General features: G+C 34.4%; 3 protein-coding genes and 1 pseudogene across 3 annotated transcripts; all 4 read left to right on the forward strand.

Moving 5' to 3' along the window:
* The first annotated feature begins 13860 nt into the window (after window positions 1-13860).
* Window positions 13861-15042, forward strand: LOC146914962 (replication protein A 70 kDa DNA-binding subunit A-like). The gene is made up of 6 exons (XM_085721184.1): window positions 13861-14010; window positions 14087-14327; window positions 14483-14536; window positions 14643-14782; window positions 14859-14941; window positions 15036-15042. The coding sequence occupies exons 1-6, from the start codon at window positions 13861-13863 to the stop codon at window positions 15040-15042; spliced, it is 675 nt and encodes a 224-aa protein (XP_085577310.1).
* Window positions 15043-24499: 9457 nt separating this feature from the next.
* LOC146914963 (uncharacterized) lies at window positions 24500-25681 on the forward strand. The gene is made up of 6 exons (XM_085721185.1): window positions 24500-24649; window positions 24726-24966; window positions 25122-25175; window positions 25282-25419; window positions 25496-25580; window positions 25675-25681. Exons 1-6 carry the CDS (start codon window positions 24500-24502, stop codon window positions 25679-25681), a joined length of 675 nt encoding a protein of 224 aa, XP_085577311.1.
* A 2150-nt stretch (window positions 25682-27831) lies between these two features.
* On the forward strand, window positions 27832-36113 carry LOC146914964 (uncharacterized; annotated as a pseudogene).
* Window positions 36114-62740: 26627 nt separating this feature from the next.
* LOC146914965 (uncharacterized) lies at window positions 62741-64702 on the forward strand. The gene is made up of 2 exons (XM_085716236.1): window positions 62741-62875; window positions 64295-64702. Exons 1-2 carry the CDS (start codon window positions 62851-62853, stop codon window positions 64696-64698), a joined length of 429 nt encoding a protein of 142 aa, XP_085572362.1. The 5' UTR covers window positions 62741-62850; the 3' UTR covers window positions 64699-64702.
* The last annotated feature ends 7387 nt before the right edge of the window (window positions 64703-72089 follow it).

Genomic DNA, 72089 nt, shown 5'->3' on the forward strand with positions numbered 1-72089 from the left:
TCTATTCATTTTTCAATCTATTCATTTTAAAATATTGCTAATATTTTATGCTTGATAATATTTTCTTAAAAACATTCATTTGAGTCTCAAATTTTTTTTAGTAGTTTAGTAGTTAGAAATTCATCGAATAAGTGAAGTATTTGGTGTATAAATTGTCTGTTTTTCTAGACTGTGCATGATTATTAAAAGGTTTTGTTAACGAGCATCCCCAGATCACTCTTTAACATTCCTAATAAAGAAATTATTCTTCAAAAAAATTAAAGGCTTCAATTTCCAATGTAATAAATACACAAACATTCATAAAATTTTATCACTTATGGTGTTTAAAGATTGTCCTGGAGACACTCGTTAACATTCCTTATTAAAACAATGATTATTTAAATTAATTTTTTTTTTACAGAAAGAAGCTTATAGCTTTTCATTATTAATCAAAGAAGTTATACAATGAGGGATATTAAGATACAATTGGAAACTAGCATGTGATAATGCTTCACTATTGGCTTGTCTCCGGATAAAACTCACACCTGAGTTTGCTAAATCTGTCGATAACAAAAGATTATTTAAATTAATGTTAATGTTATTTATCAAAATACTCTTATTAATCATAGTTCGGTGAGTAGTTAAAATGAAAAATAAATTTAATAAGTAATAGTATATTAATGAAAATAAATAATAAATGTTGTATTGAGTATTTTAAAACCTATCACATCACCTTTTTTTAGTTTAAAGTATAATTGAGGGACAAAAACTGTCGAATTTTAATGGGAGGACCAACTACACAAAAAGATAGAAATAGCGGGGGCAAAATTGCAATTAAACCAAAAGTAAAACTCACGGTTGATCCCTACAATGATAAGAAGTTAGTTGATTCATATTTCACAATGTATTCAACTCACCCTCTTCAAAAAAAAACAATGTATTCAACTCACTACGAACTTTAGGTGTTCGTTGTTGGTCAATGTGGAAGTACATTTATAAATGTTCAATGAGTCTTAAGGTAGCGAGCTCTCGAGTGGAACCTCTCGAGTGAGAAAAAACTTGAGGAAAAAATTAGCTAGAATACCCTTGGAAAATTTAGTTCCTTGAAATATAAAATGAGAAAGTTTTGGAATTTGGAAAAAGTTTGAGAATAGTTTGTTAAGCGTTAAGATTAAAGACTTGAGGAAAAAATCGAGAGGATCCTCTATTTGCAGTTGTTATATCGTTCTTAAAGAAGGGTTAAAATCCATTGACCTTTTTGTTCGACACCCTTGGATGAGGTAATTTGGAAATTTTAAAGAATTTAAAATTCTAGGCAATTTACCTCAAAGTATTTGAATTTCCTCGTAACATTATATTTCTTCAACATTACATTACATTCCCCCATCCAAACAATGGAATTCACCTCAAATTATTTGAATTCCATCATAACATTACATTCCCTCAAAACATTCCCTCATCCAAACACACTCTAAGTCTTGGATTGCAAGTAATAATTTTTAGACGTGTGGTATTTCAACAATCATTTGTATGATACTTTATGAGACAACCATAAACTTATAAATAAAAGTATGTAATATTGACACCAAAATCAAAACAATAGATTTTTTTTGACCGAAACAAAGTTAACTATTATCATTAATCATCCAATGTTCAATACAAGAAGGATAAGAATCAAAAATACGGTGACTAGCCCAAGAACAGGCCGCCCTAGCTAAACTATGAGCAACCATGTTCGCTTGTCTCCTAACAAACTTCACATCGAAGTTGGAATGTAAAGATAACTGATAAATAATACTAGAAACAATAGCATAGAATTCCGAATCACCCTGGCACGGAGACGATAGAGCTTGCACTAGAGTAGATGAGTCGGACTCGAAGACAACCCGGTCCCATCTGTTCGCATCAGCAAAGTGAAGAGCCTCGAGTAAGGCAACTACCTCCCCCTCCAAAACTGTCATATTTGCCCGCTGCCATTTTGTTTGAGCCCGAATAAATTGCCCGCAGGAGTCTCTAACACAGCACACAAAAGATGTAATATGGTTACGGTCATGGAATGTGGCATCCACATTGCACTTCAACCATGTCTCGCGTGGTTTCTCCCAAACTGAGTTGTTACCCTGCACTCTATTCTGCCCGTGTTGCACAACCGATTGTGGGGGGATGTTTATGAGCCTCCTGCCATTGCTGTCATACATCTAGTGTCGTCCTCCCAATGCTTGTTGAAGTATGATGGCCGGCATTCCAAATGACATCATTACGTGCAACCCAAATTTGCCAAAGAAGTGAAGCCACCCGACCAGCAATGTCTCGGTTTTCGGAACGACATATATCAAAAACAAAATCTGCCAAACTGCTTACAATTTCAACTCGCGGTTGCAGCACAGTCGAAAGGTCTGCCCAATACCAACTCTCACGCGCCACCGTACAACCCACAAAAGCATGCCAATCATCCTCAACATCCATATCACAACAGGGATATATCACCTCACATTGTACATTCCGTGATAGTAGTCAGAGACGCGTTGGAACACACCCTCTGCAAATCCTCCATAACAAATTACGTGCTTTGTGAGGGGAATTCACGTTCCAAATTCTATGCCACTCTCCTTCAACATGGAACCGATCAGTATGTAACAACTCAATCATAGTAAGTTTATAACCAGTCTTAACAGTATACCTCCCGTTACGCTCCATCATCCACACTATTTTATCATTCTAAACTTCTGCAAAGAGTGGTGTGTCGAGAATAGCTTGCACCATATCATCTGGAAACAGAGATTCAAGCTTATCATTATCCCAAACACGCTCCTCGTCAACTATCAAATCAGACACACGCAAACTATGCACACCATGACTTTGTGGGGATTGAACCCAGCTACCATGACCACCTCGAACCCATGGTTCATTCATCACGCTGACGTGCTGCCCATTTCCAATTGTCCACCTACATCCATATAAAAGTAACTGACGCGAATTCCAAATACTCCGCCAAGCAAAGCTCGGGTTATGTCCGAGTGTAGCACCCAAGAACGAGGAACGCGGAAAGTACCTTGATTTAAAAACTCTAGCAACCAGCGATTCAGGTTTAGACAGAAAGCTCCATCCTTGCTTAGCTACCATAGCAAGATTAAAAGCTTTGAAATTTCGAAACCCCATTCCACCAAATTCTTTGGGGCATGCCACACGTTCCCATGCCATCCATTTAATCCCTCGGTTGTTACTCCTTCCTCCCCACCAAAACGCATTGATCATCTTTTCAATATCATCTATAATTGAATTCGGCAAAAGATAAATACTCATTATGTATGCTGGAATAGATTGTAACATAGATTTTGATCATAACTTCTTTTCCTGCCTTCGATAATGCTCGTCCCCTCCATGCATTTATTCGTTTCCAAATACGATCCTTGATAAAAGAAAAACCTGACCTCTTATCTCTACCAATCATCGAAGGTAACCCCAAGTACTTTCCAGTACCCATCACATGTCGGACACCAATAATGTGTGACAAATCCCTCTGCGCCGCCTCACTCATGTTGCGACTGAAAAACACCTCAGACTTAGATAAGTTGATTTCTTGTCCAGATGCTACCTCATAAGTTTTAAGAATAGTGAGTAAACGTTGTGCTTCCACCACATTGGCCCTGCAAAACAAGAAACAATCGTCTGCAAACAACAGATGGGACACCACTGGTGCGCCGTGACATACTTGTACCCCATGAATATCACCTCTATTAATAGCCTTGGCGCAACCCTCGGCCGGGTACAATAGGCCCCACCCTGTCAAAGTTCATAAACACCGAATAAGTAACAGAACTAACACACATCATCATCCATTGGATCCATTTCTCACCGAACCCCATTCGCATAAGCACACCACGAAGAAACCCCCAATCCACTCGATCATAAGCCTTGCTAATATCAATCTTGAGAGTCAATTCCCCTCGCCATCCCTTCGTCTTCCTCTTCATTGAGTGGATTATTTCGGTAGCAATTAACGCGTTGTCCAATATAGAGCGGCCCTCAACAAACGCTGACTGCTCTTCTGACACACATTTATCCAAACATCGTTTCAGTCGATTAGCGAGCAACTTCGACACCATCTTATACAACACATTACAAAGAGATATAGGCCTAAGATCTTTCATACTTTCCGGGTCTTCGCACTTCGGAATCAAACATATATTTGTTTCTGAAAGGTTTGAAGGGAAGTAACCGCGATCCAACCAAGAAACCACTGCATGAAAAATATCATCACCACACACATGCCAAAATCTCTGATAAAATGCCGGATTAAAACCATCTGGACCTGGGGACTTGTCCTGTTGCATCTGAAAAAGGGCTTGACTCAATTCTTCTTTTGTAATAGGTGTTGTAAGCATTATATTGTCATCCATCGACACACACTGACTCATCAAATCCAGCACCGATTCATGCACACCTGCATTCGCAGCAAATAGTTGCTCAAAATAACCCTGTGCCACGATACACATATCCTCTTGAGACGTAGCAATCCTCCCATCATCTCTCCAAAAATATAAATAAAATTATAACAAAAGATAAATAAAATATAAATATAAATCAAAACAATAGATAAATAAAATAAAAATATAATGTGAGTATGAGAAATAAAATTATTACAAAAGTTGGGACTCATGTTCTTAACGCTTACAAATTCAATATAAAGATAAAGTAAAATCAAAACAATGGCTAAGGGGCTCAAATGGTGTGTGGAAAATGGTTTTCATTGCCGTTTGGAAGTTGTAGTGGGATAAAATCAGTTTTTTCAACTGAAGTTGTCATCTATCATGCTTTAGTTGAATTCAAAATTAATTGTGAACCTTCTCAAAGATCCAAACACATCCATTATCTCTCTCCAACAGTATTATATCTCTCTATTTTTTTTTATCCAACAATATTGCTGATTTTCAATGACTTCCTAATTGAAATAGTGCTTTTGAGAGTGAGAAAGAGAACATATTAAGAAATTTGGTTGGATCTTTCGATATCACTTTCGTTTCTATATCTTTTCAAATGTTATCATTTTTAAAAAAAAATAAAAAAATGATCTTGATCTCCGGTGAGGATGGATGAGAGGCAACGGTGACTGTAACACCCATACTAGACGTATCTAGAAAGTCTAGCACGTGCGTTGAATTTAGTACTGGATACATTAAAATATACAACAATAAATTTTCGAATGAATATTATTTACAACAACATGCGTTCGTACAAAGATATACTACTCATCTTTTCTAAAGTATAATAAAATACATCCTTGAAGTCCATAACATCCTGCTGCGGGTACGAACGATCACTTGTTGAAACATCCATTCGGCTACTAGCTTGCCATCCAACCTGTTTATCTGAAACAAATAAGGATTGGGATGAGACATAATGTCTCAGTGAGTTCCCCTAAATCCTAGGCTATAGGTAACCTCAGGGGAAACCTACGGTCACCACGTGTCTACATTACAACCTGACGGTTGATTATATGTGTGTGGTCATGTCTCCTAGACGGTAGTGCCCGCTAGATCCGTCATAGGCTTATCTCACTTGTTATAGGTTTCACTTCCTATACGTGTCATGGCGGTCGAGAGGGAACCTAAAACCGCATTGCCAAGAATACAATCTACGTATCAAGGCCTAAACATAACATAATCATGGCACGATTCTAATCCGAACGATTAGGGGAAACTTAGGATCGTCATCGGTATCATGTTCTTTACTTGCTCTATTCCATGCCTTGTACTTGCTTGTAGCATCTATGCTCTTAGCTTATACATACTTGTAATCATGCTTGCATAAACATAAACATAATCTACATGATCGTGCATAAGTTCATTATTATGTTAGCGTTGAACAAACAATCATTATCTTGGTTCATTTTACGGAGAGTCCCGGGTGGAGTAACCCCGAGTACAATCCCATACATGACCGATGTACGTACATCGGACTCCCTCGGTGTCGTGCGGGTCCCTTGCGGCTTAAACCGTTCCCCTTAGGTCGAGAACCTCCCGTATCCCCCTGGCGTGGATAACAAGAGACACGAGCACCTACGTCTTGTTAATTTCAGTGACATGCGGGTCCCTTACGGCTTGAATCGTTCCCCTTAGATCGAGAACCTCTTGTATCCCCCTGATGTGGATAGCAAGAGACATGTCACCTACTTATTAGTCATGGTCTTGTCGTATACATAAATTAAACATGTACATACTTGATTGTTTACCTCGGAACCTTAATCGAACCGATTAATGGTAAACTCTTACTTGTTCATATACATACCTAATCATGGTGGATAGATAAACTATCTGATCCACATCTTAACATACTTGTTCTATCATTCTTAATCATGTGCGATTATAATATACTTCGTGTCTTAACATCCTAGGATTGCTTGCTAAACTTGCTAGTTCTCAACTACTATGTCGAGGCTCTAGTTTTCACCTTGATTAATGAATATCTTGCTACCCCATTCATGAAACGAACACTTCCCTCATATGTCATGCTTTCCAATATAAATAAATACTTGATTTGCTTTCGATGCAACATTTAAAAACATATGCCTTGGAGTCTTGTTTTGAGGGGTTTATAAGTATAAAAGCATACATGAATGAAAGCCGAACCGGAACACGACAAAAAGGCGAGACGAGAAAACAGGGCAGCAGCCACTGTTTGCTCGCCTTGAACTCGCCGTGGCGAGCTGGTGGCGTGCAGCCACCCCCTTCCGGCCTTCTTGCTCGCAATGGCGAGCTCTTTACTCGCCGTGGCGAGTTGATGCAGCTCAGCCCTGCATAAAAATATGTCTTTGTCCCAAAATCCTCAAAACAAAGCTTCCCAAGGCATATATTGACTCTATGGACCATAAAGAACTTGCAAAGTAGTCTTGGAACAAGTATTCACTTGTATTGGAAACATGACATAAAAGGGGTAACTAAACATATACTTAAAACCCTAGATTTATCATATGTTTCATATTGATTAACAAGGCTTAACATAATCCCAAAGGGATGGGAAACTAACTATGGAACTCACCTAACGATTTGCTCTTGATCATCAAGTTTTAAAGCATCAACACTTCATATTCACAGCTCCATGCTACATGTTTCATCATAAGCTTCCATGCCTAATCAAACAAAACCCTAGCTTCCATAATCAAATACCATTCTTGATGAATCTTCATGCATAAGTCTCCAATGGATCCACTACCACTCCAAACCCTAACCCTAGAATTTCCATAGCAACCTTAAAGCCTTAAATCCAAAGCCATAGTTGTTCCTTGCTAACAAAAATGATACATCCAAGCTTGATTCATCACTTAAGCAACTTGAAAGGTTGATAAAGAGAGGAAGAGGTGGTATGAGTTTTCTAGAGAGAAAAAGGAGAGTATTAAACCAAAACCCACCTTCCTTAAACTTAATAAATCTTAAGGGAACAAGAGAATATTTTTGCCATGGAAGGAGGAGGATTTGAGAAGGATTGGAGAAAAGAAAGACAGAGAGAGGGCGTGAATGATAGAGAGAAGGAGGAGAAAATTTCTTCCAACAACTTAAGAGAGAGAAAGGGATAAGGAAAAATAGATATTTTGGTGTTAATATCATATAAATATCCTTTAATTGTGAAATTACCAAACTGCCCTTTCCTTTAAACGGGTTAAATCCGACACTGATACTTTTCCCGTAAATAGCTGACATGTCATAAAATATTTCCAATAACTTACTTCCCTTGAATTAAATTCATCTGACACGGTCAACGGGTAATATACCGATATTGTCAGGCGGGATATTACAGTGACAAAAGATGTTCTGGTACAGTGACGATGAATCTTCACGGTGGGACAAAAGATGCATGCATGTACGATAGCACTCCAATACTCAAGACAACAATGGAACTAAGAAAAGATTATGATTCAAATTCCACATTCATTACAAAACTAATTTTTTAATATTTAATTTTTTGTGCTTATTTTCTTTTAAATTAAACTCTTCTTTTTTTTTTTTAGAGATTCGAAAAAAAATACTAACCTATAAAGAAAATGGAACATATTTGTTTGGTAAACATCAAAAGAGAAAAATACAGACAAAGTTAATGATGTGATAACTTGTTTGGTAAACATCAAAAGAGAAAAATACAGACAAAGTTAATGATGTGATAACTTGTGACATAATAAATAAATATATATATGTGTTCAAGTACATTAAAAATCAATTAATGTATTTTTTCTGGTCACATTTATAAACAAAAAAATATCTTTTTAGATTTATTGAATAACTAATATATTTGACCTATATATAAATCGGATATATTAATTATTTAATAAATAAATGAAAAAACTTAGTTTTTTTTGTTTATAAACATGATGGGATATCAGACAGCTTCAGGACAACTTATCAATTTGGACAAATCTGAAATTTCATTCAGCCGAAATGTCAATGAAGAAAAAAAATTATTGTTCTAAGGATGGATGAAGGTTAAGGCTGTTGAATGTCACTCGAAATACTTGGGTTTACCGACCTTTGTAGGTAGGTCAAAACAACAAGTTTTTAGTTTTGTCCAAGATAGGGTGTGGAAGAAACTGAAAGGGTGGAAAGGAAATTTCATGTCATTTGCAGCGAGGGAGATTCTCATTAAAGCAGTGGTTCAAGTTATTCCTACATATATAATGAGTTGTTTCAAAATACCGGATAGCTTATGTGACCACATTGAGAGCATGATCTCTAAATTTTGGTGGGGTAGCAAGAAAGGGGAGCGGAAGATGCACTGGATAGCTTGGAATAACCTTTGTAAGGACAAGAAGGCTGGAGGTATGGGTTTTCGCACGTTAAGAGAATTTAATCTTGCTATATTGGCTAAACAAGGATGGAGGATTTTACAAAATGATGAGACATTATTAAGTATTTGTTTAAAAGGTAGATACTTTCCGAGAAACTCGTTCCTTCAAGCATCGTTAGGTTTCAACCCAAGTTATACTTGGAGAAGCATTCTACAAGCTCGACAAGAAGTAATTGATCATGCCGGAGTGTGGCGGGTAGGTAATGGCCGTGATATTCATATTTGGAATGATAAATGGCTTCCATACCAACATGGGCATAAAGTATGGTCTGTAAAACCCACTAACTGTGAGGTCGAACTAGTTGCTGATTTGATAAATGAGGATTATGGTGAGTGGAATGTGCAGCTTGTGAATGATATTTTTCTCCTATTTGAAGCACAACAAATAGTTCAAATTCCCATCTCGAGTGCTCAAACAGACAAATTTGTGTGGTGGGAAAATAAGGATGGTGAGTTCTCTGTAAAGTTAGCTTGTAAATTTCTTAAGCACAAGAAAGAGGTACAACAATCTAATCAATCAATTTTGCCTCAACATAATAAAGTTTGGTCGAAATTGTGGAAAGTAAGGACTATACCGAGACACATTCATCTAGCGTGGTGAATTTTACATGACCGAATTTCGGTTAGAATGTCTCTATTTAAAAGAGGGGTTAGTTGTAGTCCTTTATGTTGTTTTTGTGACGAGAAGAATGAAACTGTGGAGCATTTATTTATGGAATGTGAATGGGCAATATCGGTATGGTTTGCATCCCCGTTAGGTGTCAAATTCAGGTACAATGATGATTCACCTAAAAGCTTCCTTGAATGGCTAAAACATGTCATTATCCATGAAGAAAAAATGTGATTCAATTGGTTATGGCTATATGTTATGAGATTTGGTGGACAAGAAATAAGAGATTATTTGAAGACCCAGAACCAACCTATCCCAATGCCGAACTCAAATATTAGATGGTGTCATCCTCCTGTGGGTTATTACAAGCTAAATGTCGATGTTGCAGGTCCATCAGAGCAAGGAAAGTGGGGTATAGTTGTTGTTATTCGAGATGCAGATGGGCTGGTAGCAGCTGCTAGCTGGTGTTTGCCAATTTCCCAGACTCTAATGTTGCGGAAGCGATGGCTATGTTGAAAGGTTTGGAATTTGCTAGGGACTGCTTATTTTTTTCTCTACAGGCTGAATCCAACTCTAGTAATGTGATCTAGGCTCTCACAAACAAACATGTCTCGCCCTACTTGGATACAATTGCAGAGGAATGCTCCAAGTTATATCCTAGTTTTATTAATATTAGTTTTACTCATGTAAGGTGTGTAGCGAATCAAGCCGCTCATTATTTAGCTAAATTTGCTTGAACGCCTAATTCAGATGTTGTTTGGATTGAAGAGGATCCACCTTGTATCTCTGAGGTTGTGGCATTTGATTTATTGCCAAAATCTGGTTAATGAAAATATCTTTCCATTCAAAAAAATAATAAAGTAAATATTAAGTTGAAGGAAAAAATAGTTGCGATGCATCATTCATCGTCTCTCTTTTTATGTAGGTTTCATGGTTCAGTTCACTTGCATACTCTGTCTTCCGCTTACCTCCATATTTGCGCCAAACTATTTCCACGTCACTTGAAACGATATTTGGGTCCACACACCTTTTATTATGTTTTCCACAAGTTTTTTTTTTTAAAAGAAAATTGTGAAGGTATAGATTGTTATAATTTGATGATTTAAGGATGAGTAGTGATATTTGAACAACCATTTTAAACAACTTTTGTGACAACTTTTTTCTCACTTTTCATTGGTCAAAAACAATGTAGAAAGAAAAAGAAAGAGAGAGAATTAAAACATAATGTGAATATGAGAGATAAAGTTGTCAAAAAGTTGTCACAAAGTGGTTGTACAAATATCATTTCTCTTTAAGGATTAAGCATATGTGGCCACTTTTACTTAAATCGGTAAATGAGTGACTAAATATAGATTAAAAAAGTATGTATAATTAAACTTGACTAAAAGTAATTTACATGGATTATGTTTCGATATGGACTTCCGTTGGATATAAGGTTCACACTACTACCAATCAATTTGCTTCATTCTACCCAAAAAAAAATGATTTTTGCTCTTCCCCCTACACAAAACACTCGCGGCCAACAGTCATGTCTAAAATGCACCTGCGTTAGTTAACTAACGCAATTATAAAACTATGTGTTAGTTAACTAACATTGCGACACTTAACATGCACGTGTAAAAAAATGCGTGAGTTAACTCACGCAAAGTGTTAACACATGCGTGAGTTAACTCACGCTCTATTGATATATATGTACAACATTAAATGTTGTACTGATATGCATTCAATGCAAAGTGTGTCACTAATGATCCGTAATCTTTACACGCTCATAATTGAACCGAATTACGCCAGTTTTACATGATTATCAGATAATACGACATAATCAATCAAAATTACACAAAAACATTGTTTTTCTCACAATCACATAATCACACATAACGATCCAAATAGTTCAAATTTCACAAATTCGCCGGTAATGACCCGTAATCACTTAAACACACTTAATGACACATAAACGATCCAAATTACACAAATTTGTCCATAAATTTCAAAAATTACATAATCTCACATAAACGGTCAAAATGACCCAAATTCATCGTTAAATTACATAAACACAAATTCATTAAAAATCAACAATACGGACACAAATTCGGAAAAAATTACACTGTTACGTTTAAATAAATACTACACTTCAACGGATCGAACAAAAAGATACAAAGTGTTATTCTCAACCATTAACCTAAACATGTAATCAACGTCGCTATCATCTTTGAGAAGTTGTGGAAAATACACGGTCTTCCAGAAGTCCTCTTCCTTATCCTCCCCCAAGTCCACGCCTGACACATTTACTATCACATCACGTGTTCTATGATTTCAACCAATATGGATAAAGAAGTCGTCAAGTAATGCCTTCAACTAGTCCAACTTGTCGGTGGGGTTTACAGTCAATCAAGCCCTCTTTTTCACATCTACATAACAAACTTCAAGTTTAACTCGATCTTGTGCATCTTCAGACATGTTTCACTTCACAAAAATATAATGAAAAGTGTTGAGAAATCAAGTATTCCAACTCCGTCTTGTTACCTCTTTCCCCCTTGCGCCATCTTGTTTGCACATTGTACACTTGCTTGATAGTTGTCACACTTTCTTTGTTATTTTGCTTCAAATTGCTTGAGAATATTCCAAGGCACTAAGTCTACCCGTAATAAGGTGTCCAGATAACTTTTCATCCAAGTCATGGTTGTGTATTCCACAAAGCATTGCAATCCACCAATCATTTGTATCATTATCAAAGAAACCTTTCAACCTAAACGAACAATTACATTTCCTTGAGCTGATGCCTTCAAGGTTCGGTTTCTTCCTTGTCTTAGGTGGCTTGTATATCCCACTCCTTTCACATTGCATCGTTAAGTACGACCTTTTTATAACGATTTATCTATACAAACACTAAATCCGGCCCTTACCCCTTGTCGACGAACCCAATCAAGTAACTTGCCTCGCTCTTTCCATCTTCCATTTGTTGTAAAAAATGAGGCGGTGTCGCGACCTTCGCAAACAATACCTATAGGTACCAGTTTAGGTTCTTCAATTTTACCAATGCCAGCTTGAAATGGAATATTGACTTTAAACGGTTTCACATTAACAGTTGGTTTGACATCGCCGGAAGCATCGCCGGAAGCTTCATTTTTTTCCAGTTTCGGTTCAACGTCATCACCCACGACATTGTCAACCATCTCACTATATATCTATTGAATAAAAAAATTACAAAGGAAGAATAAATAAATCACTTATGCAACAAGCTAACCAAAAACAAAAGTGGCGCAAAAAATTCAAAAAATAGGAATGTACAGTGGCGTGACTTAAGTCACGCAACACATTAACTCCTGCATGACTTAAGTCACGCATCCTTTAACACCTGCGCAAGTTAACTTGCGCACCAAACCCTACTGCATACGAAAAACAGACGAACCGAGCACAAAAACCACCAAAATGAGATGAGTTTTGATGATACAATACCGGATATTTGGTGCTTGATGAGCGTATAAACTTTCTTCCTGAAGATTTGCAATGATTTGGGATGAGGATTTTGACCCAAAAATTCGCATTTTTTGGGTATTTGAAGGTGGAGGGAAAGAAAATGGTGCTTGGAGTATGGACTGATGCGTTTTGTACGAAAACAGTAACTCTGTGTGACTTAACTCATGCTGTGACTTAACTCACGATGCGTGAGTTAAGTAGCGCAGCGTTACTTAAGTAATACATGGGTAAATGCGTCAGATGAGCTGGGTGTGAGTGTTTTGTGCCGGGGGAAGAGCAAAATTCAAAAAAATTACTTGATTCATTCTAAACATTTAATCATCTTCAAATGCAAATTGACATGATGTTGTAGCATGTGTTTGTTTTCACACCAAAGAGGCGGTAGATGTGTATTTCTTGTTTCCACGACAAAAAGGAGTCTAAACGCACAGTTTCTTAAACCAAACGCACAACCAAACACTCTAGTAGTGTTTTTTTTAGATATCCCATCTATAATCTTAACATAGCGAGCTTCACTGTTCCGTGAGTACTCAAACTGTAGGAGGGTTTAAATTCGTAAGATCCCATTTTGTGGTGGGTCGTTATTTTTCATCTTCTCCGTCGTTATTTGATGAATTATTCAAAAGTTGTTGTGGGAAGACTTCGTTGCATGGTTTATTGCGTGTTCCTGATGTTGATACGGATTGTGCAGGAATTTAATTTGGATTTTTCAGATAAAGGGTTTTTGCTTTGACAGATTTTCTGGTGACCCTTGCGTACAAATCCATTATTTATTGGTGGTGGGGTTAGATTTATTTTCTGGCTGTTGTGGGTTTGTATTCTTGTGCTAATTGTATTTTTGTTTTGTTGTTGGGTGTTTTGCTTCCGACCCTCTATTTAATTTGTTTGTGCGTTCAGTTTGATTGCATTCCCAAATTCATCTTCATACCTTTGATAAATTGACAAGCTTCAAAGGTAGCATGGATAAGTCACTTGATTCAGTTTCTGAGATTGTTCTTGGTCGACTGACATGGAGGATCAAGGTTAGAGTGGTTCGACTTTGGGAGGTTCCAACTTTCTTGAAGCTGGATCAAGCTAATTCACTTGAGATGGTTCTCTTAGATGAAATGGTATTCGACGATGACTCCTCTTTATAATATTTTACTGGTTTTGTACTTAACAATTGTGTGGTGTTTGATTGTCTAGGGTTGTAAGGTTCAAGCAACTGTTAAAAAACATCTCATTTATGTGTTTGGACGGAGGTTGAAGGAAGGTGAGGTATACAAGATATCATTCTTCTTTGTTGCCCCCAGTTCTGGGTCATATCGTGCAGCTATGCATCCATACAAGATGGTTTTTCAGATGACTACCAAATTACATCCATGCACAAGCTCATTGATTCCAATGTATGGGTTATCTTTCAGCTCCATTGTCGATGTTTCCAATCGTACGGTGGAGTATGAATTCTTAGTTGATATGCTTATATGTTTTAAAAATTTACATTTCATTCCTTAACATTTTCATGTCTTGAATTTATGATGCAATCATATTCACTGTTTTTGTTGTTGGCTATTGGTTTTGAAACTGGTGTTTGTGATGTAGATGTTATAGGATTGGTTACTGTTGTGTCTGAAGAGAGGGAGTATGTGAGGGACGGTAATATCACTAGGATGGTTGTCTTTGAGATAACTGATCACAAGTGATTATTTATTGTTGTTTGATATAGAGTTTTTGTATCTTATATTTCTATATATTGACTGAGTTATCTATGTCCCCATTGGCAAGATTGAATGCGTGTTTTTTGGTGATTATGCTGCATCTTGGAATAGACTCATGTCTAAAGGGGTTGACGGATTACCTGTTGTTGTCGTGCAATTTGCTAAAGTGAAAATTTTTAGAGGTGTGTTTTATGTGTGGGGCTAATTCGTTGTCTTCGATTGTGATATGTAGTTTACATGGATATTTATTTGATGCAGAGAAGCCAACTTTGCAGAATGTTAAGAATACTACAAGACTTTTAGTTAATCCGGATGTCCCTGAGGTTGTTGCTTTCAGAGAAACGTATGAAGCATGATTTGTGTTATTTTGTTGCATCCTAAATTTTGATACACATTTGTATGTGTAATTGTTGTACTTTGTTGTACTTTGATTGTAGATTGTAGATTGATTACTTTGATACAACATTGCAGCTAAATTTCTATTTTTTCTTGACGAGCTGTTCAATCTTTTGTTGAATTTTTGGTTTGATATTTGTTTGTGTTCTTAATGGGTTATATCTGATTTGGTCTGTTGTGGTCGATTGTTCTTAAGTTTTTGCTTTTGAATATCTATTTGCGTTGTGTCCTAATGTTTGTTGTGTGTTTTTGTTTTTCAGCATCTACTTGGATTGCCTTCTGAGTATTCTAGGTTTTGGATATAATCAGAGCTTACGGTGTGTGTTCTTTTCATCGTGTTTTTTGGGGAACCAGTCTCCACAGCATATGGTCATTTTGTTTTTTTGCATTTTACAGCGATAGACAAATGTGTTGTGCCCTCAGTTGTTGTGGTTGTGACTTTGTGTACTGGCAGATGAACTTTTAATTTGTATAATTGTCATGTAGCTTTGTAATTATGTGTATTGTATCTTAACTATTTAATTTGGTTATATTGTATTTATGTTGTAATTGCTCCTATATTTTTTGTTGTTCCATCATCTTCTTCTATTAATTCCATATGCATGATTTGTTAGTTTTGTCTTCAATCATTTTTTATGAAAATTAGAACAAAGGCACATTTATATTGTCCTTACACATGTTATTATAATTAATAACAATTTCCATTGAGTAAATCCATCGCTATCGAAAAAGGTAGACAACAAAAAATAAGTCAGTTGGTCATTTATTAACATACAAGGATTATTTAATAGTAAGCACGCTTATTAATTTGTCTCGGAGGAACACTATCATGTTACTTGCATTTCTTATAACTTTACAAGCAGAGACATTATTCATATTTGTTTCAAAAGCCAGGTGTCTCTCTCCAAAATAAAACAAGTTACACAACATGTTTTACAGGTGTTGGTTCGATCAATATGTCAATTTGTCAAAAAAATTTAGATGGTGTTTTAAATTTTATTTGTATATTGGTGTAAGTAGTAATTGATGTGTATCTCTCTTTTGATATATGAAGGTTTCGAATAGTCCAATTTCCATTTTTTTTGTTGAACTATAAAATTGCACTTTCATTGTATTGGTGTGGTCCAAATGTTTGTTGTTTTTTGTGGTTTTTGTCCTTGAATTATTGTGCTACTTTCCAAATAGTTTATTGTTCATTTTCCCTCCATTGGTGACATATGTACACATCCTATTATATTTAATGTCATCTTTCTTAGGCCATCCTTTATAATAGTTTATACATCTTCCCATAGTAAGTAGTGTGAAGTAACATCTAATTGGTTATTTTTCTGAATTTATCATGATTGCTGCTGCTAATTGATTGCGATTCAGTATTTATTGGCTGTTGTGTTTAGTGTGTTAACTATTGTCACTTCTAGCATTGTTTTAAGACTTGTACACGCCATAAATTTCATTAAGAATGTGAATACAAGTTTATTGGATTCAACTTGCTGGTATGTTTAAATGAATATTAATATTTATAAATGAAGTATAATGACAGAAGAAAAAAAATATATTGATGAATGGTTGAAAAAACTGATGTTGAATTTTAATTTTTTTAAAAGAGTTGGAGCAGTTATGCGTCTAAAACAATCAAGGATGAAATCGATTTTTGGATGTGGCATTGTTTTCACTGAGTGGTGTAATTCATGTTTAATTTCAGTGACATGCGGGTCCCTTACGGCTTGAATCGTTCCCCTTAGATCGAGAACCTCTTGTATCCCCCTGATGTGGATAGCAAGAGACATGTCACCTACTTATTAGTCATGGTCTTGTCGTATACATAAATTAAACATGTACATACTTGATTGTTTACCTCGGAACCTTAATCGAACCGATTAATGGTAAACTCTTACTTGTTCATATACATACCTAATCATGGTGGATAGATAAACTATCTGATCCACATCTTAACATACTTGTTCTATCATTCTTAATCATGTGCGATTATAATATACTTCGTGTCTTAACATCCTAGGATTGCTTGCTAAACTTGCTAGTTCTCAACTACTATGTCGAGGCTCTAGTTTTCACCTTGATTAATGAATATCTTGCTACCCCATTCATGAAACGAACACTTCCCTCATATGTCATGCTTTCCAATATAAATAAATACTTGATTTGCTTTCGATGCAACATTTAAAAACCTATGCCTTGGAGTCTTGTTTTGAGGGGTTTATAAGTATAAAAGCATACATGAATGAAAGCCGAACCGGAACACGACAAAAAGGCGAGACGAGAAAACAGGGCAGCAGCCACTGTTTGCTCGCCTTGAACTCGCCGTGGCGAGCTGGTGGCGTGCAGCCACCTCCTTCCGGCCTTCTTGCTCGCAATGGCGAGCTCTTTACTCGCCGTGGCAAGTTGATGCAGCTCAGCCCTGCATAAAAATATGTCTTTGTCCCAAAATCCTCAAAACAAAGCTTCCCAAGGCATATATTGACTCTATGGACCATAAAGAACTTGCAAAGTAGTCTTGGAACAAGTATTCACTTGTATTGGAAACATGACATAAAAGGGGTAACTAAACATATACTTAAAACCCTAGATTTATCATATGTTTCATATTGATTAACAAGGCTTAACATAATCCCAAAGGGATGGGAAACTAACTATGGAACTCACCTAACGATTTGCTCTTGATCATCAAGTTTTAAAGCATCAACACTTCATATTCACAGCTCCATGCTACATGTTTCATCATAAGCTTCCATGCCCAATCAAACAAAACCCTAGCTTCCATAATCAAATACCATTCTTGATGAATCTTCATGCATAAGTCTCCAATGGATCCACTACCACTCCAAACCCTAACCCTAGAATTTCCATAGCAACCTTAAAGCCTTAAATCCAAAGCCATAGTTGTTCCTTGCTAACAAAAATGATACATCCAAGCTTGATTCATCACTTAAGCAACTTGAAAGGTTGATAAAGAGAGGAAGAGGTGGTATGAGTTTTCTAGAGAGAAAAAGGAGAGTATTAAACCAAAACCCACCTTCCTTAAACTTAATAAATCTTAAGGGAACAAGAGAATATTTTTGCCATGGAAGGAGGAGGATTTGAGAAGGATTGGAGAAAAGAAAGACAGAGAGAGGGCGTGAATGATAGAGAGAAGGAGGAGAAAATTTCTTCCAACAACTTAAGAGAGAGAAAGGGATAAGGAAAAATAGATATTTTGGTGTTAATATCATATAAATATCCTTTAATTGTGAAATTACCAAACTGCCCTTTCCTTTAAACGGGTTAAATCCGACACTGATACTTTTCCCGTAAATAGCTGACATGTCATAAAATATTTCCAATAACTTACTTCCCTTGAATTAAATTCATCTGACACGGTCAACGGGTAATATACCGATATTGTCAGGCGGGATATTACAGTGACAAAAGATGTTCTGGTACAGTGACGATGAATCTTCACGGTGGGACAAAAGATGCATGCATGTACGATAGCACTCCAATACTCAAAACAACAATGGAACTAAGAAAAGATTATGATTCAAATTCCACATTCATTACAAAACTAATTTTTTAATATTTAATTTTTTGTGCTTATTTTCTTTTAAATTAAACTCTTCTTTTTTTTTTTTAGAGATTCGAAAAAAAATACTAACCTATAAAGAAAATGGAACATATTTGTTTGGTAAACATCAAAAGAGAAAAATACAGACAAAGTTAATGATGTGATAACTTGTTTGGTAAACATCAAAAGAGAAAAATACAGACAAAGTTAATGATGTGATAACTTGTGACATAATAAAAAAATATATATATGTGTTCAAGTACATTAAAAATCAATTAATGTATTTTTTCTGGTCACATTTATAAACAAAAAAATATCTTTTTAGATTTATTGAATAACTAATATATTTGACCTATATATAAATCGGATATATTAATTATTTAATAAATAAATGAAAAAACTTAGTTTTTTTTGTTTATAAACATGATGGGATATCAGACAGCTTCAGGACAACTTATCAATTTGGACAAATCTGAAATTTCATTCAGCCGAAATGTCAATGAAGAAAAAAAATTATTGTTCTAAGGATGGATGAAGGTTAAGGCTGTTGAATGTCACTCGAAATACTTGGGTTTACCGACCTTTGTAGGTAGGTCAAAACAACAAGTTTTTAGTTTTGTCCAAGATAGGGTGTGGAAGAAACTGAAAGGGTGGAAAGGAAATTTCATGTCATTTGCAGCGAGGGAGATTCTCATTAAAGCAGTGGTTCAAGTTATTCCTACATATATAATGAGTTGTTTCAAAATACCGGATAGCTTATGTGACCACATTGAGAGCATGATCTCTAAATTTTGGTGGGGTAGCAAGAAAGGGGAGCGGAAGATGCACTGGATAGCTTGGAATAACCTTTGTAAGGACAAGAAGGCTGGAGGTATGGGTTTTCGCACGTTAAGAGAATTTAATCTTGCTATATTGGCTAAACAAGGATGGAGGATTTTACAAAATGATGAGACATTATTAAGTATTTGTTTAAAAGGTAGATACTTTCCGAGAAACTCGTTCCTTCAAGCATCGTTAGGTTTCAACCCAAGTTATACTTGGAGAAGCATTCTACAAGCTCGACAAGAAGTAATTGATCATGCCGGAGTGTGGCGGGTAGGTAATGGCCGTGATATTCATATTTGGAATGATAAATGGCTTCCATACCAACATGGGCATAAAGTGTGGTCTGTAAAACCCACTAACTGTGAGGTCGAACTAGTTGCTGATTTGATAAATGAGGATTATGGTGAGTGGAATGTGCAGCTTGTGAATGATATTTTTCTCCTATTTGAAGCACAACAAATAGTTCAAATTCCCATCTCGAGTGCTCAAAGAGACAAATTTGTGTGGTGGGAAAATAAGGATGGTGATTTCTCTGTAAAGTTAGCTTGTAAATTTCTTAAGCACAAGAAAGAGGTACAACAATCTAATCAATCAATTTTGCCTCAACATAATAAAGTTTGGTCGAAATTGTGGAAAGTAAGGACTATACCGAGACACATTCATCTAGCGTGGTGAATTTTACATGACCGGATTTCGGTTAGAATGTCTCTATTTAAAAGAGGGGTTAGTTGTAGTCCTTTATGTTGTTTTTGTGACGAGAAGAATGAAACTGTGGAGCATTTATTTATGGAATGTGAATGGGCAATATCGGTATGGTTTGCATCCCCGTTAGGTGTCAAATTCAGGTACAATGATGATTCACCTAAAAGCTTCCTTGAATGGCTAAAACATGTCATTATCCATGAAGAAAAAATGTGATTCAATTGGTTATGGCTATATGTTATGAGATTTGGTGGACAAGAAATAAGAGATTATTTGAAGACCCAGAACCAACCTATCCCAATGCCGAACTCAAATATTAGATGGTGTCATCCTCCTGTGGGTTATTACAAGCTAAATGTCGATGTTGCAGGTCCATCAGAGCAAGGAAAGTGGGGTATAGTTGTTGTTATTCGAGATGCAGATGGGCTGGTAGCAGCTGCTAGCTGGTGTTTGCCAATTTCCCAGACTCTAATGTTGCGGAAGCGATGGCTATGTTGAAAGGTTTGGAATTTGCTAGGGACTGCTTATTTTTTTCTCTACAGGCTGAATCCAACTCTAGTAATGTGATCTAGGCTCTCACAAACAAACATGTCTCGCCCTACTTGGATACAATTGCAGAGGAATGCTCCAAGTTATATCCTAGTTTTATTAATATTAGTTTTACTCATGTAAGGTGTGTAGCGAATCAAGCCGCTCATTATTTAGCTAAATTTGCTTGAACGCCTAATTCAGATGTTGTTTGGATTGAAGAGGATCCACCTTGTATCTCTGAGGTTGTGGCATTTGATTTATTGCCAAAATCTGGTTAATGAAAATATCTTTCCATTCAAAAAAATAATAAAGTAAATATTAAGTTGAAGGAAAAAATAGTTGCGATGCATCATTCATCGTCTCTCTTTTTATGTAGGTTTCATGGTTCAGTTCACTTGCATACTCTGTCTTCCGCTTACCTCCATATTTGCGCCAAACTATTTCCACGTCACTTGAAACGATATTTGGGTCCACACACCTTTTATTATGTTTTCCACAAGTTTTTTTTTTTTAAAAGAAAATTGTGAAGGTATAGATTGTTATAATTTGATGATTTAAGGATGAGTAGTGATATTTGAACAACCATTTTAAACAACTTTTGTGACAACTTTTTTCTCACTTTTCATTGGTCAAAAACAATGTAGAAAGAAAAAGAAAGAGAGAGAATTAAAACATAATGTGAATATGAGAGATAAAGTTGTCAAAAAGTTGTCACAAAGTGGTTGTACAAATATCATTTCTCTTTAAGGATTAAGCATATGTGGCCACTTTTACTTAAATCGGTAAATGAGTGACTAAATATAGATTAAAAAAGTATGTATAATTAAACTTGACTAAAAGTAATTTACATGGATTATGTTTCGATATGGACTTCCGTTGGATATAAGGTTCACACTACTACCAATCAATTTGCTTCATTCTACCCAAAAAAAAATGATTTTTGCTCTTCCCCCTACACAAAACACTCGCGGCCAACAGTCATGTCTAAAATGCACCTGCGTTAGTTAACTAACGCAATTATAAAACTATGTGTTAGTTAACTAACATTGCGACACTTAACATGCACGTGTAAAAAAATGCGTGAGTTAACTCACGCAAAGTGTTAACACATGCGTGAGTTAACTCACGCTCTATTGATATATATGTACAACATTAAATGTTGTACTGATATGCATTCAATGCAAAGTGTGTCACTAATGATCCGTAATCTTTACACGCTCATAATTGAATCGAATTACGCCAGTTTTACATGATTATCAGATAATACGACATAATCAATCAAAATTACACAAAAACATTGTTTTTCTCACAATCACATAATCACACATAACGATCCAAATAGTTCAAATTTCACAAATTCGCCGGTAATGACCCGTAATCACTTAAACACACTTAATGACACATAAACGATCCAAATTACACAAATTTGTCCATAAATTTCAAAAATTACATAATCTCACATAAACGGTCAAAATGACCCAAATTCATCGTTAAATTACATAAACACAAATTCATTAAAAATCAACAATACGGACACAAATTCGGAAAAAATTACACTGTTACGTTTAAATAAATACTACACTTCAACGGATCGAACAAAAAGATACAAAGTGTTATTCTCAACCATTAACCTAAACATGTAATCAACGTCGCTATCATCTTTGAGAAGTTGTGGAAAATACACGGTCTTCCAGAAGTCCTCTTCCTTATCCTCCCCCAAGTCCACGCCTGACACATTTACTATCACATCACGTGTTCTATGATTTCAACCAATATGGATAAAGAAGTCGTCAAGTAATGCCTTCAACTAGTCCAACTTGTCGGTGGGGTTTACAGTCAATCAAGCCCTCTTTTTCACATCTACATAACAAACTTCAAGTTTAACTCGATCTTGTGCATCTTCAGACATGTTTCACTTCACAAAAATATAATGAAAAGTGTTGAGAAATCAAGTATTCCAACTCCGTCTTGTTACCTCTTTCCCCCTTGCGCCATCTTGTTTGCACATTGTACACTTGCTTGATAGTTGTCACACTTTCTTTGTTATTTTGCTTCAAATTGCTTGAGAATATTCCAAGGCACTAAGTCTACCCGTAATAAGGTGTCCAGATAACTTTTCATCCAAGTCATGGTTGTGTATTCCACAAAGCATTGCAATCCACCAATCATTTGTATCATTATCAAAGAAACCTTTCAACCTAAACGAACAATTACATTTCCTTGAGCTGATGCCTTCAAGGTTCGGTTTCTTCCTTGTCTTAGGTGGCTTGTATATCCCACTCCTTTCACATTGCATCGTTAAGTACGACCTTTTTATAACGATTTATCTATACAAACACTAAATCCGGCCCTTACCCCTTGTCGACGAACCCAATCAAGTAACTTGCCTCGCTCTTTCCATCTTCCATTTGTTGTAAAAAATGAGGCGGTGTCGCGACCTTCGCAAACAATACCTATAGGTACCAGTTTAGGTTCTTCAATTTTACCAATGCCAGCTTGAAATGGAATATTGACTTTAAACGGTTTCACATTAACAGTTGGTTTGACATCGCCGGAAGCATCGCCGGAAGCTTCATTTTTTTCCAGTTTCGGTTCAACGTCATCACCCACGACATTGTCAACCATCTCACTATATATCTATTGAATAAAAAAATTACAAAGGAAGAATAAATAAATCACTTATGCAACAAGCTAACCAAAAACAAAAGTGGCGCAAAAAATTCAAAAAATAGGAATGTACAGTGGCGTGACTTAAGTCACGCAACACATTAACTCCTGCATGACTTAAGTCACGCATCCTTTAACACCTGCGCAAGTTAACTTGCGCACCAAACCCTACTGCATACGAAAAACAGACGAACCGAGCACAAAAACCACCAAAATGAGATGAGTTTTGATGATACAATACCGGATATTTGGTGCTTGATGAGCGTATAAACTTTCTTCCTGAAGATTTGCAATGATTTGGGATGAGGATTTTGACCCAAAAATTCGCATTTTTTGGGTTTTTGAAGGTGGAGGGAAAGAAAATGGTGCTTGGAGTATGGACTGATGCGTTTTGTACGAAAACAGTAACTCTGTGTGACTTAACTCATGCTGTGACTTAACTCACGATGCGTGAGTTAAGTAGCGCAGCGTTACTTAAGTAATACATGGGTAAATGCGTCAGATGAGCTGGGTGTGAGTGTTTTGTGCCGGGGGAAGAGCAAAATTCAAAAAAATTACTTGATTCATTCTAAACATTTAATCATCTTCAAATGCAAATTGACATGATGTTGTAGCATGTGTTTGTTTTCACACCAAAGAGGCGGTAGATGTGTATTTCTTGTTTCCACGACAAAAAGGAGTCTAAACGCACAGTTTCTTAAACCAAACGCACAACCAAACACTCTAGTAGTGTTTTTTTTAGATATCCCATCTATAATCTTAACATAGCGAGCTTCACTGTTCCGTGAGTACTCAAACTGTAGGAGGGTTTAAATTCGTAAGATCCCATTTTGTGGTGGGTCGTTATTTTTCATCTTCTCCGTCGTTATTTGATGAATTATTCAAAAGTTGTTGTGGGAAGACTTCGTTGCATGGTTTATTGCGTGTTCCTGATGTTGATACGGATTGTGCAGGAATTTAATTTGGATTTTTCAGATAAAGGGTTTTTGCTTTGACAGATTTTCTGGTGACCCTTGCGTACAAATCCATTATTTATTGGTGGTGGGGTTAGATTTATTTTCTGGCTGTTGTGGGTTTGTATTCTTGTGCTAATTGTATTTTTGTTTTGTTGTTGGGTGTTTTGCTTCCGACCCTCTATTTAATTTGTTTGTGCGTTCAGTTTGATTGCATTCCCAAATTCATCTTCATACCTTTGATAAATTGACAAGCTTCAAAGGTAGCATGGATAAGTCACTTGATTCAGTTTCTGAGATTGTTCTTGGTCGACTGACATGGAGGATCAAGGTTAGAGTGGTTCGACTTTGGGAGGTTCCAACTTTCTTGAAGCTGGATCAAGCTAATTCACTTGAGATGGTTCTCTTAGATGAAATGGTATTCGACGATGACTCCTCTTTATAATATTTTACTGGTTTTGTACTTAACAATTGTGTGGTGTTTGATTGTCTAGGGTTGTAAGGTTCAAGCAACTGTTAAAAAACATCTCATTTATGTGTTTGGACGGAGGTTGAAGGAAGGTGAGGTATACAAGATATCATTCTTCTTTGTTGCCCCCAGTTCTGGGTCATATCGTGCAGCTATGCATCCATACAAGATGGTTTTTCAGATGACTACCAAATTACATCCATGCACAAGCTCATTGATTCCAATGTATGGGTTATCTTTCAGCTCCATTGTCGATGTTTCCAATCGTACGGTGGAGTATGAATTCTTAGTTGATATGCTTATATGTTTTAAAAATTTACATTTCATTCCTTAACATTTTCATGTCTTGAATTTATGATGCAATCATATTCACTGTTTTTGTTGTTGGCTATTGGTTTTGAAACTGGTGTTTGTGATGTAGATGTTATAGGATTGGTTACTGTTGTGTCTGAAGAGAGGGAGTATGTGAGGGACGGTAATATCACTAGGATGGTTGTCTTTGAGATAACTGATCACAAGTGATTATTTATTGTTGTTTGATATAGAGTTTTTGTATCTTATATTTCTATATATTGACTGAGTTATCTATGTCCCCATTGGCAAGATTGAATGCGTGTTTTTTGGTGATTATGCTGCATCTTGGAATAGACTCATGTCTAAAGGGGTTGACGGATTACCTGTTGTTGTCGTGCAATTTGCTAAAGTGAAAATTTTTAGAGGTGTGTTTTATGTGTGGGGCTAATTCGTTGTCTTCGATTGTGATATGTAGTTTACATGGATATTTATTTGATGCAGAGAAGCCAACTTTGCAGAATGTTAAGAATACTACAAGACTTTTAGTTAATCTGGATGTCCCTGAGGTTGTTGCTTTCAGAGAAACGTATGAAGCATGATTTGTGTTATTTTGTTGCATCCTAAATTTTGATACACATTTGTATGTGTAATTGTTGTACTTTGTTGTACTTTGATTGTAGATTGTAGATTGATTACTTTGATACAACATTGCAGCTAAATTTCTATTTTTTCTTGACGAGCTGTTCAATCTTTTGTTGAATTTTTGGTTTGATATTTGTTTGTGTTCTTAATGGGTTATATCTGATTTGGTCTGTTGTGGTCGATTGTTCTTAAGTTTTTGCTTTTGAATATCTATTTGCGTTGTGTCCTAATGTTTGTTGTGTGTTTTTGTTTTTCAGCATCTACTTGGATTGCCTTCTGAGTATTCTAGGTTTTGGATATAATCAGAGCTTACGGTGTGTGTTCTTTTCATCGTGTTTTTTGGGGAACCAGTCTCCACAGCATATGGTCATTTTGTTTTTTTGCATTTTACAGCGATAGACAAATGTGTTGTGCCCTCAGTTGTTGTGGTTGTGACTTTGTGTACTGGCAGATGAACTTTTAATTTGTATAATTGTCATGTAGCTTTGTAATTATGTGTATTGTATCTTAACTATTTAATTTGGTTATATTGTATTTATGTTGTAATTGCTCCTATATTTTTTGTTGTTCCATCATCTTCTTCTATTAATTCCATATGCATGATTTGTTAGTTTTGTCTTCAATCATTTTTTATGAAAATTAGAACAAAGGCACATTTATATTGTCCTTACGCATGTTATTATAATTAATAACAATTTCCATTGAGTAAATCCATCGCTATCGAAAAAGGTAGACAACAAAAAATAAGTCAGTTGGTCATTTATTAACATACAAGGATTATTTAATAGTAAGCACGCTTATTAATTTGTCTCGGAGGAACACTATCATGTTACTTGCATTTCTTATAACTTTACAAGCAGAGACATTATTCATATTTGTTTCAAAAGCCAGGTGTCTCTCTCCAAAATAAAACAAGTTACACAACATGTTTTACAGGTGTTGGTTCGATCAATATGTCAATTTGTCAAAAAAATTTAGATGGTGTTTTAAATTTTATTTGTATATTGGTGTAAGTAGTAATTGATGTGTATCTCTCTTTTGATATATGAAGGTTTCGAATAGTCCAATTTCCATTTTTTTTGTTGAACTATAAAATTGCACTTTCATTGTATTGGTGTGGTCCAAATGTTTGTTGTTTTTTGTGGTTTTTGTCCTTGAATTATTGTGCTACTTTCCAAATAGTTTATTGTTCATTTTCCCTCCATTGGTGACATATGTACACATCCTATTATATTTAATGTCATCTTTCTTAGGCCATCCTTTATAATAGTTTATACATCTTCCCATAGTAAGTAGTGTGAAGTAACATCTAATTGGTTATTTTTCTGAATTTATCATGATTGCTGCTGCTAATTGATTGCGATTCAGTATTTATTGGCTGTTGTGTTTAGTGTGTTAACTATTGTCACTTCTAGCATTGTTTTAAGACTTGTACACGCCATAAATTTCATTAAGAATGTGAATACAAGTTTATTGGATTCAACTTGCTGGTATGTTTAAATGAATATTAATATTTATAAATGAAGTATAATGACAGAAGAAAAAAAATATATTGATGAATGGTTGAAAAAACTGATGTTGAATTTTAATTTTTTTAAAAGAGTTGGAGCAGTTATGCGTCTAAAACAATCAAGGATGAAATCGATTTTTGGATGTGGCATTGTTTTCACTGAGTGGTGTAATTCATGGAATAACCTTTCCTCAATTGTTATTGTTTTTTATGCATTTTCATTTTCCAAATGTGGGATGGATATGTACAACATATACTGTTGTTACAGTGGTTTGGTGCACAAACTTTTGTGGATTAAGTACACTCTCTTGCATGTTATTTTTACAGTAGCCTTATTTACAGTGAGGTAAAATTTCAACTTTGAACCCAACTCTTACACTCATTGCCCTGCTATAATTCAGGGTTTGTGGGTGCCATGTGGGACCATAGATGCCCACTTCTTGTATCTCTTTATTTTACTGTTTATTTTGTAGTGGTTTTTGTTTTTTTTTTTTAATGGAAAGTGGTAGAACACAAAAGGTTGGCATTCTATATATAGAAAACATATGTGCACTTATGAAGGGTCATACTTGAATTTCTTATTTACAAAGGCATATTCTAAGTATAGATACTATAGGGGATTTAGCCAAGTAGTTCTTTGGTCGTCCATTTACTTTATCAAAAAACTCTTAAAAAACTAATTGTTGAACATGATCTTCGCCAAATCACGTTTGATTGCACTTGAGCCTAATAGAACTAACTGGTCCATAATTGTGAGAGGTTTGCGTGCATGGGATGTTGAGAGCACACTCATTCCTGGTAGGGGGAACTTAACTGAGTTATTGTTGATGGATGTTGAGGTATAAAATATATTTACAGTGTTTTGTTCTATGTGGTGTGCATATTTCATAGCGTTGATTGTTGTTTTTTTTTTTTTTTGTATCTCATGAGTTAAACCATGTGTGTTGTATAGAGGTATCGTATGCATGCTAGTGTGCCTGCATATTGTGTTGAACAATTTAGGCCAATGTTGGTGGAAAATCGTGTTTATGTCATTACCATGTTCAGTGTTTTGCCAAACTTGGGAGGATTTTATGTCAACTTCTGGCCCAAACTGTATCGTTTTTCATCCTGATACTGAGCTGCTTGCAACTAGATGCTTTGCTATCCCAGAATGCCGCTTATCGCTGATTCCTTCGCCTGATCTGTTGAAGAAGACTCGTGGCTACAAGCATGCAGTTAGTTAGTGAGCAAAAATGATTTTTTTATTTGGTGTTTTGAGATTTATAATGAATTTCAGAGTTACTGATCCATGAAGCTGCAATTTTTGTTTTTTAGATGTCATAGGATTATTGACTGCCATGCATCATGAGTATTTCCTTGACTCTACTAATTGTCTCAGTAGTGTTTTAAAGTTTGAGCTAACTTATGAAAGGTAAGAAAATTCTTGAATGAAATTACATTGGTTTCTAATTTGATCTATTGTGATGTATGTTGGGTTGTGATATTACTTTTTTAAAATAAATTTGTATAGGTCTAAGTTCGAGTGTGCACTGACTGGTAAGTACATTGGACAATTCCATGATATGTTTAAGAAGGTGTACCTTAGGTTACCTATTGTTGTGATGCAATTTGCCAAAGTCATTGATGAAAATGGTAATTTTTCTCATACGTATTTTTGTGTGATATAGAACTTATATGTGTTTTACTTCTTTTAAGTTGTTGAATTTATCATGTATGTAAGGAACTCCTGTTGTGTGTGGCGAGAAAGATATTACAAAACTTGATTTCAATCCAACCATACGAGAAGTTACACAATTTCTGGATAGGTAGATTTATATTTTATGCCATGCGTTTATTTTCTGGTGTTCATGTATAGCGTGTTTGTCCTTAACTATTTGATCGTTGATTTTTTAATATAGATTGCTAACTGCTGATCCAAAATCTCCTAGTATGAAACTCCAACCAAATATGAGAATGAGTGAGGATGTGTCTCTGTCTTTTTGCAAGATGTACCCTAAGAAAACTATCAAAGGGTTGTTGGCCACACCTGAAGGTGGTTACATTATTGTATGTGGGCGTATTGCTGGATTTGTTAGAGTGGATCAATGATTCTATCCAGTTTGTGACTGCAACAATTTCATGGGAAATGAGTTTGGATTTTATCTTTGTGATGCATGTCATCATACTTCCTTCAACCTCACACCAAAGTATGGAGTTTGGAGTATTGTTCTATTGGTTATTTACTTTGTATCATGCACTTGGTGATTTAATTTAATTGCATGTGTAGTTTTTAATGTGTTAGGTTTAGGTTTGAAATATCCGTCGAGGATGAAAGTGGTGCTGCAATGTTACAGATACTGGACCATATTCTTCTTGGAATATCTTCTTTGAAGTTCCCTTTTATGGTTAGTGTTATCTGTAACGCCCGTCTTAATTATTTAATTAATTCCATGAGGTTTAGAAATATATTTGTATACTTATATGATTTATGATTTAAGTGATTTACATGATTGATATGTGATTTATCTGAAAATTATGTGATATATGCGATGTTATGATTTTTAGAGATGTTATGAGGTGTTGAGACTTATTTTATTATTAAATAAAATAAGATATAAGAAATAAAATAAAATATTAGAATTTGGGCTGTGTTGTGAGATGAGTAATTTAGTAGTGAGAAGAGTAAAAGGAAGAGATAAATAGACAGACATAAGCTAGAAAAAAATAGTACGTACGTTTTTGGAGAAAAAGTCAGAAGAGGAGAACTAGAGAGAGAAGGCTGCGATTTCTGCTAAAACCAGGTAAGGGTGAGACTAACTTTCAATATTATTAAGGGTATAATTCTTTAGAATGAATTTAGCATGATTAGGTTGAGTTTTGATGAGAATTGGGAATTAGGTTTAGGTCCGATTTTGATGATTGAAACATGAAAAGATGTTAGATTGATGCAAAATTAGTGTACAAACCTTAGATACTGACTAAGATGATAATTAGATGCTATTTGGATGAAAGAATCATGAAGATAGGTGAAAAGTTGCAATTTTTAGGTTTCTGACCGTACTGACATTCATCGCTCGCAACTGCGAGCAAGAACACTCGCAATTGCGAGCTAGACTCCATCGCTCGCCACTGCGAGCACTACAACTCGCAACTGCGAGTACCTGTAAGCTCGCCATTGCGAGCAAAGTAGCTCGCCATTGCTAGCAAGGACTTAGGAACCCCACGATGCACGCTTTGCTCGCCATTGCGAGCAAGGTTACTCGCCACTGCGAGTTAGGCTGTTAGTTGCCCAAAATTGTCTGATGCGAACATTTCGCACGTGTAGTCATGAGTTGACCTTAGAAGTAAGAAAGAGAGTTGTTTATGATACTTTCAGAAGCTCCAGAAGTCTGTTCAGGTGACTGAGATTAGTAGTGATGTTGCATGAGTGATATTATGATGCTTTATGATAATTATGTTGATGTAATTCATTCCTTAGATGATGTTAATGCATTCAAGTGTTATTATATGCTGTACTTTGCTGCTGTTGTCTGCTGTTGACTGTTGATGTCTTGAAGTTGCATGAGTCGGTCTATATTGTCAGAAATTAAGAAGTTGTCCATGATTATGAGTTGTATAAGTTGTTCAAGATGTTGTCTAAGTTGTTGGAAAGTTGAGTCCATTGCATACTCATTAAAGTTGGGGGCTTTAGGCCCGGCAGCCTTTGTGCTCATTAAAGTTGGGGGCTTTAGGCCCGGCAGCCTTTGTGCTCACAAGTTGAAGAGCCTATTATGCTCATTTATGTTGTTGATTGGTACCACATGCATTTGCATATCAAGAAGTCCATGATGGTTTAAAGTTGTTAAGTTGTTGAGTTGATAAGAGTTGCATTGTTAAGTTGAGTCATTTTTTTCGAGTCAAGTGTTAAGTTGATTATGATCTAATGACGATATTTAGTAATGGTATTTGATTATGAAATTATAAATGTTTGATATGTTAATACTGTTTATGTTGTTAAATGCATTTTAATGAATTGTATGCTTAATTTATTGACTGTGAAATCTCACCCCTTCTGTTGTAATGTTGCCCTTACGTTGGTAACGCGCAGGTAACCAGGACTAGCTGTGGTTCGTGTCTAGGTGCTCTGATACGTAACGGGATGGGGCTTGCTTTCTTATCTATTCCTTACATGTCTTTTCATGAATAAACGTTGAACCAAGTTTGATGAGATTTCCTAATAAGGCCTGCGTGCCAAGACTATGATATGTTGAACTATTTTTCCGCTGTATGATTTCAGAATTTGATATTGAATTGAGAAATAATCATTATTATCCATTTTACGATTTAAAGAATTATGTGACATTCCGTTGTGATTTAAAATACTCTGATTTTACGATGAAATCTTTATGTTGGGAAAACGGGGTGTTTCAATTGGTATCAGAGCAGGTCGGTCCGTCCGGCCAAGTAGTAGAGTCGTGTTGTGTCGTATTACAGTTTTGTACTGTATTTGAGTTGTCTTGGTTGCTGTTTGTTGTTTAACCCTTTGTATGGACTGGTAGGAGTACAACCATGTCCATATTAATTGTTTTGGTAAGTTGGTGTACTTTTCTTCCGCCGAAGAAGGAAGTAGAGCAGAGTTTGTTTACTAAGCAGCTGAAGCAGTTAGAACGCGATGGAATTTTGATGTTTTCCTTGATGGCATCCTTATCTTTGGAGAATCAAGCAGTGATTGATAAGTTGCGAGTGGTGTGCGATTTCCTGAAGTTTTTCCTAATGAAATTCCTGATGTACTGCCAGAGAGAAAGGTTGAATTTTCTATTGATCTTTTTTCGGGAACTAAGCTTGTGTCTATGACACCTTATCGTATGTCAGTTTCTGAGTTGGCTGAGTTGAAGAAACAGTTGGAGGATTTGCTTGATAAGAAGTTTATTAGACCAAACGTTTCACCTTGGGGAGCGCCAGTGTTGATAGTGAAGAAGAAAGATGGTAGTATGAGGTTATGCATTGACTATCGACAGTTGAACAAAGTAACCATAAAGAATAGGTATCCACTTCCTAGAATTGATGACTTGATGGACCAGTTAGTGGGTGCACTTGTGTTCAGCAAGATTGACTTGAGGTCGGGTTATCACCAGATTAAAGTAAAAGATGAAGATATGCAGAAGACGGCTTTAGGACGCGATATGGACACTATGAATATAAGGTGACCTGGTGTGTTTATGAAGTATATGGATCGCATTTTTCATGCATTATTGGATCGATTTGTGGTAGTATTCATTGATGATATTTTGATCTACTCCAAGTCTGAAGAAGAACGTGTTGAGAATTTGAAGATTGTTTTGCAAGTGCTGAAAGAGAAGAAGCTTTATGCTAAGTTGTCAAAGTGCGAATTCTGGTTGAAAGAGGTAAGTTTTCTTGGCAGGTTATTACCGCAGATTTATAGAAGGATTTTCTAAGTTGGCACATCCGTTAACGCAGTTGACGTGTAAAGGTAAGACCTTTGTGTGTGATGTACATTGTGAGAACAATTTTAATGAATTGAAGAAGCGGTTGACGACGGCTCCAATTTTGATTTTGCCGAAACTTGATGAACCTTTGTGGTGTATTGTGATGCGTCCAAATTAGGCTTAGGCGGTGTGCTTATGCAAGATGGTAAAGTAGTTGCTTATGCATCAAGACAGTTGAGAATTCATGAACGAAACTATCCTACTCATGATCTTGAATTAGCTGCAGTTGTATTTGTGCTCAAGATTTGGAGACATTACTGGTATGGTTCGAGATTTGAGGTGTTTAGTGATCACAAGAGCTTGAAGTATTTGTTTGATCAGAAAGAATTAAATATGAGACAACCAAGATGGCTGGAATTGTTGAAAGATTATGACTTTGGTTTGAATTATCATCCAGGTAAAGCTAATGTTATTGCAGATGCCTTAAGTAGGAAGACTTTGCGTATGTCTGCTATGATGGTTAAAGAGTTTGAGTTGCTTGAACAGTTTAGAGATTTGAGCTTAGTTGTGGAATGTCGTATCAGAGTGTTAAACTAGGAATGCTGAAAATTGATAACGATTTCTTGAAAAGTGTTAAAGATGCGCAGAAAGTCGATGTTAAGTTTGTGGACTTGTTGGTTGCTAGTAATCAGACCGAAGATAGTGACTTTAAGGTCGATGATCAAGGTGTGTTGGGTTTTCGAGGTAGGATTTGTATTCCAGACAATGTTGAGATAAAGATGATTCTTGAAGAGAGTCATAGGAGTAGCTTACGTATTCATCCGGGAGCTACAAAGATGTATCATGACTTGAAGAAGTTGTTTTGGTGGTCTGGATTGAAACGTGATGTAGCACAATTTGTGTACTCTTGTTTGATTTGTCAGAAGTCGAAGGTCGAACATCAGAAACCTGCTGGGTTGATGACACCGTTGGATGTACAGAATGGAAATGGGATAGTATATCCATGGATTTTGTGACGAGTTTGCCGAATACTCCTAAAGGGAATGACGCTTTTTGGGTGATTGTTGATAGATTGACGAAGTCGGCACACTTCATTCCGATCAATATTAGTTTTCCTGTAGCTCAGTTGGCGGAAATTTATATTCGAGATATGGTGAAGTTGCATGGTGTTCCTTCAAGCATTGTGTCAGATAGAGATCCAAGATTTACTTCGAGATTTTGGAAGAGTTTGCAAGAGGCTTTAGGCTCTAAGTTGAGATTGAGTTCGGCTTATCATCCCCAAACAGATGGTCAGTCGGAAAGAACGATTCAGTCACTCGAAGATTTGTTGAGAGTATGTGTACTTGAACAAGGTGAATACGTTGAGAGGCAAGGAGATACCTCTAGTGAGAGTCGTTTGGAGTGGAGTAACTGGTGAAAGCTTGACGTGGGAGCTAGAGAGTAAGATGATGGAGTCTTATCTAGAGTTGTTTGCTTGAGGAAAATTTTCGAGGACGAAAATTCTATAAGTTAGGGAGAGTTGTAACGCCCGTTTTAATTATTTAATTAATTCCATGAGGTTTAGAAATATATTTATATACTTATATGATTTATGATTTAAGTGATTTACATGATTGATATGTGATTTATCTGAAAATTATGTGATATATGCGATGTTATGATTTTTAGAGATGTTATGAGGTGTTGAGACTTATTTTATTATTAAATAAAATAAGATATAAGAAATAAAATAAAATATTAGAATTTGGGCTGTGTTGTGAGATGAGTAATTTAGTAGTGAGAAGAGTAAAAGGAAGAGATAAATAGACAGACATAAGCTAGAAAAAAATAGTACGTACGTTTTTGGAGAAAAAGTCAGAAGAGGAGAACTAGAGAGAGAAGGCTGCGATTTCTGCTAAAATCAGGTAAGGGTGAGACTAACTTTCAATATTATTAAGGGTATAATTCTTTAGAATGAATTTAGCATGATTAGGTTGAGTTTTGATGAGAATTGGGAATTAGGTTTAGGTCCGATTTTGATGATTGAACCATGAAAAGATGTTAGATTGATGCAAAATTAGTGTACAGACCTTAGATACTGACTAAGATGATAATTAGATTCTATTTGGATGAAAGAATCATGAAGATAGGTGAAAAGTTGCAATTTTTAGGTTTCTGGCCGTACTGACATTCATCGCTCGCAATTGTGAGCTAGACTCCATCGCTCGCCACTGCGAGCACTACAACTCGCAACTGCGAGTACCTGTAAGCTCGCCATTGCGAGCAAAGTAGCCCGCCATTGCGAGCAAGGACTTAGGAACCCCAGGATGCACGCTTTGCTCGCCATTGCGAGCAAGGTTACTCGCGACTTCGAGTTAGGCTGTTAGTTGCCCAAAATTGTCCGATGCGAACCTTTCGCACGTGTAGTCATGAGTTGACCTTAGAAGTAAGAAAGAGAGATGTTTAGGATACTTTCAGAAGCTCCAGAAGTCTGTTCAGGTGACTGAGATTAGTAGTGATGTTGCATGAGTGATATTATGATGCTTTATGATAATTATGTTGATGTAATTCATTCTTTAGATGATGTTAATGCATTCAAGTGTTATTATATGCTGTACTTTGCTGCTGTTGTCTGCTGTTGACTGTTGATGTCTTAAAGTTGCATGAGTCGGTCTATATTGTCAGAAATTAAGAAGTTGTTCAAGATGTTGTCTAAGTTGTTGGAAAGTTGAGTCCATTGCATACTCATTAAAGTTGGGGGCTTTAGGCCCGGCAGCCTTTGTGCTCATTAAAGTTGGGGGCTTTAGGCCCGGTAGCCTTTGTGCTCACACGTTGAAGAGCCTATTATGCTCATTTATGTTGTTGATTGGTACCACATGCATTTGCATATCAAGAAGTCCATGATGGTTTAAAGTTGTTAAGTTGTTGAGTTGATAAGAGTTGCATTGTTAAGTTGAGTCATTTTTTTCGAGTCAAGTGTTAAGTTGATTATGATCTAATGACGATATTTAGTAATGGTATTTGATTATGAAATTATAAATGTTTGATATGTTAATAATGTTTATGTTGTTAAATGCATTTTAATGAATTGTATGCTTAATTTATTGACTGTGAAATCTCACCCCTTCTGTTGTAATGTTGCCCTTACGTTGGTAACGCGCAGGTAACCAGGACTAGCTGTGGTTCGTGTCTAGGTGCTCTGATACGTAACGGGATGGGGCTTGCTTTCTTATCTATTCCTTACGTGTCTTTTCATGAATAAACGTTGAACCAAGTTTGATGAGATTTCCTAATAAGGCCTGCGTGCCAAGACTATGATATGTTGAACTATTTTTCCGCTGCATGATTTTAGAATTTGATATTGAATTGAGAGATAATCATTATTATCCATTTTACGATTTAAAGAATTATGTGACATTCCGTTGTGATTTAAAATACTCTGATTTTACGATGAAATTTTTATATTGGGAAAACAGGGTGTTACATTATCTAGTATATTGCATCACAAACGTTGTGGTCTTTAATGTCTTAATTTAAGATACTTTTGTTTTTGTTTCAGGTTGGGGATTTTAGATCTTAGAAATATAAGTTATTTGATGCCTAAACGTTTCAATTAAATAACTTAAAGGACCTAAGTGTTACGAAAAATAGTTAATGGACTAGTTTGTTACAATTAATTAGCTTATAAGACCTACGTGGTACCGAAAAAACATAAAAGACCAATTTATTACAATTTTTTTTGACAAGAAGAAACTTATTGCATTTTATTCATAATAATAGTAGAGATCCAAGATGGAATCCTAATATGAATATGGAAACTAGCATGACGCAAAGCTATGGGCGACTTCATTGGCTTGTCTCTGAATGAACCTAACATCAAAGGTTACTAAATCAAAAGCTAATAGACGTCTGCAATCATTAATTATTACGCTAAAATTAGAGACGCCACTTTTACTACCATAAAGACTATCTACCACAGTTTTGGAGTCAAGGTCAAAGTCCACAATATCCAGTTGCAGATCGCGAACCCAGTACATTGCTGATAATAAACCCAAAGCCTCATCCAAATCCACATCAAGGAGCGGAGTCATCCATTCAGTCTTGGCTAGAACAAAGCGACCTTCATCATCTCGAATGCAAACACCGATTCCGACCCAATTTATTACAATTAAATAACTTCAATGATTTCCGGTGTAATTTAGCCTAAAATATGATATGGACATAATAAACATTTAATATATCATGTGTTTGATGTGCACATGATAACAAATAAGATAAATAATTAAATGACAAAATTGTTTTTATATTCAATTACATCCAAAATTCCTTATATTTTTAAGTGTTAAATATGTTTTTGATCCCTATAAATATATCAACTTTTCATTTTAGTCCCTCTAAAAATTTTCTTCAACTTTTAGTCCTCCAAAAAATTTTCATCTTCACTTTTGGTCCCTCCTTTAAAATAAACTCAAATGTAGAATACATATTTTTGAATAAAATTTTACAGAAAAATTTATAATATTATAAGGATCTCCAAAAAAACGTTAGAATTTTTTACCAAAACATGAATTAAATATGAATATATATATATATATATATATATATATATATTGTTGTAAATAATTCATATTTACTTTATGTTTTGTTAAAAAAGTCAAAGTTTTTTTAGGAGTGATTTTTACAATATTCTATACATTTCTGCACAATTTCATTAAAAAAATATAATAATTTACTTAAAAATAGGGACCAAAAGTAGTGATTGAAAATTTTATAAGGACCAAAAGTTGAAGGAAATTTTTAGAGGGATTAAAATGAAAAGTTAGTATATTTATAGGGACAATAAACATATTTAACCCTATTTCTAAATATACTTTTTCTTTGTCTTACGGTATAAAATCATCACCATTGTAGTGTTCACTGAAATTTTCTCTTGAATAAATAATCATGTCCTTCTTTATTGTGTTTTTAACTCAATTGGCAGTAAGAAACAAAATGTAGTTGCAAGATCAAGCGCTAAGGCATAGCATAGGCCCATGAGACTAGTAACATGTGATCTCATTTTGGTCGAAGTAGTTACTCCAGAATCTTCAATTCGAAGAAGCACGACCAATGACACTTATATGTGAAAACAAGTTGTGTTGCATATTGCCTTTAATCCAGTCTTTCATAGGAGGACCAAAAATATTGACATAGATTATCACTTTTTTAGGGCTAAGAGATTGCATGCAAAAGACAAATATGAAAGAGGGGGGGGGGGGAGAGAGAGAGAGAGAGAGAGAGAGAGAGAGAGAGAGAGAGAGAGAGAGAGAGAGAGAGAGAGAGAGATAGATAGATAGATAGATAGATAGATAGATAGATAGATAGATAGATAGATAGATAGATAGATAGATAGACGAAGAGGTTGGAGGTAGAAGACGAAGATGTGTGTGTGTGTGTGAGAGAGAGATGAAAACATAAAAAAAATATTCCTTGGAGAAAAGATGGATGAGCATGGAGGTAAAAATAAGAAATGAGTTTCTAATCATGATAGGATATTTCTAATCCAGCCTATACTCAGGATAGAAAATACAAAGACAAATCAGGATGGTAAAAATTTAACACTCTTATGTTCCTTTATAATTGTCGTCTTTGTAGGAAAATTTTACTCATATTTAATTGTCATTTTCAAAGTTTAATGTAGTGTCAATTATTGTTACATCAATAATACTCTTAGTTATTATATATAGAAGAGAGAGAAACAATTGAAATGATAAATGATTAAAGATATTATATGAAAAAATGAATTATCTCACATGTTTGTTCCATTTAAAATTTATTGGTGTTCTTGCTTTTATAAAAAGATTAAAAAACAACAATTAAAAATGAATGAAGTCTCCTTAAAAAAAATGAATGAACTCAAGAAAACGACAATTTTAATACTCCATCCGTTTCAAAATGAGTGTCGCTTTAGCCAATTGCACACAGATTAAGGAATGAAATAATGTTGTCCAAAGATATGATATTTTTACTAAAATAGCCTCGCTAGTTATTGGTGCATTTGTCATCATTATAAATTAAAGTACAAAATGATACTTTGGAAGTTGTGTGGATAATAATAATTAAGGGTACTATTGGAAAAAAAAAGTAATTCCTAGTACATTGAAAAGTGAGAATGACATTCATTTTGAAACAAATTATTTTTGCTAAAGCGACACTCATTTTGAAACGGATGGAGTATGTTTTTTCTACGTTACCCTTCATGAATTGGGGGTAATTAACCCCTATCAAATAAAAATTATATATTTTTTTCATCTTTATTCTTACAACCAGTTATCATTTTCATTTTAAGAACATCCGATTCCTTTATCTTTTTCATTTAACAAGTGATTTGCACCTTTTTTGTTCCAAAATCGAATTGTATTTTGTCACTGGGATAAATTATCCCCAATTCATCAAGGAAAAATATAGGTTCGTCGACAGGGGTTTTTTCTTACTATCAGTTACCATTTTTCATCTGAAAAACAACAAACTTCTTCATCTCATTCATTCAACATGTAATCTCCATCTTTGGTTTAGAATCGAATCTTATTTATCATTAGAGGTAAATTACCCCTAATTCATCAAGGAGTATTGTAGACCTCACCCAACTGATAAGGAACAAAGTAGGATTAAATATACTTTATATTTCTTAGCACTCCTTAATAGATTAATTTTTAAAATAATGGTTTTGAAAATACTTATTTGATCACGAGTATTTATAGATTTTATTTAGAGACACACATTTGAAAAATGTAAAAAGAGAAGATAATTATATAATATATTTTTTTAAATAATTAATTAAGATTTATTTTTTATATGTATGTGTTTAAATTATGTGTCTCAAATATTTGTGACTACTAAGAAATACTCTATCGGGTTTGATGATCTAAAGAGTAGAACTTTTAGATTATAGCTTAATCGTTTAATTAATTCAACTGCGGTCGAATTGAAGGATATCTTTCAAAAAAGGAAAACTATTTGATATATTTTTTTGACTCATTTCAAATTTGATGTTAACACTAGTGAATAAAGAGCAATTTATAAAGGAACGCATATCTTTTGAAAGATTCGAAACTAAAAAAAAAAATCATTTGTCAATTTTAAGCCAATTGTAGTTTACATCTTCACATGGGCTTAATGTTTTAGTAGTATCTAAATCATTTGGATCCCAATTAACAAAATAAAAAAGTCTATCTCGAGTGCAAGTGGAAGTAGAAAGGAGATTTATTTAAGAATAAATGATATAGTTGTACTAAATAATAATATTACTATTTGGTCAAAATAAAATAAAGATTACTAACAACAACAATAATAAATCCCCTAAACAAAATCAACAATAACGATTATTGGGTTATGAGGAGATTTAGGACGATCCACGTGAGATAAGGCGAGTGAGTTAAATATTACTTCATCCTATTATATTTATAAGTAAAAAATTATTTTTTTAATTTTTTTAAATATCTAATGTATTTGATATATATTATAGATTTTTTACCAAAAAAAGATATATATATATATATATATATATATATATATATATATTATAGATCAAAACATTAAATATTTAACAAACTTAAAAAAAAAACACTTATAAATGGGAGCGGAGGGAATACATCTAATTAATAAAATAATCTTAAAACATTGCTTTTGTAAATCCTTTTATTTATATGTCGCTAGTTTGTTGTTTATCTGTGTTTTTGGTAAACAATAAGACTAGTTTTAAAATGTTGCTTGCAGGATTAAGCTAGAAATCCTATGACATATTGTGCAATTATTTTTCAGAAAATATATTAATGTGCATCATATCCATGAGTTTGTTTATGAACAAGATGAATAAAACTGTTTTGTGATGATGATAACTGTCAACAACGTGTTTGAGGATTAAAAGACTAAAAGACTTAGGGGTGTTCGCGGTGCGGTTTGGTTTGGTTTTGAGGCTAAAAGTCATCCAACCCGCAAGATAAATTAGTATGCGGTTTGGTTTGGTTCGGTTGACTTTTAAAATAAAATCCGAACCAAACCAAACCAATGCGGTTTGGATTGGATCGGTTCGTGCGGTTTTTTAAGACAATATTTTTTTTTTGTTTCCAACATTAGAATCAAATTAAAAACCTAAAACACAACATATTTTCAACAATGTTTTAAATTTCATCAAACATTATAATTTTATTTTTATCCAACAATGTTTCCAACTACGTAGACCAAATTTAAACGCAGACAAAGAGTAATTCTATTTTGTAAGAAATACAAAAGACTAAAATTTTTATCATTCTCTAGGAGTTGAAGTAGTACATAAATACATTTTTGAAAGAAAAAACAAAGAAGAAACTTAACAAGAGAAAAAATATGTCATTTTATTAAAGTTTCCATGAATTTCTATGAGTATTGGTCCAAATGATATATATATTTAATTTGTGTTTTTCTTATATTGCGGTTTGGTTTGGTTTGGTTTGGTTGGTAAAATCAAAACCGCAAACCGAACCAAACCATGCGGTTGAGTAGAAAATTGATCCGAATACATCCGAACCAAATGCGGTTTTTTGCGGTTTCGGTTTGGATTGGTTCGGTTTGCGGTTTTTCTATTGGATTGGTTCGGTTTTGAACACCCCTAAAAAGACTTGGGATTTTAAAAGCAAAGAAACTTAAAGAAAAATAAATTGCATTGCATTAAATGAAAATGATTCAGTAAATCAATGTTACATACATTTCGCACTCGTTTCTCTATACGCCGATACTTTGAGTTTATAGAATTTTTGATAAATGATTTGTGACCACTTTTTCTTATGAAAAACTACTATATATACATAAGAAAAATAACTAACAGACCAACATTAAGAAACTAAATTTCTTCGACAACTTCTGCCTGCTTCCCACGTGTCTCATCCCTCAACCTTGCCTCTTCGAAAAGGATTTAAAATTTTCTTGATCGAAACCTTGAGAGCTTTGGACCTGTCGAAATCATCATCTTCTATCTTGGAGAATTTTTTTTTATTTGATTAAGTTTTTTCATCTACATATACTTGCTTTGTCGTCCTTGAACAACATTGTCCTGTAAAATTTCGCTGCAAAAAGTTAATCTCTTGGGTCTTGCTAACCAGTGCCCTCAGGACAATCGTTAAGGAATCTACAAATAAAAATTTTATCTTAAAAATATAAGATGTTACTTTTGATAAAGTAATGATTACACAATATTTTTTATAAAAACTTACTTGTTTTACGGTATATCCTTAACCATTGTCTCAAAGACAATGGTTAACATTCACCTAATCTCTTTAATAACCATCGACTCTAATACCATATGTTGATCATGAGAGAAGAAACTACAAAAATAAATTCAAGAACACTCTTAATCCAAAATCATAAACCAAAAAATTATGAGCCCTATTGATGACGTGTTTGAATTCAAGTAAGATTTCTTCGTGATTAAGATCTAGCAACAAGCTGTTACGGATAAAATAATGATGATGACAACGAAGCTAATGAATGTTGCATTTCATTCATGATAAAATTGACCTTTCTACTGGCAAAGATTTACCCTTTATGCCACTCAGTTAAAAAGGTACTATGAAATGATGTTGCTATTATTATGAGTTGTGAGAGATACTCGTGATTCACTGCATAGGTTGCTCCGATCATTCACGTGACCCTCGTGATAGTAATTGTGTAGTCATGACCCTACATGCTACTGGTAGAACTCCATATTGGGCCAATCAGAAACGTGGATTCAGTAGACTAGTCTGATCATTTGACTACATCCATGTCGTTGTTCACGTTGGTCTAGTTAATGTCGAGTACGAGAAATACAAATCCGACTCCTTTAAAATGAACAACTTATTTTAGAGTGTATAACAAACTTCATTTTAGAGGGGTCACATATAATTAAATAATTTAGGGGAGTCGACTCCTCTAAATCCGACTCCTGAAGAAAAAATAATGAATAGGTTAATATAAGAAAAGATGATAATTTTTTGGCAAAATTACACTTTTAATCCCTTAACTTAATTTTAGATAACAATTTGGCCTTTTATCTTTTTTTCATTTCAATTTGGTCTTTTTTGTCCATTTTCATATACATTTTCAAGCTTCAAATCTAATATTCTTATGCAAACATAGACGTGGATCATAGATTTGAAGATTGAAAGACCATAAGAAAATAAAATCATGAATTTTAAGCTTAAAAATTCAAATGAAAATGGACAAAAAGGACCAAATTGAAATGAAAAAAAAAAAGATAAAGGACTAAATTGTTACCTGAAATTAAGTTAAGGGACTAAAATTGTAATTTTGCCTAATTTTTTTGAAAGAGTAATTACTCTATAATTACCAGTGTTCAGACAAGCATGAACACTCCGTGTCCATCTATCCGTTCTGTTTATTATGTTAATTTGTATGAATTACAAACTTTAGTTATTATGAAACTTTAATTAAAATTATTTTAATTTTTATTAGAATCATAGGTGTTGATATTTTGCACTTTGATATTACAACAAACTATACTTATCTTTTACAATGACACCGATAATATAGGAAATATAATATAAATTCTTATTTTTTTTAAAAATACGAACAAAATAGCATTTTTATTAGCTAGTTTGTTTAAGAATATATATAAATTCTTATTTTTTTTAAAAATACGAACAAAATAGCATTTTTATTAGCTAGTTTGTTTAAGAATATACTTGAAAATGAAAAATCCACTCCAAAACCATGTATTCTCTTTATATATAGTAAGATAAAATCATCTATAACAATCGAATACTTTTATTCTATAACAATCGAATACTTTTATTTGTGCTGAATTTTTTTTATTTTTAATTTCATTTAAACTATTTTATTTATTATTTTATTTTTCATAATAATATTTAAATTATCAACTAAAATATAGTAAAATCCAAGAAAATAGGAATTGTACTTTTTTTTAAGAAACTAAATTAACCCATCTAAATTGATAGCAGAGAGAATCGAATCAGAGACCTTGAGGAAGAGCACACTCCAAAGATCCAAATCAACACCACCAGACCAACCCAAATGAGTTAGGAATTGCCCTTTACAATATAAACAATACTAAACATTATAAAAAGAGCTTATTTTAGTCTTTGTTTTGCCGGAAATATTTGAGCAAACAAGTAAGCGCAATAAAAAACATAGAGAAGCGGGTAGACGAGCATGTTAGCGCATGTCTATCCTTGAGTAAACAACAATGATAGAATTTGCACCGTTTGCCCTATTATGTAAACAACAATGATAGAATTTGCACCGTTTGCCCTATTATGTTCAACAACAAAAAACACAATAACCAATTTTAATTAAAAGCTATGAAATTGGAAAAAAAAATTATTTAATTAAACTAATAGTATTGCTAAAAAAATTATAACTAAATAATTTATCAATGCAATATTTTAAACTAATAAAAGAAAGGAAAACAATTTTTTTGATACCCAAACTCAACCTACCACTCGAGAGAGAAAAATAGTGATGTGATAGATGTAATATGTTGATGATGTTATAGAAAAGATAGATGGAGAGAAAATCAGATTTGAATGAGTGTTGGAAAATCAAATGTACTCACATATAAGTGCTCAAAAAGAAATAAAAAATAGGAGGGATATATTGACATTAAGAGAAACTCTAAAGAGTTACTTCACACGACAAGGATGATGCCTTCGACGACATGAGGGAGAAGAGGATGTTGCCTACGATGATGGTGGTAGCCATTGACGAGGATGATGATGATGGGAGAGAACGGTGGTGAGGAAAACAATGTGGGAAGACGCTAGAGAGGACAACAGTGGGGGAGGGCTGTAGTGGTGAGGAAGATGGTAGCAATTAAGTGAATATTATATTTCTGTAATTATAATTTTAAATATACATTTATTTTATCTCTAAATGATAACGAGATGACTTTATTTTTATTTGTCAACAATTACAACAATGTAAATTTTTTATGAGTTTTTTTTTATGGTACTTGCCAATTCATTTACTAAAAAAGCAATGTAAGTTTGTTTATTTTTTACACAACAAAATCTATTTATAAAAAAGTCTCTGCACGAAACGAACATAGATTGACAAGACAAAATAACAACAAGAAAAGGGCAACATATATAGGAAGAACACTCAAGAGAAAACTCATACACCTTGGACATCAAAAAGACCAATAAAAAACACTACCCAACCGAGGGATACCACCAAAAAGCAATACAAAATCTAACGACCAAAGCTAACAACAATATCAAAGTCTAACTTCCACACAATAACATAAACCAAACTTGAGCCAAATCGTCGACCTCCATCACGAATGACCACCGAGATCCAAACTCTTATATTCTACTATTTGTACCAAGATCATAAATAAAAAAACCTACCAAAACCCTATAACAATAACTCACACTCTCTTCCTCAACTTAGCCCAAATAAACAACCAAAAATCATTTTATTCTAACACTCATTTGAATTCTACCACCAATCGACCCCCTGGTCCGTCGAAGAATGCACCGAACAAGCCCTAAAACCCAAGTCTAGAAACCGACTTCCGATTTCGAAGCAAAAGTGATCGGTCCACCAGAATCCATAAACAAATCACTAAGGCATCCCTGAAAACTTTCATCTCACAAGAGAATACACCATAATCAGCCCAAAATCTTGACACTAGCTACTAGCTCCCAATCTAGAACAAAAGTGTTTGACCCACAAGAATCTAGAAGACAAATCCCTCTGGAAGTCGATAGGTGGAAGGGTAGCGTAAATATAACCAGCTCGAAAAAGAGCCCAACTTGAAGACAACCCAAAATTAACCACGAACCAATGAAAAACAACACAAAAATGGCAAGAGTTAGCTACAGTGGAGATGGATCCAAATCGAAGGTGACAAAGAGCAAACAACAAAAGAAAAACAAAACAAACCCCCAAAAATGGAACCAACCCACAAACTCTTCATCATCATCACTACAACCGAAATTCACCACCACGCTCAAAATCACTATTAAAATTCAAACTCCCAACCCAACAACACCAACCAACACGACTTGTTCAACTTCGTAATTTCTCAAATAAACGAGAAAGAACAGAGGTCTGACAAACCAGATTCGGCGAAATCGACACTGAAACTCCGACGTATTTTCCTCGACAAAACTCAACACTCAGTAATGATTCGGATCCGAATACGGATCCAATTCTACACCACTGATGACAGAGTATAATATGATATTTTAGGCTAAGTTTTTAGTTACTTTCTTTGCATTTGAAGGAAATAAGTGTTATTTAGAGGAGTTGTCAATAGTTTGAGGGACATTTTGTATTGTTTTTATTCGAGTCGTTATAATTAACTTTTATCCTAAATAATGCAACTTCATATGTGTTTTGAATCTTTTTATTGAGAAATCATGTAAATCGGCAAAACAAGACATCAGATGAAAGATCAGGGATATGAAGAATGAAGATCAATGGTTCTTAGAATGTTTATGAAGAAAATACAAGTTGGGAAAAATTCATCGCAAGATCCAAGACATTTTAAGACGGAGGAACGCTCGAAAAAGGGACGATTACTGCAAAATTCGCACATGAGCTATTGCCTCATGCGTCCCTGCGGATGAGACTACCTCCATGCATGCTTCATGCGCCCATGTGTGTCACTCCATGCGCCCCACACATGACTGCAAAGCTAGCGGTACAAGACAAGGGTCAAGCATCAGAGCTTCAAGGCAGGTGATTTCCCTCATTCTCATGTTCTCTATAGGATATGTTTTTATATTATTTTGTAATAATGTCTTTTGCCATGTGAAACTAAACCTCTCTCGAATAGGATTTCAAGATGAACCTCTTCTTATTTGTTGGATTCAATTAATAAAGTTTTTTCAGTTTATGATTCAAGCATGTGACTTAATTTGTATATGTCGGTTTCTAATGCTTTTCAGCCAAAGGTTGAAACTGATCTCAGGTGAAGTAGACAACACTACCTCTGTCCGAACAAGACAATAATAAATTGCTTATTTTCTTAATTAATTTCTTTTAATTGGTTCTAAGTATGATTGTTAAGGTTTTGGCTCATCTTTAGGGAACACCACAATTACAATTGGTTAAATTGTGACGATATAAAATTAAAACTTCCACTGCTATATCACAAGGTCATATCCTACATTGTAAATCAAAGACATGTCATAAACTAATAATTAACCACATTAATTCCAACAAAGACGGAAAAAGGGATTAAAGGATGCCATAATTGCCGTTATGAATCTGAATCAAACCTACCTAATCTCACATTGGACAAGACAATAAAAACCTGCAACCAGTTTATCTCTTTCATTTTATTTACATCTAATAAATTCCGCTAATTGCTTGGTTGAACAACGATCCTTGTAGAGATGATAACTTACTACTTTTCTTACCTGTTTACGATTTGGTGCACTTTCCGATTCGCTTAATCAAGCACCAACACACACCACCACAAGATTCACCACGAAAACCAACACAAACACCCATGGAAAACTTCCAAAACCACAATTAACCGCAAACAAACACCACCACAAAACCAGCCACCGGGAGAAAACAAGGAGCCACCATCGCGAGTTGTTGCTACAACCTCCTAAAACCATCGATGCAAAGGTCGTCGTATAATCAGAGATGAGGTGATGTGGAGGTTGGACCTCATTATTATAAGAATCTATATCTTGAAGAAGAGTGGTTCGATTTGAGAAAAACGGAAGCATGTGATTTTAGAGAGAGCACAAAGGATTTGGTTTAGAGAGAGAAATATACTTCAATTTACTTATGGTATTCAAAAATACTACTTGAAAAACAAAATTCAATTATTTTCCCTAAAAAACAAAATTCAATTATTTATCATATCAATATAAAGAGTCTAAATATTTTACCAAAAAAAGAGAGTCTAAATAAAAAAAGTATATTTCTCCCTAAATGTACTACCAAATTCTCAAAGATAACGTAGAAAAGTAGGTGTTTTTTTTTTAGAGAAGCTCTCCTTTGAGAACAAACATTTGCTAAGAAAGTTGGCATGCACGTGTGCGGATCCACTTGCATTTTGGTGAAATTGTGAATGGCTTTTCGTGCCTATAATTCCCTCATGTGTGCGAGAGAGATTGTGACATTCCCTAAAGCATCTAACTTTCTTTTATTTTTTTGGTACAAAACTTTCTCTCTTTTAAACTTGCACGATTGGTTCACTTCACTCATTACACATTATCCTTTTCATCCTTTCATATTGATACATCAACACCCTCTTTTATCCCTCACTCTATCCCTCTCTCACTCTTCTAGTTAACACTAACTAAAAGTAGCTTTTTTGAACTCAACACCCCTTTTGAACCTTGTCTACAACATCAAAAGGTTGAAGACTATAATTGTACCTATAATTATTCAAAGATGAGCATGATTAACCCAAAGATACACTAGTTAACCACTAACTAAACATAAAAGATTAAAAAAGACATCGCAAGATACGTCAATGTCAATATGATTCATCTACTTTATATATGTGGCTCATAATATAATTAACTTTTTTTAAATCAATCTTGTGATGTTTACTGAAGTTACAAAGTGAAAGTTTAAAAAATTATGATAAATTCCTTAAAAAAAAAATTATGATAAATTCTTACGATTTTGGCTTCTGCAATTGATTTTATCTTTAAATTTATTGTTAAATTCATTACTACATAGTTACATTCAAATATAAACCACTTTAAATTCAACTCATTTTTGTTCAAAATCAATTTTACAAAATCAATTATTGTAAAAGCTTAAGCAAACATACACCAAGTGGTGTGAAAGTAACAAATCATATTCTCCTTTATACAATAGATTAACTTTCTCAAAATGGCATCACCTCTTTTTACCAAAGTTACTTTTAATCTCGTAAGTATCATTCTTCCTCTTAAATTAACAATATTTTTTCACCTCAAGATAGGTTGTATCCATTCTAAATTATTTGTTTGACTTTATAGATAGGATCACTTTCAACAATATGAACAGTTGACATTAGTAGGATCTGGAAATTCTGTCACTATTCAAAATTTTATTTTCTTGTATTTAATTCTCGTATATACAATAAATTTAGCTGATATACATTTACAAATTGAACATGGACATCTCATTCTATCTCATCATACAAAAATTATTAGATATCTTTGTGAAAAACTTTAGGTTATTAAACTTTTAACTTTTTTAAAATTTACATGTTTAATTTATTTCATGACACAACCCACTTGAGTTGGCCTAATAGTATTGACTTTGGATTTGGGAATGTGTTCCTCCTTATTGTTTCAGGTTTGATTCTCCTAGTGCCAATTTGGATGGACTAATTTAACTTCTTCAAAAAAAAATTCATGATACACCATGAAATTAATGATCAAATTTATTTTATTTTTTTAGTAACTGTTATTCCTATTTCTACAGGTAAATTTATATGACATAGGTGAACTAATAGCTGAATTATTCTATCTTTGATGTGTGTATGGATTCATAAAGTATTGAGGAAGGTCAAAAATCATGAGTGCATATGTGATATAAGAAAATTGTGAGATACATAGAGAAATTTATTGATTTTTTGACAAGAGAGAAATTTATTGATTGAAATTATTTGTTTGTATGTACTATGTATGAGTTAGCATATGCATGCTTGAAAAACAATCAACACTTTTAATTAAGAGTAGTGATACATAGACCACCTTAGGTGGCATGTACCACTTTTACATTCATATACAATTGTGACATGTGTCTACGTGGTCCTTACATACAAAGAAAACTCACCTCTTTTGTCTCACACACTCTTATATGGGGATGATACATTGTGTGTATGGAGAAAAGGGTGTCAATGAAACATTATTCTTTAATTTATTCAGACGTGACTCTAGATGTTGATGTTAGGAAGCATAATATCAAGAAACATACTATATATAAGATCAAATTGAAATATCAACTTGTAAATAATCTGAAAATAAAAATCAGTTTGGCTTATAAATTATAATCCACATTGAAATAAAACATGCGGAATTAAATCGAACAATTTTGTCGATACAATATGTGGCAATACTTAAATCTGGTTTTTGATTTGAGATGTTTTTATGGGTTAAATATGTATTTGAGCCCCTTAAATGTATGCATTGCCTCTAAAAATACCAACTTATTTTTCAAAAATTCTCATTCCAGGTCCCATTCTCTCATACATTTCCTTTAAGTAGTTTATGATGCTAATGTTTAACCATTGACCTTTCATACAGAGGCTCGTATCATATTGTAGGGATAGTATGGACAATCAAAGGACACCACATATCAGTCAAGATCTGCAATCCGTCTGGATTTGGGGTTGTCCATCGGCGTCTTCTTCTCCCACTTAGCCTTGTATTCCCATCGTTCACCTCTTGAGAATGTTTGAGAAGGCTGACAAACCATTCCCTCATTCCCCTTCCATATTCTTGTACCGCGAATTTAGCGTTAGATGTCTAATATTTTGTTGTAAAAAGCATTATGCTAATGTAATGTACTATAAATTGTTGATCAAATAGTAAAATATGTTCAATTCTTGATAATTTGTATCACGTCTCTATAAATTTATGTTCTTTTTTGTAATTTTTTTATTTATGCCATTTTGATAATTTATACCACTATTTTGATTAAACTGGTTGAACACGACTCAGATTATATAATCCAAAATAGATCAAAATGATGTTCGGATTATATAATACGAATATTATTTTGGGAAATTTGGATGGATCCGTGAGAAGAGAGAAGGGTGGGAAAAGAAACAGCCGTGTTACATTTTGTTTAGCAACTTTGGACTACATGTTAACTTTGTAGCCCAATCCATGGGTGAGAAAAAAAGAGGGAAAAGAGCAAGACTATTACTTTTTCCACCTACTCATTTCTTGCGCGCCCTATTTTTTTAATTTTTTTTTTTACGAAAAATGCCCATGTGATTTTCAGATTTTATAATCCAAATTGAGTTTTTTCTTTATTATGGGGTGGAAAAATGAGTTTTTCACAATTCAGATTTTAAAATCCGAAATCCTCAAAAAATAGGGCGTGTTCCTTGTTTTTTTTTCTTTTCTTTTTTGGATTATAAAATCCGAACACATATAAACACCCTTATTCAGAGGAAAAAGCAGTTTGGATTATATAATCCGAAATATATATATCAGCATAAATTTTGAATCTGTTTGTAACATGGATAGCCGGTTTAAAGACCATATTAATCTTCCTATTTCTCATTCTTATGTTTTAGGTCATTGTTAGCTGTTCTCAGTCAAAAATCTAGTTTTTTGGCTACTTGATAAGATTGCTTCGAAATTTACCCATAAAATCAGAAAAAAAAACCAAGGATCAAGACTCTCTTAAAAGAGACTTCTTACGGAACTCCGTCCATCAAAATCCAAAATTCCATGATTTAAACCAATTTTTCCTTTTTTTAATTTTATTTTACCTATCCGTAGAAAAATCTGTAAAATTTGTATTAGTTTTATTTGATTTTTAGAATTTTTTGGTGGTATTTCTATATTTCTTTTATTTCATTTGACATGTTTTTATCATTTTTGTACTTTATTTTTTGTTGTTTTTAAAAGCGAAGTTCACAACTGCTGAAATGGAAGAGATTATGATTACAACTTTGTATAGATATATTTCAGATTATGTAATCCGAACACTTTTAAACTGTTTCGGATTATATAAACCGAAATCTCATGGATATTTTTGTAAAAAAAAAAAAAAAAAATAGGGTGTGTGAGAAGGTGATAGGGTGGAAAACGTAATAGTAAAAAAGCTAAACTATTGTACACCAAAAAACGCAAAAGCCCAAACACTTGTTGTTTTACATTAGAGATTGCTTTGTGCTAACTTGGTCCGACTAATGCTTTGTCTTGGATGATTGCACAATAAACCTCTCAAAATTGCTCATCCTATTAGATCGTAGCTTATGATGGACATTTTCTAGCTTAAAAAGCCGAAGAGGTGCTTGTTTTCGCGAAATTTTGAGCAATTCCAGGTGCCTATTGAGCAATAACCTTTGCCTTAATGCGATTGCTCATCTGTCTTATATCTTCAAAATTGTCAAATTACACTATGTGAAGCTAAATTACTACCGAAAACTAACTTCTGATAAGATCCGATTTTGTTTTTGAATACATATTTTCAGGCATTGCCCGGTTGAATTTAAGTTTCATTTTGACAAAAAATAAAATTCAAGTGATAGGACAATGCTCTCTACTATTCTCTTTTCAATCCAATCAAAAACAAAATATGCTCTAATGAACGCTCACTTGACATAGTATTTAAATTATTGTGGGACTAATTGGTGAGTTTATAGTCACGATTGAGTAAAATTTATGTGGGACTCATTTAGGGACGAATGGAAGATAGAAATGGGGTCAGTTTTCCTATTATTTTCCTATATACAAAAGTACAAAATATTTTTTTGAGATTAGGAAATATGTTTCTCTCTAATAACATTGGATATGGTTCTAGTTATTTTTCTTTTTTGGTGGTGTCCGGGGTTCGAACCTCGGACCTTACATGTATTATGCATTTTTTTAGGTAAACACAACAGATATTCAATTTCAAAAAAATTAGACAATTGCTTTTTTGACATTCAATAGTTCCTAGAAACACAAGTAAAATACTAAAATACCCATAGCGATAGTTAACTATCGCTGGCTTGATAGCTAGAAAACCGTCAACAGTTAACTGCCGCTGGGTTTTTTAATTGTGTTTCTAAGACATATTGAATGTCAGAACAACAATTGTCAAAAAATTAAGGCGATGTAATATAATTTCTTGAAATTTGCTCTTCACCCTGTACATTTTGCTCGCACCCTGCAAGCCTTCCAAATATACCCTTGCGTTAGTTAAGTCACGCTGCGTGACTTAACTAACGCACGTTGTAAGCAATGCGTGACTTAAGTCACGCACCACTGGCCTATGCGCGAGTTAACTCACGCACGTTGGCCGGTGGTCTGAGCTCATGAACAAACGTTGGACAGTGGTCAGGTTTTCAACCTTCAATCCACACGTTTTTAACAAACTTTACACGTTTTTTTGACCACATTTAAGTTAGATACAACCTATGCTCCCATTTCTACCTATAAATACCCCTCCATACTTCCCTAATTCCTCACACCATATCACTTTCTCCCCCTCCTCACTCTCTCCCTCTATTTCTCTTCTTTCTTTTCATTTTTTCAATATTCTCTTTGGGGTAAAAAGTGATCAAACTTCGTCGGGGTAAAGTAGTGAGTAGCCGACTTGGGGAAGTGATCGACCCTTGAGATAATTTTAAATATGCTTTTTTAACCGCAGAAACTTTTTACCATGGGTAAAAAGAACTTCTTGTGGTAAAAAAAACCAGATCTAAATTTAGCCCAAGAGTTGATGATGTATTTTCCTCAAGAAAGCTGCTCACTGTTTTACCCCACGAAGATTGATTACTTTTTAGGGTTAAATATGTTTTTGGTCCCTATAAATATGTCAACTTTTCGTTTTAGTCCCTCTAAATTTTTCCTTCATCTTTTAGTCCCTATAAAATTTTCAATCTTCACTTTTGATCTCTCTTTTATAGACATGGCAACAAAACCCATACTCGTGGTTACCCACCCGAACCAAACCCAATTTGACGGGTTTTCCCCGTTTTGACTGGGTATGGGTATGAGTTTGGGTTTTCCCCGATTCCAAAACACGGGTATGGGACGGGTAACGGGTATATACGTACCCACCCCAAACCCATACCCAAACCCGTCCCGAATGCAGAAAACTATTTTATGTTGATATGTCATGTTATTTTGTTTAATAATTGTCGTGTTATAAAAACTACCATTGATATTTAATGAGGAAACTAAATCAATCGATCTAACAAATGTTAAAGTGGGCATATTGTTGGATAATATATTACAACATTTCTCTAAGGGTTGCAAAAAAAACTTCTATTTTTTATTAAAAAAATTATTCAATGTGGGGACGGGGATGAGGCGGGGATACCCGAACCCGTTGGGGACGAGGTTGGAGTTCAATTTCTCATCCCCATTGGATATGGGTAGGGTAACGGGTAAGTACATGACAATTGGGTATGGGGACGGGGAATGTAAAACCCATCCCCATCCCGCCCCATTGCCATGCCTACTCTTTTAAAGTAAACTCATATGTAAAATTCATATTATTTAATAAAATTTTCCAGAAAAATTCAAAATATTATAAGAATCTCTCCAAAAAAAATCAGAATTTTTTAACAAAACATGAATTTAATATGAATTTTTATATTTTTTAAGGTTAAAAATTCATATTTAATTTGTGTTTTGTTAAAAAATTCTAATTTTTTTAGGAATTTTTTTTAGAATATTTTACACATTTCTACACAATTTCATTAAAAAATACAAAAATTAAATTAAAACTAGGGACCAAAAGTAGTGATTGAAAATTTCACAGGGACTAAAAGTTGAAGGAAAATTTTAGAGGGACTAAAACGAAAAGTTGACATATTTATAGGGACCAAAAACATATTTAACCCTAATTTTTATCCCAAGGAGAAAATAAGTAGATTTAGTGAATAAGTTCAAAATTATTGTATGAATTATTGTAATGTATGAATTATTAATAAAATGAGATATTGTTTTTTTTTTTTGACAAAAAAATGAGATATTGTTATATGCCTCAATTTTGTTCATTTATTTTATATTTGCTTTTAGTTTCTAATGTTGTATTTACTTTTATTTATATTTGTATTTATTTAAAGAATAATATCGAATCAATAATTTAGATTAATGTAAACAAAATAATTTAGAATAAAGTTAATAAATTAATTTAGAATAAATTTAATAACATAATTTGAAAATAGTAAATAAATTAAAAAAAGTAGCAATTAATTTACAATAAAGTTAATAAATTAATTTAGAATAAAGTTAATAACATAATTTGAAAATAGTTAATAACATAATTTGAAAATAGTAAATAAATTAAAAAAAAGTAGCCTTGAGCCACTTAACTTGCGCAACGTAACTTAACTTGCGCATTAATTTACACTTGCGCAAGTTAACTAGCGCGGGGGCATTTTGGGCATGGCTGCACGGTGCGACCGAAATTTGCTTGGTGAAGAGCAAAATTCTATTTTCTTTTGCTTCTGTGACTAAATGAGGAAAATGCAATGGGCCTAACATATTGAAGGTTTGTGCAGTAGTGAGCCTACCATCTTTACAACACACAAATTGTTGATTACTCAATAAACCCTCAAATTGCTAAACCTGATCGGCATTTTTTGTGCGTAAACGCCAGTGAATCATATATCGAAAAATATGACCAATCACCAAACTGGTTTTCTTGTCCTTCAAAAAAAAAAAAACTAGTTTTCTTGTATTTTTAATGGAGTAAACTCTTTTCGAAGAGAATTTTCCCTCTTACCCCATGAAAACACAATCTGTGCGATTATTTTTGTTGATTAGAAAAGTCTAAATTTAAGTTTGCCAATACAAAAAATTGAGAACTTTTGTGTCCCGGTAAAGTAAAATTTTAAATCTTCCTATATAATATTTTGGCTTAAATATGTCATTGATCACTGCACTTTGTAAAATTGTTGCCATTGGTCTTTCTGTTAAGTTCAAGTTAAAAAAAAAAAAGAGAAACTAACAGTGTGCCACATGGATCAATCATTTCACGCCACGTGGCACACAAAAGACAAAAAAATATTCCAACATTTTTATTATTATTTTATTTATTATTTTTTGACTTAAAAATATCATTAGTCCATGCACTTTCCACATATTTTGATATTGGTCCCTCAACCTTATTTTAAAAAAAAAAAAAACTTTCAATGATATTATTATTTTTTATTTGTTCATTATTTTTATTGAGAATAATTATAAAAAAATACAATAAATCCTTTTTCAAAACAATTTTTAGATAAACTAAAATAATTATTTTGTTAAAAAAGGATTATTTTATTTTAAAAATCAAATTTTACAGCCTTAGGTTTGGAACAAAACAATGAACAAAATAATTACTATCACAAGAACACAAAGACCCTGCTAAGGAACTGATGATTCTTTAGATAAAACTGTTCAAAGGGTACAATATTTCTACAATAACGTGACAATGAAAGGGAAATAAAAATCCTTCTTTATTTTATATGTTTTTAATAACATTACTATTGTAAGAACTTATTATTATTTTAGTCAAGTACTTTAGTGGAAAGTCTCTCACGGATATCCTATTTGTAGATATGGGTCCGTAATTCTATTCTTATATTAAAAAAAAAAAAAAAGTTACACATTTTAAATGTGAGAAAGTGGGGTTTCCATGGGTTCGAACCCCGACCCCTGCATAAAATATGCAATATCCCAACTAACTGATCTAAACTCACGGAGATACTAATGTAAGAACTTATATTACACCCTATACGATCCCTTGAAAAGATACTACCGAGAGAGACGCCTAAGCACAATGTCACCAAGAGGCGAAATCACTTTTACTCCACCCCATCTGCAACCAAGGGCGAAGCCACTGCCATGGAATGAATCTCATCCAACTTCACCAAAGTACAAAAGTGTTCCTTCTACATAAACAAAGGGTATGGAAACCATTATCGCCACAATGGTCAACAATGATGGCCATCCAACACCACATTTGGAAGGAGGAAAGAATGGACATGGGAAACATTTTCCTCCAACATATTAAGGGAGCGTTTGTTTCCCTTCTAAAAAAAATATTCCCAAGATTCTTATGTTTGAACTAAACATGCCTTTGTTTGGTAGATAGGAAGAAAAAAAATAAGCCTAGGAATAAATAATTCCTAGGGAAAAAAAAAGCACCCATGTTTACCCACGTTCTCCTCAATTTTATTCCCATGAGATGGGGTTGGGAAAATTTTATTCCCGGTAACCATAAACCTATGACCTGAAATGAAAACCCATTATTACCCTTTAATTTCACCATCGTAACATACTAAGATACTGAAATGACGAAGATCCCTTACATGAGCGCTCTCCCGTATATTGTTGAATTAATGTTAGTTAATGAGACAATAAAGTGATTGAAAACTATTGAATTTTAATTAATCTGATTTTTCATTAAAAACAGAAGAAAAACTGAATGGATTAAGTAACATGCTTTTAGAATTTATTGATAAAAATGAATGAATCAATCGTACAGAGAAGGTCTTTCACCTTATATAATTACAAATCAATAACTAATTGAAGTTGACACCTAATCACAAAACTGTCAAGTAACCTCCTATCATAAAACCTCTAATAAAAAAAAAACTGAATGTAAGTTACCCAAGTAACCATCTAATACTCCCCCTCAAGTTGGGAGATAGAGATCAAGCAAACCCAACTTGGAAATAAGAAGCTGAAAAAGAGGTCTATGTAGTGCCTTTGTCAGAGGATCTGCAAGCTGCTGAGCAGATTTAACATGAACAAGTTTGAGAAATTGAGATTGAACATGTTGGCGTATGAAATGACAATCAATGTCAACATGTTTTGTTCTATCATGACTCAATGGATTAGTTGCTAAATGAATGGCAGAAATGCTATCACAAAATACCATAACAGAAGGCATTGAGACTTCAAAAGGACGAAGCAACTGACGTATCCAAAGAAGCTCAGATGTCACAGAAGCGAGGGCTCGATACTCAGCCTCTGCTGAAGATCTTGCCACCGTAGGTTGTTTTTTTGACTTCCACGAAATTAATGAATCACCCAAAAAAACACAATACCCGGTAGTGGACTTTCGAGTAACTGTGCAGCTTCCCCAATCTGCATCAACAAAGGCAGATACCCACAAAGAGGACTTAACCGGGAAGAACAATCCTAGGCCGGGAGAATTCTTAATGTATTGTAACACACGATGAACAGCATCTAGATGAGGAGTTCTAGGTTGTTGCATGAACTGGCTGAGACGATTAACTGCATATGTGATGTCAGGTCGAGAGATAGTAAGGTACATTAGTCGTCCTATTAATCTTCGAAAACTAGAAGGATCGTCAAGAGGAACTCCATCAGTAGAGTTAAGGCATATGCTGGGATCCATAGGTACTGAGATTGGCTTTGCAGAAAGGTAACCAGTGTCTTGCAACAGCTGCAAAGCATATTTTCTTTGGCACAAATGAATACCTTTGGATGATTTTGCAATTTCTAAACCAAGAAAATAGTGCAAATCACCCAAAACTTTTAACTTGAAGTTCTGTTCGAGCAAGGACTGAATCACTTTGAGTCTGGTAGCATTAGGACCAGCCAGGATGATATCATCCACGTAGACTAGGAGGATCACCAAAGATGCACCAGAACCAGTATAGAAAAGAGAATGGTCTGCAGATGATTGAATAAATCCAAATTGACCAATTGTGAAACTAAACTTTTGGTACCATTGTCTAGAAGCTTGCCTAAGACCATAAAGAGATTTGTTTAGTTTACAAACAAGGTTCTCCCCCTTGACCGGATAACCTTTAGGTAAATGCATATACACTTCCTCAGATAAATCACCATTCAAAAATGCATTATTAATGTCAAGTTGAAGGAATTCCCACCGTTTTTGAGCAGCTATTGAAAGCAAAAGTCTAACAGTGGTAAGTTTGGCTACAGGTGAGAAAGTATCTAAGAAATCCACTCCAGCTTGCTGAGTAAAACCTTGTGCAACCAAACGTGCCTTATATTTGTCCAAAGAACCATCTGCCTTGTATTTTACCTTATACACCCATCTACAATCTATTGCTTTTTTGTTAGCGGGAAGAGGTTGGAGTGTCCATGTGTGATTAGCTTCTAGTGCTGCTAACTCCTCAGCCATAGCAAGCCTCCATTCAGGTTTAGTCACAGCTTGGTGATAAAAAAAAGGTTCATATATAGTGTCAACATGAAAGAGATACTCCTTGTAGGTAGAAGACAAACGATCATAGGAAATGTGATTTTGAATGGGATATTTTACATTGCATTGATAGTTATCAAGATATGACGGAGGTCTACGGATTCTGGTTGACTTTCTTAATGGTATAATAGGAGCAGGAGGAATAACGGCAGTAGGATCATCATCAAAATTAGGTGCAGGATTATTATCAATATCGGGTGTTTCAGGCATTGTATCAGGGAGGCAAATAGGCAATACAGGTGATGGAATTTTTTGACAGGGATCATCATTGTTAGTGAGGGAGTGATAAGGGAAAACATTTTCTTGAAATATCACATCTCTGGATAAGAAAGGTTTCTTTGTTTCAAGGTTAAGAAGTTTGTATCCTTTGACACCAATGGGGTAACCAAGCATGATACAAGGAGTGGCTCGAGCAGAGAACTTATGTCGTTGAGATGGAATCGTTGAGGCAAAACATAAACATCCAAACACTCTTAGCAAAGAGTAATCAGGCAACTTATGGTACAGAACCTCGAAAGGTGAGCAATTATTCAGTCCTGCAGCTGGAGTTCTATTAATGAGGTAAGTAGCAGTACTTACACAATCTCCCCAATAATGAAGTGGGACTTTAGAGTGAAACAACAAAGATCTTGCGACATTCAAAAGATGTTGATGTTTCCTTTCCACTACAGAGTTTTGTTGTGGCCTATGTGGACAAGAGAATTGATGTAAAACTCCCAGTTCCTGCAAAAAAGAAGTTAACTGCAACTCCTTTGCATTGTCAGTGCGAATTGCCTTGATAGTGACATTAAATTGAGTTTTAATGAATTTAAAAAATAGTTTGATCAGAGAAGGCGCTTCAGATTTATGTCTCATGAGATGAATCCAAGTAAACCGTGAATGATCATCCACAATGGTCAAAAAATAGTGCATTCCATCATAGGTAGGTTCCTTAAAAGGACCCCAAACATCACAATGAATTAAATCAAAAGGTGATGTGGCATGATTGTTATGAGCTATAAAAGGTAATCTATGTAATTTTGACAAAGGACAAATTTGACAAGTATCAGAAACAGAAGTAAAATTCAAAGGAAACAAACTAGGAATTTTATTATGAACAATTTTGAGAACTTGATCAGACAAATGGCCTAGTCTAGCATGCCAAACAGGAATAGAAACAGTCCTAACTGCAAGACAAGTATGATCAGCAGGACTAGTGTTATTTGATTCAAGCATTATACATGATGTAGGATCTAAGAAGTAGAGGCCATGACTAAGGTCACCCTTGCCAATCACCCTCTCCTTCGCTGGGTCCTGAATCAAAAAACCACTATTAGTAAATGTGACATGGTATTTGGAATGATTTAAAAGTGTACTGACTGACATCAAATTGACTTGAAAATCAGGAATATACAAAACATTTTGAAGAATTAAATGTTTATTTAAACAAATGGTCCCTATAGCAGTCACAGAGACTTTAGAATTATTTGGAAGGGAAACAAATTTATTGGTTAAAAATTGATAGTCAGAGAACAAATCAAGAGATTGAACAATATGAGAAGTGGCTCCGGAATCTAAGATCCAAGGATTAGAAATAGGAAAGGCATTGGGTAGTAAAGAATAACTCATACCAATATTTTGAAAATGGCCAGAACTAGTTCCTGCATCAGAAGTGCGAGCCATTTGACCCTGAATATAAGCAATCATTTGATTATATTGTTGATTGCTTAGAGGTACTTCAGCGGCATTCACTGCTTGCACAACACCACTTGATGAGGGTTTTCCCTTTCGATATCCAGGAGGATATCCATGGATCCTGTAGCATTTATCCTTGGTGTGGCCATGAATGTTGCAGTTAGTACACAGAGGTCGATCCTTCTTCCCAAAGGACTTAAATTTGGGGTTTGTGGAAGATTGAACAGCACAAGAAAGTTGAGGCTCTTGAGTTGCAAGAGAAAGAGATTGAATTTCCCTTTGCTTCTCTTCTTGCACAATTAACGAATATGCACGTCCAATTGTGGGAAGAGGATCCTGAAGCAACAATTGACCACGAATTTGACTGTAGCTATCATTAAGTCCCATAAGAAATGTGAGAACATACTCACGATTGACATGGTCGATGAGAGGTTGAACACCACCACAGATACATTGATGAACGGGGCGAAATTCAGCAAGTTCCTCCCATAATCCTTTGATTTTGGAGTAATAATTTGAAACTGAAAGCGATCCTTGGGTACAAGTGATGAAATCCTTGCGAAGTTGAAACATGCGTGGACCGTTTTGTTGAGAAAAACGTTCTTGCAAATCAGACCAAATCGCCGCAGCAGTAGAGGAATAGATAATGCTAGCCGTGAGTTCCTTCGAAACAGAATTCAAGATCCAAGAAGAAACAAGGTTATTGTTGCGAAGCCAAAGGGGATATTGTGGATCGTCCTCTGGTGGTGCCGGAATTGTTCCATTGACAAAACCTACTTTGTTCTTGGCACCAAGAGCAATCAACATAGAACGCCGCCAAGAACCATAGTTCGAATCGGTGAGGGCGTGAGTGACAAGTTGAAGCCCGGGATGATCCGAGTGATGCAGAAACAATGGATTTGCTTGATCTTCCATGATGAAAAAAATGTTGAAAAAGCGATAAACGCAAACGACAAAGAGAAGAAGATTCGCCAGCAAAGATGAGAAAAGTCTTCTGATACCATATTGAGTTTTAATTAATCTGATTTTTCATTAAAAACAGAAGAAAAACTGAATGGATTAAGTAACATGCTTTTAGAATTTATTGATAAAAATGAATGAATCAATCGTACAGAGAAGGTCTTTCACCTTATATAATTACAAAACAATAACTAATTGAAGTTGACACCTAATCACAAAACTGTCAAGTAACCTCCTATCAAAAAACCTCTAATAAAAAAAAACTGAATGTAAGTTACCCAAGTAACCATCTAATAAAAACTCTCTAATACTTAATGCAATTGCGTCACCGGTGTATAAATAATAGAGTATTATAAGTTCTTGACCCAAAAAAACAAAAATTACGTATAAGTTGCTTTGTTGTCTACATGGACTAGGCTCCATTTTCGTAAAGCATATGCATAAAAATAATAATGCAGAAAGGATCGGATTCACATCATTTACATGTGGTTACTTGCTAATTGATTTCCTTGAATGTTTCTTTGTAGAATTTTCTTTTTCCAGCTCATGGTTAATTAGTTGGTTTTCTATTTCTTATTAAACGGGTAAATTTGGAATTACATCATTCATTCCCAGGAACAAATTTTGCAATCCAAACACATTTCAATTATTCCAGTTTCTTTTTTAACAAAATTCCCAGGAACAAAATTATTTAACCAAACACTTTTTTCATATTTTCCTAGGAATAAAAATCACACCTTTATATTCCAGGGAAAGATAATTCCTGGGAATAAATTGTGTATCCATGAAATAAACGCACCCTAAGTGATGGAGGCTTCATCATACAACATGAATGCTTCAATGCTTCAATTGTTTCTGATTTTAAACCAACCTAGAAGCCTTCCTTCGAATTTTCATGTTATTCTTAGAAATTGGCGAAAGCAATTGTCGCCTACCGTGTATTCTCTGGATCCCTGTCAAATGAAAATTAGAATAATATGAATAGTCGATAGTGGCCTATGACCACTCAGGAAAATGAATACTATGTTACCCAGGGCCGGCCCATAGCCCGTCGGGGTAGGGCGATGTCATCGGGCCTCGATTTTTTTGGGGCCCAAAGCATATTTTTTTTAATATGTATAGCACGTAATTAGCGTTTATATAGAGTTAATGCGAAATTATATCACATAAATTGCTCTGCTTCAGTGGCGTGCTCCTTGAATACAGAAATACAGAGTGTGAGGTTGTGGGTTCAACTCCCACTTGAGGGTTTTTTATTAATAATTTTTTTATAGTGCCTTTTTAAGTATTTTGGGGCCCAAAATTTCAATTTTTTGTCAGTGGGTTCAACTCCCACTTGAGGGTTTTTTATTAATAATTTTTTTATAGTGCCTTTTTAAGTATTTTGGGGCCCAAAATTTCAATTTTTTGTCAGTCCTTAAAAACTAAAGCAGGGCCAACAAATTTGTTGAGACGGCCCTGATGTTACCCATTGGAAATTTCAAGTAAATATGAGAAAAATGTTACAGGGAAAGAAATGGAGACGCACATGAAAGAAGGAAACAAAAGAAAAATGCAAGAAATGTTGAATATTTTGGATTTACTTTAATTAATTATTAAAATAGTATTAAATATTTAATCTTATTGTACTTGCTATTTATATTGGGCTTATTGTGAACGAACCGTGATGAGTTGGACCGTTTTTATTAGTCAGCCCATTTGAGAGGTCCCTGCCTCCACTATCCCATTAGGTTAGCCACAATGGAAACTGAAAGAACACTCAATCAGTAAGGCGGCAGAAGAGCTCTCAAAACCTAATTCTCTCAAGTCACTTTCAAGTCTCCATGGATTCTTCTTCAACCATTCAAGGTACACGGTTATGATGTCAATTAATACTGTTTGATAATATGCTATATTCCATATCTATGATTTTGATAATATGATAAAATACTTCAATTGGTATCAAAGCCAAATAGATATGTTATATGGCTGTTTGTATAATTGCAATCGGTGGAAAATCTTCAATTGAAATTCTCTATTATTATCACAATTGATCATTATGGTTGCTGGCTGTTCATGTATGTATGTCATCCATTAAAATTGAATATTATAAAACACAACTGCCATAAAAATGTACAGTTCTATGATATACACACAATTCTGTTATCCATGTTTATCAACGATTTGTTTATCCATAATTGAATTTGTGTATATGCATGAAAATCAATTGACTTCAATATTCACTTGGATTCTATGATATCAAAACTTCCGATTCATGTATTTTTTTGTTTAACTGCAATATTTACTTTAGCAAAAACAAGATTGAATAAATTTTCGATTCATGTATTCTTTGTTTGCCGTTTTTGCCGTAACTGCTTAATTTTCTGCTGTGCTGAACCCTGTAACTAGAGAGATCCAACCAGATTAGTTGCGGGTCATTTCGACTCGTTTAAGGACTATAAAACCGTCAGGCGCGTGTTCACATGCGCGAAAGAACCCCGACGTGCGTAACGTCCAGTGCGTGTATCCCACGCGCTTACTTAATTTGGGACTCTGACGCATAATACATATGCACATGTTTCTGTTTTCACTTGAACACTCAATGCGTGTAATCACCATAAGGCACATATGTTTGTGCTGTACACTCACGTTCAACCTGTAGGGCCCAAATTCAATTAATTTGCTTACGTAGTCTTGGTTTCCATTTGAAGAGAATTACCGTAATTATAATATATTTAGGGCCTGTCTATGCTTTGATATAAACTTATAAAATTCTTTTGAGCATAGATATTGTAAATTTGTATAATTGTAACTTTGTCTATCGCAAGTGCAGTTATGCGAGTTATGTATGTTAATTGCGTAAATAAAATTCATTATGTAGCAATTAATTCATTTATATTAATGGTAACTATATCCTATCAATATATTATTATTAATATAAATTACAAGTAAATAATTATCATCGTTTGTCTCTAAAAAAAATTATACCATACTTTTATTTAGTAGTAACTGTGATCTATATTATGTTAGTAGTAATTGTACCCTATCAGTATATTATTATTAATGTAATTTTGTTATGATACAATAACCTTATTCATGCCTTATGCTTATATTTATCATTTTCAAATATCCTATCGATATTGGACTTGGTAATGTAAGTTTTCTTATTGTTGTATTTATTTTAAGATCATAATATGATAGAGTTTTATTAAAGGATAAGTTTGACTGCGTATATGTGGAATCATTCTATTCATATTTTATTAACGATTCCTTCTTCTTTCATGACAGTCTCTTTTCCTAGCTCTATGAAAACTCTCAACGGGACTAACTATGAGGATTGGAAAGATTCTTTGGATCTTTACTTATCCATCAATGACCTTGATTTAGCTTTAAGAACTGATAAGCCAGCTGATCTTACCAATGAGTCCACTGAAGCTCAGAAAACTTTCCATAAAGAATGGGAAAAATCTAATAGGAAGTCGCTTAAGGTCATCACGTACACTATGGAGAAATCTATTAGGCAAAGCATTCCTGAAAGTGACAATGCTAAAGATTATTTGAAAGCTGTTGGTGAAAAATTCACTCGTTTTGACAAGGCTAAGAAATGCGAGTATCTCTCATTGTTTGACAAGACCAAATACGATGGTGTTAGCGGCGTGCGAGAGCACATCATGAAGTTGATGCACTATTAGAACAAGCTTAAGGATCTTAAGGTTGAGATTGGGGAAAACACTTTGATGTCATGAGGACTTAATATAATACTCAAAAGGTAGAATGGATAGTTGATGAAATGATTGCTATCATCCCTCAAGAGGAGGAATCTTTTAAGAAGGCAAAATCTCAGAGTGTTCATTTTGCTGCTGCTTCTTCTAAGTATCCTGCTGCTTCTTTGAAATATCCTGCTGCTTCTTCCACTGGTACCAAAGGTTTTAAGGGAAGCTATCACAAAGGAAAACATCACTCTCATGATAAGAAAAGAATAAATGTTGTGGAACATTTGAAACCTAAAAAGAAATCTTTTAAGTATAAGGGAGAGTGCAAGTACTGCAAGAAATATGGTCATAAGGTTGATGATTGTTAATTCTTGAAGAGGAAACTTGCAAAAGAAGGTACACTCCTAACTCTAGCTCTATTTGAATCTAATGTTGTAGATGTACCTTTGGATACTTGGTGGTTAGACTCAGGTGCAACTATTCATGTTGTGAATTCTTTGTAGGGGTTCGCAAGCCTAAGGAAACCAAGTGACGCCGAGGCAAAGGTCATTGTGGGAGATGGAGCTGGAGTACCTGTTTTAGAAATAGGAGTTGTTTCCTTGTTTTTACCTTCTAGACACACTTTAATTTTAAAGGATGCAGTTTATGTACCTTACATGAGAATGAGTTTGATTTCTATTTCTGCATTGGATAAATGTGGCTACACTTTTAATTTTGGTAATGGAAAATTGATTGTTTCTTTTAAATCTACTCCCGTATGTTCATGAATTTTGCGTGATGGATTATATATGTTGAATATGGATGAATTCTCTGTTAACACCGTTACTGGATCTAAGTGTAGTATGAAAGGTGAAAATTCATCAATGTTATGGCATAAACGTTTAGGCCATATTTCTAGGCCTCGCATTGAAAGGTTAATTAAAGAAAATATCCTTACGAATCTCGATTTCTCTGATTTTGAAACTTGTGTCGATTGCCTAAAAGGAAAGTTAACTCCAAAATCTAGGAATTCAAAAGAGAATAGATGTGAGAATGTCTTACAATTGATTCACACTGATATGTGTGGACCTATAACTGCTGCTGCTATGGGTGGACACAAGTATTTTATAACGTTCATTGATGACTTCTCTAGATTTGGTTGGATAGAACTTCTGCAAAAAATATCTAGTTCTTTGGATGCTTTCAAGTCTTTTAAAGCTGCTATTGAGTTAAAAACAGGAAAGAAGATCAAATGTGTTAGGTCTGATAGAGGAGGAGAATATTATGGTAGGTATGATGAGACCGGAAGAAACCCTGGACCGTTTTCCAGATTTCTTGATGAATGTGGAATTGAGGCTCTATGCCTGGCACTCCTCAACAAAATGGAGTTGCAGCGAGATGCAAATGTACCCTTTTGGATATGGTGAGATGCATGATGAGTCATTCTACATTGCCTGATTTTCTTTTGGGAGACGCCTTGAAGACTACTGCTTACATTCTTAATCAGGTACCAAGTAAGTCTGTATCAAAAACTCCCTATGAGCTTATGACAGGAAAAGAGCCAAGTTTAAAACATTTTCATGTATGGGGTTGTAAAGCTGAAGTCAAACATTATAATGCTCAACAAAAGAAGCTTGATATGAAGACTATTAGTGGTTTCTTTATTGGCTACAGTGTGGGCTCCAGAGGTTGTAGGTTTTATTGTCCTTCTCATTCTACACGGGTTATTGAATCTGACCGAGCGGTTTTCTTTGAGGATGACTTGGAAAGTGGGGTACCTACGTCACGACCAGTTACTTTTAAGGAAGATCGTACTTTTCTGCCTGTGCCATTTGTTACTCTTCCTACAGATATTGTGATTCCAATTGTTCAGAATAATATCCCCAATGTTCAAGAAGATGATGATATAGCAGCACCATTGATTATTGAACAAGAACCCAAACATATTCAAGATCAAAATGTTGAACAAAATGATATTGCTGAAGTAGTTCCATTGAGGCGATCTCAAAGAGCACGCAAATCCACCATTTCAAATTATTTTCTTGTATACCTACAAGAGCATGAGTTTGATCTCCATGATAATGATCCTATCACTTTTAATGAAGCAGTCTCTTGTCCTCATGCTTCTGATTGGATAAATGCCATGCATGATGAATTAACTTCTATGTCTGATAATGATGTTTGGGATCTCATGGAGTTACCTGTTGGATGTAAACTCGTAGGGTGCAAATGGGTCTTCAAAACTAAATGCAATCCAAGTGGTAAAATTGAAAGGTACAAAGCCAGACTAGTGGCAAAAGGCTATAGTCAAAGAGAAGGAATTGATTACAAGGAGACCTTCTCACCTGTTTCTACTAAGGATGCTTTTCGGGTTGTTATGGCTTTGGTTGCACATTTTAATTGACAAATTCACCAGATGGATGTGAAGACTACTTTCTTGAACGGAGAACTTAATGAAGATGTGTATATGGTTCAACCTGAAGGTTTTGTTAAAGCAGGTGAAGAACATTTAATGTGCAGGCTGAATAAATCTATTTATGGATTAAAACAGGCATCTAGATAATGGTATCTGAAATTTGACCAAGTTGTCACTTCTTTTGGTTTTAATGAAAACACTTCAGATCAGTGCATTTATCTAAAGACTAATGGGAGCAACTTCATAATTCTCGTGCTATATGTCGACGATATCCTTCTTGCTAGCAGTTGTGTTATCCTTTTGAATGAAACAAGACAAATGTTAAGTAGCCACTTTGATATGAAGGACCTTGGTGATGCTTCAGTCGTTTTAGGCATCCAAATCTTCCGTGATAGGTCACGTGGGGTTCTTGGATTGTCTCAAAAGACATATATTGAAAAAATTCTTAAACGTTTTAATATGCACACTTGATCCCCATGCGCTGCGCCTATTCAAAAGGGTGAAAAACTCTCTAATTCGGAATGTCCTCAAAATGATAAAGAAATTGCCGAAATGGAAAAAGTCCCATATGCTTCCGCTGTTGGTAGTTTGATGTATGCTCAAGTTTGTACTCATCCTGATATTGCTTTTATAGTTAATGCTTTGGGAAGATACTTGAGCAACCCAGGTTTGGGTCATTGGAAAGCCGTTAAAAAGGTCTTACGATATTTGCAGGGAACCAAAGATTATATGTTGACCTATAAGAAGTTTTATCAACTCGAGGTCATTGGTTATTCTGATTCTAATTTTGCAGGTTGCCGTGATGACCGAAAGTCTACTTCCGCGGCTTAATTTTTAAGATGGCAGGAGGAGCTATTTCTTGGAAGAGTGTTAAACAAACTCTTACAACTACTTCTACCATGGAGGCAGAGTGTGTCGCTTGCTATGAGGCTACTTGTCAAGCTATGTCGCTGAAGAACTTAATTTCTTATTTCAAAGTTTTTGAAAGTATATCTAGGTCACTTGTGATATATTGCGAGAATACTGCTTCTGTTCATTTCTCTCAAAATACTAAGAGCTCATCTAACTCAAAGAATTTTGGCATTAAATATTTATTTGTGAGTGAGAAATTTTTTGAATTTCAGACTCGAATTGAACATCTTGCTACATAGAACTTGTTGGCAGATCCACTAACCAAGGGCTTAACTGTTGGAGTTTTTAAGAGGCATGTGATCCATATGGGTTTAGTTAAGTCATTTGATATCTTGGATTAGTGGGAGTCTGATTGTTATTTTTTATTGATGTAATTTTTATGAGATATGTAATATATGACGTCACTCTATAATCATATCTCTTGTAGCATTTTATATGCATGGACCTTTATTGGATTACAAACTTTCAATTTATAATGTTAATCCATATTCTTCATTCCATGTGAAATGTAAGGTATAACATGTATGATTTTGTTTGCCCCATCAGATTCAATTTCTGCATTGTTGAATTTTGTGTTTCTTATACTACTTTGATGACAAGTACCATTATAAATATTTGATATACTTCTATTTCCATTCTTATGTTATTTTTAATATTTGATTAAAGTAATCCAAGTGGGAGATTGTTGAATATTTTGGATTTACTTTAATTAATTATTAAAATAGTATTAAATACTTAATCTTATTGTACTTGCTATTTATATTGGGCTTATTGTGAACAGACCGTGATGGGTTGGACCGTTTCATTTGAGAGGTCTCTGCTTCCACTGATGAGTATATAAGCTAACTATCCCATTAGGTTAGGCTCACTGGAAACTGAAAGAACGCTCAATCAGTAAGGCGGCATAAGAGCTCTCAAAACCTAATTTTCTCAAGTCACTTTCAAGTCTCCATGGATTCTTCTTCAACCATTCAAGGTACACGGTTATGATGTCAATTAATATTGTTTGATAATATGCTATATTCGATATCTATGATTTTGATAATATGATAAAATACTTCAAGAAAGTGACAAAGAGTCCCTATTTATAGCTAGAGATTATCCTCAAAAGAAACAACGTCAAGTGTCAAAAAAAATAAAAGAAACGGTTAAAGAAGTAAATTCCAGCTAGAATTTCCATTAATGAGAAAACGGTCAAACATCAAATACTACGCCAAAAATGGTCATAGATAGCGCTTTTTTCAGGTCATTTATAACACTTTAAAAGCTCTATTGTAAATGGCGTTGGTAAAGGTAATATAGTGCTCATTTTATGTATAAAGCGCTGTCTAAAGCAGGGTTTATATAACACTTTTTCTTAGAAAGCTCTATCAAAGGGTTTCTTTCAATATATCCTTTTGAATGAAACAAGACAAATGTTAAGTAGCCACTTTGATATGAAGGACCTTGGTGATGCTTCAGTCGTTTTAGGCATCCAAATCTTCCGTGATAGGTCACGTGGTGTTCTTGGATTGTCTCAAAAGACATATATTGAAAAAATTCTTAAACGTTTTAATATGCACACTTGATCCCCATGCGCTGCGCCTATTCAAAAGGGTGAAAAACTCTCTAATTAGGAATGTCTTCAAAATGATAAAGAAATTTCCGAAATGGAAAAAGTCCCATATGCTTCCGCTGTTGGTAGTTTGATGTATGCTCAAGTTTGTACTCATCCTGATATTGCTTTTATAGTTAATGCTTTGGGAAGATACTTGAGCAACCCAGGTTTGGGTCATTGGAAAGCCGTTAAAAAGGTCTTACGATATTTTCAGGGAACCAAAGATTATATGTTGACCTATAAGAAGTTTGATCAACTCGAGGTCATTGGTTATTCTGATTCTAATTTTGCAGGTTTCCCTGATGACCGAAAGTCTACTTCCGCGGCTTAATTTTTAAGATGGCAGGAGGAGCTATTTCTTGGAAGAGTGTTAAACAAACTCTTACAACTACTTCTACCATGGAGGCAGAGTGTGTCGCTTGCTATGAGGCTACTTGTCAAGCTATGTGGCTGAAGAACTTAATTTCTTATTTCAAAGTTTTTGAAAGTATATCTAGGCCACTTGTGATATATTGCGACAATACTGCTTCTGTTCATTTCTCTCAAAATACTAAGAGCTCATCTAACTCAAAGCATTTTGGCATTAAATATTTATTTGTGAGTGAGAAAATTCTTGAATTTCAGACTCGAATTGAACATCTTGCTACATAGAACTTGTTGGCAGATCCACTAACCAAGGGCTTAACTGTTGGAGTTTTTAAGAGGCATGTGATCCATATGGGTTTAGTTAAGTCATTTGATATCTTGGATTAGTGGGAGTCTGATTGTTATTTTTTATTGATGTAATTTTTATGAGATATGTAATATATGACGTCACTCTATAATCATATCTCTTGTAGCATTTTATATGCATGGACCTTTATTGGATTACAAACTTTCAATTTATAATGTTAATCCATATTCTTCATTCCATGTGAAATGTAAGGTATAACATGTATGATTTTGTTTGCCCCATCAGATTCAATTTCTGCATTGTTGAATTTTGTGTTTCTTATACTACTTTGATGACAAGTACTATTATAAATATTTGATATACTTCTATTTCCATTCTTATGTTATTTTTAATATTTGATTAAAGTAATCCAAGTGGGAGATTGTTGAATATTTTGGATTTACTTTAATTAATTATTAAAATAGTATTAAATATTTAATCTTATTGTACTTGCTATTTATATTGGGCTTATTGTGAACAGACCGTGATGGGTTGGACCGTTTTTATTAGTCAGCCCATTTGAGAGGTCTCTGCTTCCACTGATGAGTATATAAGCTAACTATCCCATTAGGTTAGGCTCACTGGAAACTGAAAGAACGCTCAATCAGTAAGGCGGCATAAGAGCTCTCAAAACCTAATTTTCTCAAGTCACTTTCAAGTCTCCATGGATTCTTCTTCAACCATTCAAGGTACACGGTTATGATGTCAATTAATATTGTTTGATAATATGCTATATTCCATATCTATGATTTTGATAATATGATAAAATACTTCAAGAAAGTGACAAAGAGTCCCTATTTATAGCTAGAGATTATCCTCAAAAGAAACAACGTCAAGTGTCAAAAAAAATAAAAGAAACGGTTAAAGAAGTAAATTCCAGCTAGAATTTCCATTAATGAGAAAACGGTCAAACATCAAATACTACGCCAAAAATGGTCATAGATAGCGCTTTTTTCAGGTCATTTATAACACTTTAAAAGCTCTATTGTAAATGGAGCTGGTAAAGGTAATATAGTGCTCATTTTATGTATAAAGCGCTGTCTAAAGCAGGGTTTATATAACACTTTTTCTTAGAAAGCTCTATCAAAGGGTTTCTTTCAATATATCCTTTTGAATGAAACAAGACAAATGTTAAGTAGCCACTTTGATATGAAGGACCTTGGTGATGCTTCAGTCGTTTTAGGCATCCAAATCTTCCGTGATAGGTCACGTGGTGTTCTTGGATTGTCTCAAAAGACATATATTGAAAAAATTCTTAAACGTTTTAATATGCACACTTGATCCCCATGCGCTGCGCCTATTCAAAAGGGTGAAAAACTCTCTAATTAGGAATGTCCTCAAAATGATAAAGAAATTTCCGAAATGGAAAAAGTCCCATATGCTTCCGCTGTTGGTAGTTTGATGTATGCTCAAGTTTGTACTCATCCTGATATTGCTTTTATAGTTAATGCTTTGGGAAGATACTTGAGCAACCCAGGTTTGGGTCATTGGAAAGCCGTTAAAAAGGTCTTACGATATTTTCAGGGAACCAAAGATTATATGTTGACCTATAAGAAGTTTGATCAACTCGAGGTCATTGGTTATTCTGATTCTAATTTTGCAGGTTGCCCTGATGACCGAAAGTCTACTTCCGCGGCTTAATTTTTAAGATGGCAGGAGGAGCTATTTCTTGGAAGAGTGTTAAACAAACTCTTACAACTACTTCTACCATGGAGGCAGAGTGTGTCGCTTGCTATGAGGCTACTTGTCAAGCT

Source organism: Medicago sativa, chromosome 6 (genome assembly GCF_051527215.1).
Source record: "Medicago sativa cultivar Bolivia chromosome 6, Bolivia_mono, whole genome shotgun sequence".
In the NCBI taxonomy this organism is placed as follows: Eukaryota; Viridiplantae; Streptophyta; class Magnoliopsida; order Fabales; family Fabaceae; genus Medicago; species Medicago sativa.

Bases quoted from the DNA above. Each gene is read 5' to 3' on its own strand.
- LOC146914962 (XM_085721184.1), top strand. From the start codon at position 13,861: ATGGATAAGTCACTTGATTCAGTTTCTGAGATTGTTCTTGGTCGACTG. The intron at 14,011-14,086 runs GTATTCGACGAT...TTGATTGTCTAG, and splicing joins TGGTTCTCTTAGATGAAATG to GGTTGTAAGGTTCAAGCAAC. The intron at 14,328-14,482 runs GTACGGTGGAGT...TTTGTGATGTAG, and splicing joins CATTGTCGATGTTTCCAATC to ATGTTATAGGATTGGTTACT.
- LOC146914963 (XM_085721185.1), top strand. From the start codon at position 24,500: ATGGATAAGTCACTTGATTCAGTTTCTGAGATTGTTCTTGGTCGACTG. The intron at 25,176-25,281 runs GTAATATCACTA...ATATTGACTGAG, and splicing joins GAGGGAGTATGTGAGGGACG to TTATCTATGTCCCCATTGGC. The intron at 25,420-25,495 runs GTGTGTTTTATG...TATTTGATGCAG, and splicing joins TAAAGTGAAAATTTTTAGAG to AGAAGCCAACTTTGCAGAAT.
- LOC146914965 (XM_085716236.1), top strand. From the start codon at position 62,851: ATGGATTCTTCTTCAACCATTCAAG. The intron at 62,876-64,294 runs GTACACGGTTAT...CTTTCATGACAG, and splicing joins TTCTTCTTCAACCATTCAAG to TCTCTTTTCCTAGCTCTATG.